Source organism: Mustelus asterias, unplaced genomic scaffold (assembly GCF_964213995.1).
Source record: "Mustelus asterias unplaced genomic scaffold, sMusAst1.hap1.1 HAP1_SCAFFOLD_1386, whole genome shotgun sequence".
Lineage (NCBI taxonomy): Eukaryota > Metazoa > Chordata > Chondrichthyes > Carcharhiniformes > Triakidae > Mustelus > Mustelus asterias.
The window spans coordinates 26751-94975 of NW_027591331.1; the positions used below are offsets into that span (position 1 = coordinate 26751).

The 68225-nt window shown below is 50.8% G+C and overlaps 1 protein-coding gene across 1 annotated transcript; it reads left to right on the forward strand.

Annotated features, from left to right (window-relative positions):
* Nucleotides 1-48866: 48866 nt before the first annotated feature.
* On the forward strand, nucleotides 48867-58586 carry LOC144488225 (kinesin-like protein KIF22; the record flags this gene model as incomplete). Its single annotated transcript, XM_078206252.1, has 4 exons — nucleotides 48867-48918; nucleotides 49511-49725; nucleotides 58212-58339; nucleotides 58426-58586. Coding segments are annotated over exons 2-4 (498 nt in total), but the record flags the coding sequence as incomplete, so codon positions are not given.
* Nucleotides 58587-68225: the final 9639 nt, after the last annotated feature.

A 68225-nucleotide genomic window follows, 5' to 3' on the forward strand; every position in this document is an offset into this window, starting at 1 on the left:
CCAGAACTGAGCATAGTACTCCAAGTGGGGTCTGACGAGGGTCTTATATAATATAGGAGTTGGAATGTTATGGTGAGGTTGTATAAGGCATTGGTGAGGCCGAATTTAGAGTATGGTGTGCAGTTTTGGTCACCTAATTACAGGAAGGATGTAAATAAGGTTGAAGGAGTGCAGACAAGGTTTACAAGGATGTTGCCGGGACTTGAGAAGCTGAGTTACAGAGAAAGGTTGAATAGGTTAGGACTTTATTCCCTGGAGCGCAGAAGAATGAGGGGAGATTTGATAGAGGTGTATAAAATTATGATGGGTATAGATAGAATGAATGCAAGCAGGCTTTTTCCACTGAGGCTAGGGGAGAAAATAACTAGAGGACATGGGTTAAGGGTGAGGGGGGAAAAGTTTAAAGGGAATATTAGGTGGAGGCTTCTTCACACAGAGAGTGGTGGGAGTGTGGAATGAGCTGCCGGATAAAGTGGTAAATGCGGGCTCACTTTTAACATTTAAGAAAAACTTGGACGGGTTCATGGATGAGAGGGGTGTGGAGGGATATGGTCCAGGTGCAGGTCAGTGGGACTAGGCAGAAAAATGGTTCGGCACAGACAAGAAGGGCCAAAAGGCCTGTTTCTGAGTTGTAATTTTCTATGGTTCTAAAAGAGGTGGAGGTGTGGCATTGTTAGTCAAGGACAGTATTACGGTGGCAGAAAGGACGTTTGATGAGGACTTGTCTACTGAGGTAGTATGGGCTGAGGTTAGAAACAGGAAAGGAGAGGTCACCCTGTTGGGAGTTTTCTATAGGCCTCCGAAAAGTTCCAGAGATGTAGAGGAAAGGATTGCAAAGATGATTCTGGATAGGAGCGAAAGTAACAGGGTAGTTGTTATGGGGGACTTTAACTTGGCAAATATTGACTGGAAAGCTATAGTTCGAGTACTTTAGATGGGTCAGTTTTTGTCCAATGTGTGCAGGAGGGTTTCCTGACACAGTATGTAGATAGGCCAACAAGAGGCGAGGCCACATTGGATTTGGTACTGGGTAAGGACCAGGTGTTAGATTTGGAGGTAGGGGAGCACTTTGGTGAAAGTGACCACAATTCAGTTACGTTTACTTTAGCGATGGTAAAGGAATAGGTATATACCGAAGGGCAAGAGTTATAGCTGGGGGAAAGGAAATTATGATGTGATTAGGCGAGATTCAGCTGGCATAGGTTGGGGAAGGAAACTGCAGGGGATGGGCACAATTGAAATGTGGAACTTGTTCAAGAAACAGCTACTACGCCTCCTTGATAAATATGTACCTGTCAGGCAGGGAGGAAGTGGTCGTGTGAGGGAACCGTGGTTTAATAAAGAAGTTGAATCTCTTGAAATCTCTTAGAACAGTACAGCACAGAACAGGCCCTTCGGCCCACGATGTTGTGCCGAGCTTTATCTGAAACCAAGATCAAGCTATCCCACTCCCTATCATCCTGGTGTGCTCCATGTGCCTATCCAATAACCGCTTAAATGTTTCTAAAGTGTCTGACTCCACTATCACTGCAGGCAGTCCATTCCACACCCCAACCACTCTCTGCGTAAAGAACCTACCTCTGATATCCGTCCTGTATCTCCCACCACGAACCCTATAGTTATGCCCCCTTGTAATAGCTCCATCCACCCGAGGAAATAGTCTTTGAACGTTCACTCTATCTATCCCCTTCATCATTTTATACACCTCTATTAAGTCTCCCCTCAGCCTCCTCCGCTCCAGAGAGAACTGCCCTAGCTCCCTCAACCTTTCCTCATATGACCTACCCTCCAAACCAGGCAGCATCCTGGTAAATCTCCTCTGCACTCCTTCCAGCGCTTCCACATCCTTCCTATAGTGAGGTGACCAGAACTGCACACAATATTCCAAATGTGGTCTCACCAAGGTCCTGTACAGTTGCAGCATAACCCCACGGCTCTTAAACTCCAACCCCCTGTTAATAAAAGCTAACACACTATAGGCCTTCTTCACAGCTCTATCCACTTGAGTGGCAACCTTTAGAGATCTGTGGATATGGACCCCAAGATCTCTCTGTTCCTCCACAGTCTTCAGAACCCTACCTTTGACCCTGTAATCCACATTTAAATTAGTCCTACCAAAATGAATCACCTCACATTTATCAGGGTTAAACTCCATTTGCCATTTTTCAGCCCAGCTTTGCATCCTATCTATGTCTCTTTGCAGCCTACAACAGCCCTCCACCTCATCCACTACTCCACCAATCTTGGTGTCATCAGCAAATTTACTGATCCACCCTTCAGCCCCCTCCTCTAAGTCATTAATAAAAATCACAAAGAGCAGAGGACCAAGCACTGATCCCTGCGGCACACCGCTAGCAACCTGCCTCCAATCCGAAAATTTTCCATCGACCACCACCCTCTGTCTTCGGTCAGACAGCCAGTTGCCTATCCAATCGGCCAACTTTCCCTCTATCCCACACCTCCTCACTTTCATCATAAGCCGACCATGGGGGACCTTATCAAACGCCTTACTAAAATCCATGTATATGACATCAACTGCCCTACCTTCATCAACACACTTAGTTACCTCCTCAAAAAATTCTATCAAATTTGTGAGGCACGACTTGCCCTTCACGAATCCGTGCTGACTATCTCGGATTAATCCGCATCTTTCTAAATGGTCGTAAATCCCATCCCTAAGGACCCTTTCCATCAATTTACCAACCACCGAAGTAAGACTAACCGGTCTATAATTACCAGGGTCATTTCTATTCCCTTTCTTAAACAGAGGAACAACATTCGCCATTCTCCAGTCCTCTGGCACCATCCCCGTGGACATCAAGGACCCAAAGATCAAAGCCAAAGGCTCTGCAATCTCATCCCTTGCCTCCCAAAGAATCCTAGGATACATTTCATCAGGCCCAGGGGACTTATCGACCTTCAGTTTATTCAAAACTGCCAAGACATCCTCCCTCCGAACATCTATTTCCTCCAGCCTATTAGCCTGTAACACCTTCTCTTCCTCAAAAACATGGCCCCTCTCCTTGGTGAACACTGAAGAAAAGTATTCATTCATCACCTCGCCTATCTCTACTGACTCCATACACAAGTTCCCACTACTGTCCTTGACCGGCCCTAACCTCACCCTGGTCATTCTTTTATTCCTCACATAAGAGTAAAAAGCCTTGGGGTTTTCCTTGATCCGACCCGCCAAGGACTTCTCATGTCCCCTCCTAGCTCTCCTAAGCCCCTTTTTCAGCTCATTCCTTGCTAACTTGTAACCCTCAATCGAGCCATCTGAACCTTGTTTCCTCATCCCTACATAAGCTTCCCTCTTCCTTTTCACAAGACATTCCACCTCTTTTGTGAACCATGGTTCCCTCACTCGGCCATTTCCTCCCTGCCTGACAGGAACATACCTATCAAGGACATCCAGTATTTGTTCCTTGAAAAAATTCCACTTTTCATTAGTTCCTTTCTCTGACAGTTTCTGTTCCCAACTTATGCCCCCTAATTCTTGCCTAATCGCATCATAATTACCCCTCCCCCAATTGTAAACCTTGCCCTGCCGTACGGCCCTATCCCTCTCCATTGCAATAACAAAAGACACCGAATTGTGGTCACTATCTCCAAATTGCTCTCCCACAACCAAATCTAACACTTGGCCCGGTTCATTTCCCAGTACCAAATCCAATGTGGCCTCACCTCTAGTCGGCCCATCCACATATTGTGTCAGGAAACCCTCCCGCACACACTGCACAAAAACTGCCCCATCCAAACTATTTGACCTACAAAGGTTCCAATCAATATTTGGAAAGTTAAAGTCCCCCATGACAACTACCCTGTGACCCCCACACATATCCATAATCTGCTTAGCAATTTCATCCTCCACATCTCTATTACTATTTGGGGGCCTATAGTAAACTCCTAGCAACGTGACCGCTCCTTTCCTATTTCTAACTTCAGCCCATATTACCTCAGTGTGCAGATCCCCCACGAAGTGCCTTTCCGCAGCTGTTAAACTATCCTTGATTAACAATGCCACTCCTCCACCTCTTTTACCAGCTTCCCTACACTTAGTGAAACATCTATACCCCGGAACGTCCAACAACCATTCCTGTCCTTGTTCTACCCACGTCTCCGTAATGGCCACAACATCGTAGTCCCAAGTACCAATCCACGCCCCAAGTTCATCTACCTTGTTCCGGATGCTCCTTGCATTGAAGTAGACACACTTCAACCCACCTTCCTGTCTACCAGTACCCACCCTTGACCCTGATACCTTCCCCAATACCTCACCACCCTCACTGACTTCTGGACTACAACTCCCTTTCCCACTCCCCTGACAAATTAGTTTAAACCCCCCTGAAGAGCCGTAACAAATTTCCCTCCCAGGATATTGGTGCCCCTCTGGTTCAGGTGCACCCCGTCCTGTTTGTACAGGTCCCACCTTCCCCAGAACGTGTTCCAATTATCCACGTATCTGAAACCCTCCCTCCTACACCATCCCTGCAACCACATATTTAACTGCACTCTCTCCCTGTTCCTCAACTCGCTATCACGTGGTACCGGCAACGTACCAGAGATGACCACATGTTTCGTCTTGGCTCTCAGCTTCCAGCCCAGCTCCAGAAATTCCTGCTTTAAATCCCCGTCAGAGAGCTGAAAACAGGTAATAAACCTGAGCCAGACCCAAATATGCTCATAAGAATGACATTACCCCTTTAAATGTGAAAAGGTCACTGGTTCCTCAATTGCCCTCTGTAGGTCAGATTGAAATTTAAAATAAGACTCCCTGCCAGATACATGTCAATGTTTAAAGGTTTTGCACTCCCCAGATGTGAAATTTCTATTTAAAAAAAAATAAGTTATTCTATGTGTGATTCTGCTTTAAGAACCTCCTCATGTCCCACAAGATGGAGGGGATGATTGACAGGTAGGAGGGCGGGTCCATGTGCCTTTCCGGTGGGTGATTGACAGCCGGACCGTCCAATCAAGGCTGGGGGACCGGGTAGGATGATTGACAGGTCGGGAGAGGGCTGTTCCAACAGCGTTTCCGGCGTCTGATTGACGGGCGGTTGGTCCAATCGGACACCGGCGCTCCGTTGGGGCGCGCGGCGGCTGCGTGGGAAAAGGGGCGGATCCCAACGCCTTTGCTTGACGGCGGCGCCTGACCAACGGGAAGACGAGGAGGCGGGTACCCAGGGTGATTGACAGACATTCTGTCCAATCGGAGCCCGGGCTGAGGGGAGCACCAAGAGGCGCACGCGCGGGAAGTAGGCGGTGACACACAGGTGCCGGGCGCGCCATGATTGGCGGGTGGACTGTGATTGGCAGGCGGAATACCCAATCGGAGGGACGGGATGGAGCTGAGGCTTGAGATGGGCGGCAACGGACGGCTGGTCCAATCAGAAGGGCGGATTAGTGCGGTAGGGATGTGATGGACAGCTGCGCTGCCCAATCAGAGTGGAGATGTCAGACCGGCCGGGGGAACCTGATTGGCCGAGCGAGTCCGCCCGACCCACCCTCCGGTGATTGACAGCGGCGAGGACCAGTCGGAATGCGAGGCCGGGCCGATGGATGGGCCCCGTCCGGGGTTTGAGAGCTGCCGGAGGGCGGGCCGAGCGGAGCGGGGCCGGGTGGTCCGCTGAGATGGGCGGGAAGGGATATGATTGACATCCCCCCCGGGAGCGGGCCGGGTAATGGACATCCAGTTCAGCCCAATCGGAAAGGGCAACGTCACAGGAGGGCGGGGAAAGAAGGATGCGTGACAGCGGCACCGTCCAATCGGATCTTGGATGAAGGATGTTGCCGGACAACCATTGGCCAAAGGGTGATGATTGACAGGGGGGGACGTCCAATCAAACATTAGTCTGGAGGCCAGGGACCTGAACCAATGGGAGCGGCGTCTGGACAAGGGGGCGGATAACTGACAGGCGCGTCGTCCAATGGAGTCCGAGATTGGCGCAAGGGCGTGACGCTGATTGACCAATCGGAAACGGGTTTGGGGCAGTGGGCGGGAGGATAAATGGCAGCGAGGCGGGGAGCGGATGATTGACAGGCGCTCCGCCCAATGGGCTGTGAGGACGGCGGGGAGTAGTGTTCGCTGATTGGTTGCCCGGCGGAGGTTGGCGGCTGGTTGACAGGGCTTTGACCAATTAGGTCCGGGGCGGGGGGCGGGAGCTCGATAGTGATTGGCGGTGACACCACGACGTAGTGGGGGGCGGATGCCTCACGGGTCCAATGGGGGATGCGCCAATGGAGGGGTGGGGCCCGCCGCTGATTGGTCAGAGGGTTGGATGACTGACTGACAGGTTCTTTGTCCAATAGGATGTGGGAGTGGAGGCGGGAGGTGGAAGGTGATTGGTCGCGGGGGGAAGACAGGGCTGAGTGACAAGGGACGGAGCCAATAGGATGCTGAGGCGGGGGGGACCAGGGGCGTTCGATGACGACAAGCCTGAGCAGGGGAAAGGCCAAACATAGGGGAATGTGAAATAAAACATGGTGGGAAATCTCAGGCGGTCTGACAGTATCTGTGGAGAGAGAGCCAATGTTTCCAGTCGGGACAGTCCTTCCTCAGAGCTGGAGAGAGAGAGAGGAGATGGCTGATTGCCGGGGGGCGGGGTCAACAAACCCTCGGGGCGGGACAGATAATCCGGACCGCGGTTGGCGATTGGATGGGGGACAGATGATTGACGGGTGCCTGGTCCAATAGGACACGGAGTCGTCCACGATTGGGCAGATTGGGGGGACTGGCTGATTGACGGGCGGGAGGTCCAATGGAATGCGGGGGCGGGACAGAAGTAAGATTGGAAGACGGGGGGTGGGGTTTGCTGAGTGACGTGTCCCTCAACCAATAGAAAATGGGGGGCGGGAACAGCGAGGGACGGGAACCACGATTGGCGAAGGGGGGAGCTGATTGACGGGCACCCGGTCCAATAGCAGCTGGAGGCGGGACACCGAACCCGACACCGATTGGCGACTGATGAGGGGTAGGGATGATTGACGTGACGTCGGTCCAGTAGGATGGGGGAGGGGGCGGGAACAGCAAGGCCGGATGACGATTGGGGGCGGGGCTGAACACGACGTCCTATTGGCCGCGGAGGCCGTTGATGGACGGGGTCCCCTGTCCAATCGGGTGCGGGCCGGGAGGCGGGGCTGGGCGCTGGTTGGCGGGGGCGCGGTGATTGACGGGGCGCTGGGCCAATGGGGTGCGGGGGGCGGGGAGAAGGCGCCAGATTTAAATCGGATGTCCGTTGGGGCCGAGAACTCGGAGCCGCTTCTGGAGCCGCAGAGACCCAGACACAGAGGGTGAGACAGAGACCCAGACACAGAGGGTGAGACAGAGACCCAGACACAGAGGGTGAGACAGAGACCCAGACACAGAGGGTGAGACAGAGACCCAGACACAGAGGGTGAGACAGAGACCCAGACGCAGAGGGTGAGACAGAGACCCAGACGCAGAGGGTGAGACAGAGACCCAGACGCAGAGGGTGAGACAGAGACCCAGACGCAGAGGGTGAGACAGAGACCCAGACGCAGAGGGTGAGACAGAGACCCAGACGCAGAGGGTGAGACAGAGACCCAGACGCAGAGGGTGAGACAGAGACACAGACGCAGAGGGTGAGACAGAGACCCAGACGCAGAGGGTGAGACAGAGACCCAGACGCAGAGGGTGAGACAGAGACCCAGACGCAGAGGGTGAGACAGAGACCCAGACGCAGAGGGTGAGACAGAGACCCAGACGCAGAGGGTGAGACAGAGACCCAGACGCAGAGGGTGAGACAGAGACCCAGACGCAGAGGGTGAGACAGAGACCCAGACGCAGAGGGTGAGACAGAGACCCAGACGCAGAGGGTGAGACAGAGACCCAGACACAGAGGGTGAGACAGAGACCCAGACACAGAGGGTGAGACAGAGACCCAGACGCAGAGGGTGAGACAGAGACCCAGACACAGAGGGTGAGACAGAGTCCCAGACACAGAGGGTGAGACAGAGACCGACACCTCCCCCAGCGCGGTGCCCGTGTTGCTGCCTCTGAGATTTGATGACGATTCTCTCTCTCTGTCTCTCCCACAGGTGACCATGTCCGGCCGGCCGAGCGTCCCCGTGGATCCCCCCCCCGCCGCCGCCAGTGCCTCCCGCAAGCCGGCGAGCCGCCCCGTGCGGGTGGCGGTGCGACTGCGCCCCTACCAGGTGGCCGAGGACGAGGAGGGGCAGGGCGCCTGCGTCCGGGGTGTCGACACCCGCTCGCTGGAGATCGCCAACCGGAGGAACCGCAGCGAGTCCATGCACTACCAGTGAGGGAGGGTGCGCGGCTCGGAGAGGACTCGAACCCCCCCTCGTTAACCCCCCCCCCCCCCACACTGTTAACCCCACCCCCCCCCCACGCTGTTAACCCCACCCCCCCCCCACACTGTTAACCCCACCCCCCCCCCACACTGTTAACCCCACCCCCCCCCACACTGTTAACCCCACCCCCCCCCACACTGTTAACCCCACCCCCCCCCACACTGTTAACCCCAACCCCACCCCACCCCCCGTTAACCCCACCCCCCGTTAACCCCACCCCCCGTTAACCCCACCCCCCGTTAACCCCACCCCCCGGTTAACCCCACCCCCCGGTTAACCCCACCCCCCCGTTCTTATATTGTGTGTGTATAATCTCTCTCCTCTCCCCTCACCCTGTGCTATACAGTAATCATTGTCACATTACAGATCATTTCAGTGTAACAGGATGTTGGGACAGATATCTGCTGGTCTATGAGCAGCCAGACGGTGACACGGCGGCAGTGGTTCGCACTGCTGCCTCACAGCGCCAGGGACCTGGGTTCCATTCCCGGCTCGGGTGGAGTCTGCACCTTCTCCCCGTGGGTTTCCTCCGGGTGCTCCGGTTTCCTCCCTCAGTCCGAAAGATGCGCTGGTTAGCTGGATTGCCCATGCTAAATTCTCCCTCAGTGTAACCCGACCAGGCGCCAGAGTGTGGTGACCAGGGGATTTTCACAGTAACTTTATTGCAGTGTTAATGTAAGCCTTACTTGTGACACTAATAAATAAACTTTAACTTTGCTTTTTATATATAGATGGACAGACTCTTACCTATGGGCTGGATTGTCTCCTGTGTGAAGGGTCGATTCACCACCAGCTTAGATTTTGCTGCAAAGTTCAGTGCAGTGAGAGTGTTGGAATAATTATTGCACTCCGGAGCAATGTTTGCAATCATTGTGCTGTGGGCAGTTCCACCCAGGGAATCCTGGCAGCAAAGAGAAACGGACAGCGCACATCAACACGGAGGCAGCATTCCCAGTGCAGACAGCGGAGCTGGATCTCCCTCCCCGTCTGGGAACTCACACCCCAAAGAGGAGTACCTCGCCCTATAATCTGTTCACGTGTGTGAGAAATGGTGCGAGCTGCTCTTCAGCTAGCGGTTAAGTACAGAATAAATCCCTGACACACTCTCTAAAATCAACACCTAACAATTTATTTCTCCAGTTAGCAGTGAGCAAATTAACCAAACTATTAACCAACCCAATAAACCCCTTCTAACCATTCCCCAATATAACAAGATTCTAATGCAATGCTGTTCCCATAAATCTAATTCCCACTCATCCACAAAATAAAATTCAGTCACTCTCTAAATTACAACCAGGTTTTGTCTTCTGGAATATTTGGTGTTTCTCTGTTGATTCGTGTGTCTGGAACTTCCTTTTTTCTTTGGTATCTTTGCTATCTAGATGGTGCTTTCTCGAAGACACAGATGAAGCTATGGGAGCCAGCGGTTCTCCCGCTCTCGCCAGAGCTCTTAACTCCAGCAGGCGGCTGTTATTCTCCCCTCTTTGTCCCACTGTCCCCCTTTTATACCCGTGGTGACATATCAATATTTCCCACAATAGGATTGGTTCCCAAAACCGTCAGATTTAAATTTAATAGGTTCTTGGTATCCAAGTGCCTGAACAAGGGAAGGATTTAGGTACATATTCAACATCGCAGTCTGTCAGTATGTAATCACTGTCAACATTTCACAGAGTCTGTCCCAGTGTATAGATCCCTCGCCCAGTGTTATATCGTGTGTATAATCTCTCTCCTCTCCCCTCACTGTGTTATATCGTGTGTGTGTGTGTGTGTGTGTGTGTGTGTGTGTGTATAATCTCTCTCCTCTCCCCTCACTGTGTTATATCGTGTGTGTGTGTGTGTGTGTGTGTGTGTGTGTGTGTGTGTGTATAATCTCTCTCCTCTCTCCCCTCACTCTGTTATATCGTGTGTGTGTGTATAATCTCTCTCCTCTCCCCTCACCCGGTGTTATATCGTGTGTGTGTATAATCTCTCTCCTCTCCCCTCACCCGGTGTTATATCGTGTGTGTGTGTGTGTGTGTATAATCTCTCTCCTCTCCCCTCACCCGGTGTTATATCGTGTGTATAATCTCTCTCCTCTCCCCTCACCCGGTGTTATATCGTGTGTGTGTGTGTATATAATCTCTCTCCCCTCACCCGGTGTTATATCGTGTGTGTGTGTGTATAATCTCTCTCCTCTCCCCTCACCCGGTGTTATATCGTGTGTGTATAATCTCTCTCCTCTCCCCTCACCCGGTGTTATATCGTGTGTGTATAATCTCTCTCCTCTCCCCTCACCCGGTGTTATATCGTGTGTGTGTATATAATCTCTCTCCTCTCACCCAGTGTTATATCGTGTGTGTGTGTATAATCTCTCTCCTCTCCCCTCACTCTGTGTTATATGTGACTAGCAATTATCAGTGACTAGTGGTGTGCCTCAGGGATCAGTGTTGGGACCACAATTGTTTACGATTTACATAGATGATCTGGAGTTGGGGACCAAGTCTAGTGTGTCAAAATTCGCAGATGACACTAAGATGGGTGGAAGAGCAAAATGTGCAGAGGACGCTGAGAGTCTGCACACGGATATAGATAATCTAAGTGAGTGGGCGAGGGTCTGGCAGATGGAGTACAATGTTGGTAAATGTGAGGTCATCCATTTTGGGAGGAATAACAGCAAAACGGACTATTATTTAAATGGTAAAAAATTGCAGCATGCTGCTGTGCAGAGGGACCTGGGTGTCCTTGTGCAGGAATCTCAAGGAGTTGGTTTGCAGGTGCAGCAGGTAATTAAGGCGGCAAATAGGATTTTGTCCTTCATTGCGAGAGGGATGGAGTTTAAAAACAGCGAGGTTATGTTGCAGCTGTATAAGGTGCTGGTGAGGCCACACCTGGAATACTGTGTACAGTTTTGGTCTCCTTACTTGAGAAAGGATATACTGGCACTGGAGGGGGTGCAGAGGAGATTCACTGGGTTGATTCCGGAGTTGAGAGGGTTGGCTTATGAGGAGAGACTGAGTAGACTGGGGCTACACTCATTGGAATTCAGAAGAATGAGGGGATAACTTATAGAATCACATAAGATTATGAAGGGAATAGATAAGATAGAAGCAGGGAAGTTGTTTCCACTGGCGGGTGAAACTAGAACTCGGGGGCATGGCCTCAAAATAAGGGGGAGCAGATTTTGGACTGAGTTGAGGAGGAACTTCTTCACACAAAGGGTTGTGAATCTGTGGAAGTCCCTGCCCAGTGAAGCAGTTGAGGCTACCTCATTGAATGTTTCGAAGGCAAGGATAGATAAATGTTTGAACAGTAAAGGAATTAAGGGTTATGGTGAGCGGGCGGGTAAGTGGAGCTGAGTCCACAAAAAGATCAGCCATGATCTTATTGAATGGCGGAGCAGGCTCGAGGGGCCAGATGGCCTACTCCTGCTCCTAGTTCTTATGTTCTTATATCGTGTGTGTATAATCTCTCTCCTCTCCCCTCACCCTGTGCTATACAGTAATCATTGTCACATTACAGATCATTTCAGTGTAACAGGATGTTGGGACAGATATCTGCTGGTCTATGAGCAGCCAGACGGTGACACGGCGGCAGTGGTTCGCACTGCTGCCTCACAGCGCCAGGGACCTGGGTTCCATTCCCGGCTCGGGTGGAGTCTGCACCTTCTCCCCGTGGGTTTCCTCCGGGTGCTCCGGTTTCCTCCCTCAGTCCGAAAGATGTGCCGGTTAGCTGGATTGGCCATGCTAAATTCTCCCTCAGTGTAACCCGACCAGGCGCCGGAGTGTGGTGACCAGGGGATTTTCACAGTAACTTTATTGCAGTGTTAATGTAAGCCTTACTTGTGACACTAATAAATAAACTTTAACTTTGCTTTTTATATATAGATGGACAGACTCTTACCTATGGGCTGGATTGTCTCCTGTGTGAAGGGTCGATTCACCACCAGCTTAGATTTTGCTGCAAAGTTCAGTGCAGTGAGAGTGTTGGAATAATTATTGCACTCCGGAGCAATGTTTACAATCAGCGTACTGTGGGCAGTTCCACCCAGGGAATCCTGGCAGCAAAGAGAAACGGACAGCGCGCATCAACACGGAGGCAGCATTCCCAGTGCAGACAGCGGAGCTGGATCTCCCTCCCCCTGAGAACCCACTTTGTGGGTGATAGGGGATGTGAAATTTCTGTTTTATTCCTAATAGTTGGCAAATGTTTTTCATAACCTTTCCTGTGAAATGTGTTCCCTGGTCCGAATCAACTTGAATTGGCATCCCCCATCGGGGAATGACTTCTGCTGCCAATATCCTGGCAACCGTTAGGGCTGTACAATTGGTTGTGGGGAATGCTTCTACCCACCTGGTGAATTGATCTACTATTACCAGGCAGTATGTTTTCCCGTGAGAGGGGGGCAATGGTCCTATGAAGTCCATTTGTATCTGTTCCCAGGGTCCCTTCGGTCTGGGTTGGTGTCCCATCTTTACCTTTATGGGCTTCCCGGGGTTGTGCTGTGCACATATAGTGCATCTGCGGCAGTATGTGGCCACATCTCGTCCCAATCCTTTCCACCACCACTCTCTCCCCAGGCTCTGTATCATTGCATCCCTGCCTGTATGGGGAAGCCCGTGGTGTAGTTCCAGTAATGTGTTCTGGATACATCCTGGCGCCAATACCCGGTTATCTTTTCTCCACACCCCGTCAGTCCCTTTAACTGCGCCCAGCTCCTCCCATCTATCTCGTTCTTGCTGTGTAATGTCCCCGTGTAATTTCTGTATGTCAATTTCTTCCGGTTCTACCACTATCGCTGCAAGGGGCAGGCTTTTAATGTCGCTGTTTTCTAGTGCTTGCTGTGCCGCTGTGTCTGCGGCTTGATTCCCTTTGAAATGAATCCACCCCGGGGTGTCCCTTCCGGGTTCCCGCTGGTGGGCTTTTATTTTAATTACTGCGGCCTCTGTAGGCTGTTCACTAGCTGCTAGCAGCGCCCTTATCTGCTGTTGGTGTTTAATGGGGGTACCTCCTGTAGTAATGAACCCCCTTCTCCCCCATGCGGACATGTAATCATGGATCACACCAAACGCGTATTGGCTGTCTGTATACACATTTACTGTTTTCCCTGCTGCTAATCTTAAGGCTTGGGTGAGGGCAACTAATTCTGCTACCTGAGCGGACTGACCCCCGTCGATCCTTCCTGATTCTAGGGTTTCCAGGTTCTGGTCTACTACTGCCCACCCTGTCCTTGGTGATCCTGATACATATTTGCGGGACCCATCCACATAGAAGGTCTTATCTGCTGTTGGAAGGGGTTCGTCTCTAATCTTTCCTTCCTTGTTATCTTTGTCAATTTCTCCACAGCTGTGCGCTTCCCCAATATCTAAAATCCCTTCCGCGGGATTTTCTCCTGTGTCCCTAATGATGGTGACTGACTTGTTAGGTGGTAGGAGTGTGGCCTCCCACCTTGCCCTCCTTATATTTGAGACTGTTTTGAGTTTGCCCGTGTTTAGCATCTCTACCAATGTATGTTTTGTGTGTAGCACAATATCTCCTGTCATGACAATGGGCTCACTTATCCTCACAGCCCATGCTGCACAATCTAGGGCGGCTATGCACCTGGGCATCCCGGTGACTACTGGTCCCTCAGCCGTTGAATAATACCCTACGGGACTCTTTCTATCTCCATGAGTCTGTGCCACTACGGCAGAATAGAAGCCGTCCTGGTTGTCACAGAAGATGTGGAACTTCTTGCTTCCATCTGGCAGTCCCAGCCCTGGGGCTGAAATTAACCTAGCTTTCAACTCTGCATATGCTGTCTCTTGCTCTTGTCTCCACTCTATACTTTCCAAGGCTGGCTTTCCTCCCTTCACTAGTCTCTGAATTGGCTCCGCGATTCTTGCAAAGTCAGGGATAAAACTCCTACTGTAATTGAATAGTCCTAAAACTTTTCGGACCCCTCTTACTGTAACTGGTCGCGGCATTTCTTTAATCGCGGTTTTGCGGTCTGCGGGCATTTCTTTAATTCCCTGGGAAATTAGGTGTCCTAAGTACAGGACCTGGGGTTTTGCAATTTGTGCCTTATGTGGGCTGACTTTCAGCCCGGCTTTTGCCAATCCTTCTAGTACTGCATACAGGGCTGCCTTGTGCCCTTTTTCTGTTTTGGACGCTATTAACACATCGTCCACATACTGGAGGACCGTATTGTCCTCATGCAATTTCACCCTACTCAGGATATCGCTCATTGTTCTGTGAAATATGGCAGGACTGTTATGAAATCCCTGTGGGATGCGAGTCCATGTATACTGTTTCTCTCCCACAGTGAAGGCAAATTTGTTTTGGGATTCTGAGTCCAGTGGAAGGGACCAGAACCCATTTGCTATATCTAGCACCGTGAAAATTTTGTGGTCTTGTGCCAATCCGTTTAAAATAGTCGAGGGGTTTGCCACAATGGGGTGTAATTTAGGTGTTACCTTGTTCAAACCTGTGTAATCGATGGTGAGCCGGTAGCTCCCGTCAGGTTTTATAACTGGCCATGTGGGGGAATTGGTGGTACTGGTGGTTTCCCTGAGGATTCCCTTTTCTATTAAACCCTTGACTATTTTTACCACTGCCCCTTGCGCTTCTCTCTTGATAGGGTATTGTCGGTGGGGCTTGTGTTCCGGTCCTGGGACTTTTATCGGTTCTGTGTCGGTTAGTCCGGTATCTAATTTCGTCCTAGCCCAGGCTTCGGGAATGGAAGCGCAGATGGCTCCGAACCCTTCTTTTTCCTGGTCCCAATCTCGGGCCACTATGGTGGCTATCCCAACCGTCCCCAGGTGGCTAGCTAATGTCCCTATTCCGGTCTTCCTACCGTCAGGTTGTGGCCAAATTAGTTTCCCTTTCCCACAATCTATCAGCACCTGGTATTCCCTCATTAAATCGTTCCCCATGATTGTGCCCTCATTATTCTGACAAACGTAAAATTGCATTGGAATGTACTTGTGGTTGATTTCTACTAGTGTGGTTTCACTAAGATAGGCGGGTATTCTCTCTCCCCCTACCCCGGTTATGTGTATTCTTTTGTTGGTCAATGGCAGGGGTAGGTTTGTAATTGATATGGCTGCCCCCGTATCTACTAACATGTGGCATTCCCTACCCCCCGCCAGGGCTTCTACATATATTCTCTCCCCCTCTTTCCTGTTTTGGATGGGAGCTACGGGTTGTGAGATTTCGACCAGTGTTGGCCGATAAGTGGAGTGGACGGACACCGGCTTTTGTCAGGATTCACAGTCTTCTGTGGGCGTGGCTACACTAATCCTCTCTTGTCTCCCATCTCCCTGGTTTGGGGTCTCTTCTAGTCACCCTAGTGGATTCCGGGAATGTGGTGCCCCCGGGGTTGGTCTATAGTTGTCTCGGGGTCTCCCATGTTTCCCCCAACATGTTGCCTCAGTGTGCCCTGCCTTGTGGCAGTGGTCACAGCGAGGCCCGCCATTCTCGGGTTTCCCTTTGACTGGTGCCCCTCTGCAGAATCTAGCCGTATGCCCTGGCTGGCCACATGTGTAGCAGCTGAACCCGGTTCTCCCCTTATCTCCGTTACGGGGGGTTCCAGTTCTCTCTCGTCTGGGCTTTGTCTGGGCAACCTTCCCTTCTTTTATCCCGCTAGCCCACTCGACTAGCTCGTCATAGTCTTGGGATGCTATCACCCCCATCTTAAGGATTTCTTGGTGTACCTCTGATAGCCTGTCCTTGAATGCCTGGATAAAAGCCCTGTCTCTCCTATCCACATTGTCCTGTCCTGAACATTCCCTATATACCTGGAATAATCTCTCTCCAAATTCCGATGCACTTTCCCCCTGTCCTTGTTTAGTATTTGTGATCCTGCTCCAATTAGTGGGGGAGTTCCCTAAGACCCGTTGGATTTCGGTCTTAAATAATGTAAAGGGTGCCTGCTGGTCATTTATCTCAGCCGTTGTAGGAACGGCATGTGTCCACCTTCCTCCATTATAGTCCTGTGCTGCTTGGGTCGTTGGCCCTCCTGCCACCAACCTCCATTTATCCGCTGGACAGGCTGTCCTGACCAGCTGGTGTATGTCCCTTAAATGTAACTGGTGTCCTACCAGAGACCGAGGTCTCTCTCTCTGAACTGAGACACCAGACACCGAGGTCTCTCTCTCTCTGAACTGTGAGACCCAGACACCGAGGTCTCTCTCCCTGAACTGTCAGACACCAGAGACCGAGGTCTCTCTCCCTGAACTGAGACACCAGAGACCGAGGTCTCTCTCCCTGAACTGAGACACCAGAGACTGAGGTCTCTCTCTCTCTGAACTGTGAGACCCAGAGACCGAGGTCTCTCTCCCTGAACTGAGACACCAGAGACCGAGGTCTCTCTCTCTCTCCCACTCCCTGAACTGTGAGACCGAGGTCTCTCTCTCTGAACTGTCAGACACCAGAGACCGAGGTCTCTCTCTCTCTCTCCCACTCCCTGAACTGTGAGACAGAGGTCTCTCTCTCTGAACTGTCAGACATTGCTGCCCTGGTCCCTCAGTGTGTCTGAGTCAGGTTACGTACGCTGCAGTGGTGTCACAATGGACGGTTTCCTCTGTTTAGCTACGGATCCTCTGCGCAAGCCTCCTGGACGCACGTTCTTCAACAGCGAGTCGCTACTGTGGGCCTCATCCGCTCCCTCCTCCTGTGCACTGATGGCTTTCTCCAGCACCTCCTTTCTAATCAAACACAGAGCTTAACGCGCTGTTCAACGCGCACTCTCCCTCCCTCCCTCCCTCGCGCGCGCGCGCACACACTCCCTCCCTCGCGCGCGCGCGCACACACTCCCTCCCTCGCGCGCGCGCACACACTCCCTCCCTCGCGCGCGCACACACACACACTCCCTCGCGTGCGCGCACACACACTCCCTCTCTCTCACAACCCCCGCTCCCCATCCAGTCTCCGGGAACCCAGACTGATTACCCCCCACACCCTGTCTCTGGGACCCCCGGGCACGCAGCAGGAACCCGGGCTGATTAGCCGCCGTCTCCGGGACCCGGGTTTCTGCACTGACTCGTATGAGCGCCGAGGGTCCGTTTCCTCTGATCTCTGCGTTATCTCTGCAGTGTGGCTTCTGTGTTCTAATTCCCTCACTCTCTCCTGCAATACCTTAATTTGTTCTGTCTCTTTGTGTCTCTCCTCCATTGAGGCATTTACCTTCTCAATTAGTCCAGCTAACTGGGTCACTAACATTACTCCCATTACTTTTGTTTTGTCCCGTTTAACTCCGTCTACCCACTTTCTTTGATCTTCTAAAGTTTGTGATGCGTTCCACCCGTTCCGTTTCATCTTTGCAACAATCGCTTCTCTGGCTAACAGATACCTCAAAATGAGAGCTACTGCAGTTTCTCCCTTAACAACGTGGTCTGCCATTTTTCTGTCTAGCAGACCTGCAACCCCCGTATGCTGGTTCCAACAGTAAAAGTGCCCCAACTCTCTCTCTTATCTCCTGTCACTGATACTGCTCCAGCACCGTCTGTATTGCTGTAGGGTCTCGTAGTGGGGTCCCAGTGGGTCTCTTCCCCTGTGCTCCCCCAACTATTCCTGACACCTCACGCTTGGTCTATTTTGTGTTGTCTTATTGGGATGTGTGCTGGTTTTTTTTTAGTGGGTTTGTCGGCCCCTGTCCCCAGCCCCTTTAAGTACAACGCCTCCCGCTTGGCCACCACCTCCACTAGCAAGGTTGATCCGTTACCTCAAAACCTGGTACCCTGCTATGGACTGTGGTGTTCCCTACAGACGAACAAGGTTATCAAACTCCGCCCGGGTCCCTAATGGATCCTCCGTCGTCGTGTCTCTTGGTCAGGATGGATCGGGTCCCCTTTTCCTCAACACTTACACATATGTATCTGTTATCAAAGCCCCTGTTATAGTTAGTAACTGTATCGACTCTGAGGTTGTTCGTCCCTTCAGAGTCTGTGTTGTTACCCGATTTACACTGTCCGTGCCTTGCACCCTGAGTGCCTGTGCCTCTTAGCGCCCGCTTCAAAACCCAACCTTAGCGTGGGAGATTTCTCCTCTTAACGTCCAGTTTAGGGTAGGGCACCTTGAGTCAAGCACTCCCTTGTCCTATTGCCTTGGCACAGACAGCGGTTTCGTCTACAATCCTGGGTTAGTTACACCAATTAGTTCTGCATGCGGTTCTTATCTTTATATTAGTCTTAATTCCTTATTCCCATTATCAAATAGCCCAAAACCTGTTATCTTTACCTCTGGTCCTCTATTCCTATTAAAGTTACTTACCTTCTTCCACGCGGTCGTTCTGACCTGTACCTTCAATTAAAAAACTTAGGCAAGATTATACAGTTCTACAAGACAACATTATTTAACACAGACAAACCCTAACCCTTAAAGGTACCTCACTTTGAACGGAGACTTGTACTCGCCCTTGACTGCTCTGGATTTTTATCAGATTCGTTTAAATTTGATCCCGGCTTCCAGACCGTGGCCACCAGTCAGAAGTCAGATATCAAATCCTGCCGACTACGCCATTTGTTGTAGGGAAAAATCCCTTGTACCAGTGCATTCAAGGAGGTCGAGTCGCAAGGCAAAGTTCAAAGCGTTTTTCTTTATTGTACAATTACTGGGAACCCAGGGAGAACCAACGTAACCAGCTCCGAAACAGTGGCTTGGCCACGTTGATCTCAATCCTTTCACATCAGCTCTGGATCTTTATAGGGATCCAAATTCGAGCGGCAACATTTGATTATGCATTTTTACAATATGTATAAAGTGGTCTGTTGGGTCAGGAAGTTCTCTGGGAGGCTTGTCAATTTGCATTTGTATGGTGTGTGTTTGTGTTAATGGGACTACCTGTTCTTGCCCCGGTGTTTTAATGTGTTTCCCATTATCCCCTCTGTGTGTCCCCTTATATCTATTGACATTGTTTTGTGTCTGTGTTCCCTGCTTGCGAGATTAGGTGTTAATGTCATTTTGTCCTGCTGTGTAGGGAGATTTAATCTAATCTTTTATTCCTTTTACCCTAGTTTGTTAAATTTCTTTGCCTGCCTTGGCCATTTTATTCTTGTAATATTTTATTGATAGTCTGGTTATGCCATATAGCCCACTCTCGGTCTTGACTCGCAGATATCCCGATCTTCCTTGGCCAAAGGCCGGTTTAAAATGCAGCTTCGCGCTGTTGCTGGGCAGAATAAGGATCTTTCGTTGGCTTTGAAATTTAAAGGTCTCTCAGCTGTGCAGAGGGGGTTTGAACGAATATCCATCCGGTGTTCCCCTCTGCATTGTAGACACGTTATGAATGGTGCCAATATGGCTTTTGGAAAATTGCCTACTTCAGTCCCTCCTCTCGTCCAGGGGGTCCCATTCATGGCTGACCCCCCATGGACGATCTTCAGAAGTACAGTGACTTGTAAAGATGTTGTCCTTGCCGTTGTTCCTCTTCCTCTGTGGCGTGGTTAAATTCTTGCATCTGGATACTGGCAGTGGGTAGCATTCTTGATGTAATATTTGCACATATCACTTTAATACAGGTTAGGCCCAGGCAGAGTGTGAACAGGATGGCTACTACTAAGATTAATCCCTTCATAATGTATGCTCCCCAAACTGTGTTAAACAGCCACCCTAACCACCCATCAGTCCCTGTTAATCCCTGTTTAAAGCTATCCAATTGCTTTTGTATCCCGGACATGGCTGCTGTTATGTTTAGTGTCTCGTCGTGTACATATGTGATGCATTTTCCTTTGATGATGGTGCATACCCCTCCTTGTCTGGCTAGCTGATAGTCCACCGCATATCTCGTTTGCTGTGTGTATAGTCTGAGTTCTGCGAGTTCTTGGTCAATTGCACCCAGTGCTTGTAGGGTGTTGTTTCCTAAAATGGTCAGTCCACATATGAAGAAATTCCTATTATTGGCGCTGATCACCCCTGCGGCGCCTCCTAGGGATAGTGTCCCCAGAAATCCATATCCCAGAGAAGACCCTAGTGTGACAGGGGCCTGCCAGTCGGCGCAGAATTCTGCGCTGATGGCCCTGGTCACTATGCGTTTCTGGACATGCCCTTCGCTTGGGCACGGAACCGTGAGAGGTCTGATTGTCCCTACGGAAAAGAACCTTGGAGGCCTGTCTGTGGCTGTCATATATACATTTTTGAATAAAAACACGTAACCTTCTTTAACCCGATAACATGCATTACCCCGGGGTCGTTTGACCACATGGTCCCATCTTGTGGAACCTTCCCTCCCCCGGGACTGTCCACTTGATTGTACCCCTTGGTGAGAATCAAATGGGTATGTCCCCGAGGCTGAGCTTACGTGGGTGCCGTTGCACTTGCCACACATAAGCTGCCTACCCGCGGTGACTGCAATGCATTTTTTGTTGCTTGCAGTCACAAGTGAAGTGTCCTTCCCGGACCCGGCACTCCTGGAGAGCACAATGTGCCTCAGCGCACGAATCATCTTTAGGGACAAAGGCATGCACGCACCCCCATCCCTCTCCCTTAAAACATTGTGGGTAGTTCCCATGTGTCTCCTCCTGTTGGGGTCCCATCCCCCTTAGAATTCCCGGCTCAGTGAGCTCTACACACCTTTCTTGTATCCCTTGTTTAAAGTACCCAATATGTTCCTTGCAGGGTGCCCCCGATGTGTCAATAGTGAATAACTCTTGTGGGAGCCACCCTGGTGTTGCGATGAATAGGGAGTTTACTGATCGCGCTGAAGGGTAACAAGCGGTCCTATTCCCATAGATCTGGATGTGTGTTTTCAGGAATAGGTTTCCTTCCATGATTGGGGGTTCTGCTCCCCTAACCCCCATGTGTTGGAGCGTATTTACAATGGTCATGGTTATTATCAAATATGTCCCTGTTCCCATATCGTTTTTTTTCTCAACAGTATTTTTACAGTTATAGTATATACAGAAAATAAACAGGCAATCAAATTAAAAGTAGTTTGTTCCGACGTCTTGATAGTAGATCTGGTCCTGGTTCCTGTGGAATTTGAATGAACGAAAACGGTATTCTTTAGTTCATTTGTCTTCGTACAGCTTTAATTGGGTCCAGTGTTTCCAGACCCCCTGTCCCCTTATATCTATACAGGCACAGGTATCTCCGCTAATAATGACCTCGTAAGGTCCGTGCCAACTTGGGGCAAATCCTGGTTTTGCAGGAAGCACTTTTGTTCATACCCGGCTCCCGGCCTCTGGTAATATTTCTGAGTCCTCCTCTGTATCGACCTGTGCCTGATTAAAAATTACGGACCGGCGCATCCCCTTCAATTGGGTGCTAAGGTCTCGGATGTATTGACGGATCTTATCCCTTATCGGACCCACATCTGTCCAGCCTGTAATAATGGGCTGGATTGTCTCCTGTCTGAAGGGTCGATTCACCACCAGCTTAGATTTTGCTGCAAAGTTCAGTGCAGTGAGAGTGTTGGAATAATTATTGCACTCCGGAGCAATGTTTACAATCAGCGTACTGTGGGCAGTTCCACCCAGGGAATCCTGGCAGCAAAGAGAAACGGACAGCGCGCATCAACACGGAGGCAGCATTCCCAGTGCAGACAGCGGAGCTGGATCGCCCTCCCCCTGAGAACCCACTTTGTGGGTGATAGGGGATGTGAAATTTCTGTTTTATTCCTAATAGTTGGCAAATGTTTTTCATAACCTTTCCTGTGAAATGTGTTCCCTGGTCCGAATCAACTTGAATTGGCATCCCCCATCGGGGAATGACTTCTGCTGCCAATATCCTGGCTACCGTTAGGGCTGTACAATTGGTTGTGGGGAATGCTTCTACCCACCTGGTGAATTGATCTACTATTACCAGGCAGTATGTTTTCCCGTGAGAGGGGGGCAATGGTCCTATGAAGTCCATTTGTATCTGTTCCCAGGGTCCCTTCGGTCTGGGTTGGTGTCCCATCTTTACCTTTATGGGCTTCCCGGGGTTGTGCTGTGCACATATAGTGCATCTGCGGCAGTATGTGGCCACATCTCGTCCCAATCCTTTCCACCACCACTCTCTCCCCAGGCTCTGTATCATTGCATCCCTGCCTGTATGGGGAAGCCCGTGGTGTAGTTCCAGTAATGTGTTCTGGATACATCCTGGCGCCAATACCCGGTTATCTTTTCTCCACACCCCGTCAGTCCCTTTAACTGCGCCCAGCTCCTCCCATCTATCTCGTTCTTGCTGTGTAATGTCCCCGTGTAATTTCTGTATGTCAATTTCTTCCGGTTCTACCACTATCGCTGCAAGGGGCAGGCTTTTAATGTCGCTGTTTTCTAGTGCTTGCTGTGCCACTGTGTCTGCGGCTTGATTCCCTTTGAAATGAATCCACCCCGGGGTGTCCCTTCCGGGTTCCCGCTGGTGGGCTTTTATTTTAATTACTGCGGCCTCTGTAGGCTGTTCACTAGCTGCTAGCAGCGCCCTTATCTGCTGTTGGTGTTTAATGGGGGTACCTCCTGTAGTAATGAACCCCCTTCTCCCCCATGCGGACATGTAATCATGGATCACACCAAACACGTATTGGCTGTCTGTATACACATTTACTGTTTTCCCTGCTGCTAATCTTAAGGCTTGGGTGAGGGCAACTAATTCTGCTACCTGAGCGGACTGACCCCCGTCGATCCTTCCTGATTCTAGGGTTTCCAGGTTCTGGTCTACTACTACCCACCCTGTCCTTGGTGATCCTGATACATATTTGCGGGACCCATCCACATAGAAGGTCTTATCTGCTGTTGGAAGGGGTTCGTCTCTAATCTTTCCTTCCTTGTTATCTTTGTCAATTTCTCCACAGCTGTGCGCTTCCCCAATATCTAAAATCCCTTCCGCGGGATTTTCTCCTGTGTCCCTAATGATGGTGACTGACTTGTTAGGTGGTAGGAGTGTGGCCTCCCACCTTGCCCTCCTTATATGTGAGACTGTTTTGAGTTTGCCCGTGTTTAGCATCTCTACCAATGTATGTTTTGTGTGTAGCACAATATCTCCTGTCATGACAATGGGCTCACTTATCCTCACAGCCCATGCTGCACAATCTAGGGCGGCTATGCACCTGGGCATCCCGGTGACTACTGGTCCCTCAGCCGTTGAATAATACCCTACGGGACTCTTTCTATCTCCATGAGTCTGTGCCACTACGGCAGAATAGAAGCCGTCCTGGTTGTCACAGAAGATGTGGAACTTCTTGCTTCCATCTGGCAGTCCCAGCCCTGGGGCTGAAATTAACCTAGCTTTCAACTCTGCATATGCTGTCTCTTGCTCTTGTCTCCACTCTATACTTTCCAAGGCTGGCTTTCCTCCCTTCACTAGTCTCTGAATTGGCTCCGCGATTCTTGCAAAGTCAGGGATAAAACTCCTACTGTAATTGAATAGTCCTAAAACTTTTCGGACCCCTCTTACTGTAACTGGTCGCGGCATTTCTTTAATTGCGGTTTTGCGGTCTGCGGGCAATTCTTTAATTCCCTGGGAAATTAGGTGTCCTAAGTACAGGACCTGGGGTTTTGCAATTTGTGCCTTATGTGGGCTGACTTTCAGCCCGGCTTTTGCCAATCCTTCTAGTACTGCATACAGGGCTGCCTTGTGCCCTTTTTCTGTTTTGGACGCTATTAACACATCGTCCACATACTGGAGGACTGTATTGTCCTCATGCAATTTCACCCTACTCAGGATATCGCTCATTGTTCTGTGAAATATGGCAGGACTGTTATGAAATCCCTGTGGGATGCGAGTCCATGTATACTGTTTCTCTCCCACAGTGAAGGCAAATTTGTTTTGGGATTCTGAGTCCAGTGGAAGGGACCAGAATCCATTTGCTATATCTAGCACCGTGAAAATTTTGTGGTCTTGTGCCAATCCGTTTAAAATAGTCGAGGGGTTTGCCACAATGGGGTGTAATTTAGGTGTTACCTTGTTCAAACCTGTGTAATCGATGGTGAGCCGGTAGCTCCCGTCAGGTTTTATAACTGGCCATGTGGGGGAATTGGTGGTACTGGTGGTTTCCCTGAGGATTCCCTTTTCTATTAAACCCTTGACTATTTTTACCACTGCCCCTTGCGCTTCTCTCTTGATAGGGTATTGTCGGTGGGGCTTGTGTTCCGGTCCTGGGACTTTTATCGGTTCTGTGTCGGTTAGTCCGGTATCTAATTTCGTCCTAGCCCAGGCTTCGGGAATGGAAGCGCAGATGGCTCCGAACCCTTCTTTTTCCTGGTCCCAATCTCGGGCCACTATGGTGGCTATCCCAACCGTCCCCAGGTGGCTAGCTAATGTCCCTATTCCGGTCTTCCTACCGTCAGGTTGTGGCCAAATTAGTTTCCCTTTCCCACAATCTATCAGCACCTGGTATTCCCTCATTAAATCGTTCCCCATGATTGTGCCCTCATTATTCTGACAAACGTAAAATTGCATTGGAATGTACTTGTGGTTGATTTCTACTAGTGTGGTTTCACTAAGATAGGCGGGTATTCTCTCTCCCCCTACCCCGGTTATGTGTATTCTTTTGTTGGTCAATGGCAGGGGTAGGTTTGTAATTGATATGGCTGCCCCCGTATCTACTAACATGTGGCATTCCCTACCCCCCGCCAGGGCTTCTACATATATTCTCTCCCCCTCTTTCCTGTTTTGGATGGGAGCTACGGGTTGTGAGATTTCGACCAGTGTTGGCCGATAAGTGGAGTGGACGGACACCGGCTTTTAATAGAACATAGAACATTACAGCGCAGAACAGGCCCTTCGGCCCACGATGTTGCACCGACCAGTTAAAAAAAAAACTGTGACCCTCCAACCTAAACCAATTTCTTTTCGTCCATGAACCTATCTACGGATCTCTTAAACGCCCCCAAACTAGGCGCATTTACTACTGATGCTGGCAGGGCATTCCAATCCCTCACCACCCTCTGGGTAAAGAACCTACCCCTGACATCGGTTCTATAACTACCCCCCCTCAATTTAAAGCCATGCCCCCTCGTGCTGGATTTCTCCATCAGAGGAAAAAGGCTATCACTATCCACCCTATCTAAACCTCTAATCATCTTATATGTTTCAATAAGATCCCCTCTTAGCCGCCGCCTTTCCAGCGAAAACAATCCCAAATCCCTCAGCCTCTCCTCATAGGATCTCCCCTCCATACCAGGCAACATCCTGGTAAACCTCCTCTGCACCCTCTCCAAAGCCTCCACATCCTTCCTGTAATGTGGGGACCAGAACTGCACACAGTACTCCAAGTGCGGCCGCACCAGAGTTGTGTACAGTTGCAACATAACGCTACGACTCCTAAATTCAATCCCCCTACCAATAAACGCCAAGACACCATATGCCTTCTTAACAACCTTATCTACTTGATTCCCAACTTTCAGGGATCTATGCACACATACACCTAGATCCCTCTGCTCCTCCACACTATTCAAAGTCCTCCCGTTAGCCCTATACTCAACACATCTGTTATTCCTACCAAAGTGAATTACCTCACACTTCTCCGCATTAAACTCCATCCGCCACCTCTCGGCCCAACTTTGCAACCTGTCTAAGTCTTCCTGCAAACTACGACACCCTTCCTCACTGTCTACCACACCACCGACTTTGGTGTCATCAGCAAATTTGCTAATCCACCCAACTATACCCTCATCCAGATCATTAATAAATATTACAAACAGCAGTGGCCCCAAAACAGATCCCTGAGGTACACCACTTGTAACCGCACTCCATGATGAATATTTACTATCAACCACCACCCTCTGTTTCCTATCCGCTAGCCAATTCCTGATCCAATTTCCTAGATCACCCCCAATCCCATACATCTGCATTTTCTGCAGAAGCCTACCATGGTGAACCTTATCAAACGCCTTACTAAAATCCATATATACCACGTCCACTGCCTTGCCCCCATCCACCTCCTTGGTCACTTTCTCAAAAAACTCAATAAGGTTAGTAAGGCACGACCTACCTGCCACAAAACCATGCTGACTATCACCTATCAATTCATTACTCTCCAAATAACTATAAATCCTATCCCTTATAATTTTTTCCAACATCTTGCCGACAACAGAAGTGAGACTCACCGGTCTATAATTCCCGGGGAAGTCTCTGTTCCCCTTCTTAAACAATGGGACAACATTCGCTAACCTCCAATCTTCTGGTACTATACCAGAGGCCAACGACGACCTGAAGATCAGAGCCAGAGGCTCTGCAATCACTTCTCTTGCCTCCCAGAGAATCCTTGGATAAATCCCATCCGGACCAGGGGATTTATCTATTTTCAGACCCTCCAGAATATCCTGCACATCCTCCTTATCAACTGTAATACTGTCTATTCTACTCCCTTGCAACCCAGTGTCCTCCTCAGCTATATTCATGTCCCCTTGCGTGAACACCGAAGAGAAATATTGGTTCAATGCTTCACCAATCTCCTCCGGTTCCACACATAACTTCCCTCTGCCATCTATAACTGGCCCTAAACTTGCCCTTACCAACCTTCTGTTCTTGACATACCTATAGAACGCCTTAGGATTCTCTTTAACCCTATCCGCCAAAGTCTTCTCATGTCCCCTTTTAGCCCTTCTAAGCTCGCTCTTCAACTCCCTCTTAGCCAATCTAAAGCTTTCTAGTGCACTACCCGAGTGCTCACGTCTCATCCGAACATAAGCCTCCTTTTTCTTTTTAACCAACAAAGAAACTTTTTTGGTGCACCACGGTTCCCTAGCCCTACCAATTCCTCCTTGCCTGACAGGGACATACCTATCACAGACTCGCAGTAGCTGCTCCTTGAAAAAACTCCACATGTCGGACGTTCCCAGTCCCTGTAATCTCCTAGTCCAACCTATGTTTCCTAATTCTCTCCTAATAGCCTCATAATTACCCTTCCCCCAGCTAAAACCACTGGCCCGAGGTTCATGCCTATCCCTTTCCATCACTAAGGTGAACGTAACCGAATTGTGGTCACTATCACCAAAATGCACACCAACTTCCAAGTCTAGCACCTGGTCTGGCTCATTTCCCAGCACCAGATCCAATATAGCCTCACCTCTAGTTGGCCTGTCTACATACTGAGTCAAAAAACCTTCCTGCACGCTTTGAACAAAAACTGACCCCTCTAACGAGCTAGAGCTATAACAATTCCAGTCAATATTAGTCAAGTTAAAATCCCCCATAACAATTGCCCTATTACTTTCACTCCTAAGCAGGATTGACTCCGCAATCCTTTCCTCAACCTCTCTAGAACTTTTAGGAGGTCTATAAAAGACTCCCAACAGGGTGACCTCTCCTCTCCTATTTCTAATCTCCGCCCATACTACCTCAACAGATAAGTCCTCATCAAACCTCCTCTCTGACACTGTGATACAATCTCTGACCAATAATGCTACCCCTCCCCCTCTTCTACCTCCTTCCCTACTTCGACTAAAACATTTGAACCCCGGGACCTGCAGCATCCATTCCTGCCCCTGCTCTATCCATGTCTCTGAAATAGCCACAACATCGAAGTCCCAGGTACTGATCCACGCTGCAAGTTCACCCACTTTATTGCGAATACTCCTGGCATTGAAGTATACACATTTCAAACCCTGCTCCACCCCACCTCTGCAATGCCGTGCATTGCAGTCCCCATCCATGCATCCCTCACTTTCAGCCCCACTACTCAGGATCCCTCCCCCCCCCCGAATCAGTTTAAACCTCCCTGCATGGCCTTAGCAAATTTACCCCCCAGGATATTGGTCCCCTTCTGATTAAGGTGTAGACCATCCTTCTCATAGAGGTCACACCTTCCCCAATACGAGCCCCAATTGCTTAAGTACCTGAACCCCTCCCTCCTGCACCATCCCCTCAGCCATGAATTCAAACCTTCCCTCTCCCTATTCCTCTCTAAACTATCCCGTGGTACAGGCAAGAGTCCAGAGATAACCACTCTGTCAGTCTTGGCCTTTAGTTTCCACCCCAACTCCATAAATCCCTGCCTAATATCCCCTTCGCCTATCCTCCCTATGTCGTGTGTCCCCACATGTACAATAACTTGTGGTTTATCTCCCTCCCCCCTAAGAGTCCTGAATACCCTGTCAGACACATCCCGGACCCCAGCCCCTGGTAGGCAACACACCAACCCTGAGTCCCTACCTTTAGTTCCGACCCTCCTATCTGTCCCCTTAATTGTGGAGTCCCCAATCACAAGGCCCAGTCTTTTACAGCCCCTAACCACCTGAGCTTTCTCACTCGGCTCACCCCCAGAGATCTGCTCTCTATGCTCAGTTGATTCCTCCTCAACTGTAGCCTCCAGCACCGAAAACCTATTATGGAGGGGAACCGCCCCAGGGGATTGTCTTCCCGATTGCTTCTTACCCCTCCTCCTGGCATTGACCCAAGCCTCATTTCTAGGAGTTACTATTTCTCTATAACTCCTATCAACTTCCACCTCCGCCTCCCGAATTATGCGGAGTTCCTCTACCTCCCCCTCCAGCTCCTTTACACGCTCCTCCAGAAGCTGCAATCTAATGCACTTCTTACAACTAAAATCTGAAACACTACTGGATTTCCTCACCACATACATCCCACAGGAGATGCAGCATACTGCCTGAACTGCCATCCCTGAAGCCATTACCAGCAAGAAAAAAAGAAAACAAAAAACTTCCCCACACTTATAATTAGGTTAGAGGAGGATGGAAGGGTGGGATCCTCTACCAGTGTAGAGGATCGGGTATCTCCTCTGCACCAATTTATAGGGCTAGGGGCCCGAGAGAAAAAAAAACTACTACTGAGGGGGAACCTCCCAGGTAACTGACTTTTAAAGTTAAAATAAAAACCCTTCCCAGACTCCTTTGCTGCCCACTTCTAGTTTTCACTTTAAACTTGAAAAACTGCTGTTAAAGTAAAGGCCAAAAAAATACACACACTAGCTGACTAATTAAATAAATAAACAATTCAATTAATCTCTTACCAGCACTGCTGCTTTTCAATCACCCCTCTCAGCTTGCTCCAGTGGATCAATGAGGGGGAACCTCATTGTCAGGATTCACTGTCTTCTGTGGGCGTGGCTACACTAATCCTCTCTTGTCTCCCATCTCCCTGGTTTGGGGTCTCTTCTAGTCACCCTAGTGGATTCCGGGAATGTGGTGCCCCCGGGGTTGGTCTATAGTTGTCTCGGGGTCTCCCATGTTTCCCCCAACATGTTGCCTCAGTGTGCCCTGCCTTGTGGCAGTGGTCACAGCGAGGCCCGCCATTCTCGGGTTTCCCTTTGAATGGTGCTTCCCTGCAGAATCTAGCCGTATGCCCTGGCTGGCCACATGTGTAGCAGCTGAACCCGGTTCTCCCCTTATCTCCGTTACGGGGGGTTCCAGTTCTCTCTCGTCTGGGCTTTGTCTGGGCAACCTTCCCTTCTTTTATCCCGCTAGCCCACTCGACTAGCTCGTCATAGTCTTGGGATGCTATCACCCCCATCTTAAGGATTTCTTGGTGTACCTCTGATAGCCTGTCCTTGAATGCCTGGATAAAAGCCCTGTCTCTCCTATCCACATTGTCCTGTCCTGAACATTCCCTATATACCTGGAATAATCTCTCTCCAAATTCCGATGCACTTTCCCCCTGTCCTTGTTTAGTATTTGTGATCCTGCTCCAATTAGTGGGGGAGTTCCCTAAGACCCGTTGGATTTCGGTCTTAAATAATGTAAAGGGTGCCTGCTGGTCATTTATCTCAGCCGTTGTAGGAACGGCATGTGTCCACCTTCCTCCATTATAGTCCTGTGCTGCTTGGGTCGTTGGCCCTCCTGCCACCAACCTCCATTTATCCGCTGGACAGGCTGTCCTGACCAGCTGGTGTATGTCCCTTAAATGTAACTGGTGTCCTACCAGAGACCGAGGTCTCTCTCTCTGAACTGAGACACCAGACACCGAGGTCTCTCTCTCTCTGAACTGTGAGACCCAGACACCGAGGTCTCTCTCCCTGAACTGTCAGACACCAGAGACCGAGGTCTCTCTCCCTGAACTGAGACACCAGAGACCGAGGTCTCTCTCCCTGAACTGAGACACCAGAGACCAAGGTCTCTCTCTCTCTGAACTGTGAGACCCAGACACCGAGGTCTCTCTCCCTGAACTGTCAAACACCAGAGACCGAGATCTCTGTCCCTGAACTGAGACACCAGAGACCGAGGTCTCTCTCTCTCTCTCTCCCACTCCCAGAACTGTGAGACAGAGGTCTCTCTCTCTGAACTGTCAGACACCAGAGACCGAGGTCTCTCTCTCTGAACTGTGAGACACCAGAGACCGAGGTCTCTCTCTCTCTCTCCCACTCCCTGAACTGAGACAGAGGTCTCTCTCTCTGAACTGTCAGACACCAGAGACCGAGGTCTCTCTCTCTCTCTCCCACTCCCTGAACTGTGAGACAGAGGTCTCTCTCTCTGAACTGTCAGACATTGCTGCCCTGGTCCCTCAGTGTGTCTGAGTCAGGTTACGTACGCTGCAGTGGTGTCACAATGGACGGTTTCCTCTGTTTAGCTACGGATCCTCTGCGCAAGCCTCCTGGACGCACGTTCTTCAACAGCGAGTCGCTACTGTGGGCCTCATCCGCTCCCTCCTCCTGTGCACTGATGGCTTTCTCCAGCTCGTTCTGTCTCTGTTCCAGTTTCTAATCAAACACATAGAGCTTAACGCGCTGTTCAACGCGCACTCTCCCTCCCTCCCTCCCTCGCGCGCGCACACACACTCCCTCCCTCGCGCGCGCACACACACACACACTCCCTCCCTCGCGCGCACACACACTCCCTCTCTCTCACAACCCCCGCTCCCCATCCAGTCTCCGGGAACCCAGACTGATTACCCCCCACACCCTGTCTCCGGGACCCCCGGGCACGCAGCAGGAACCCGGGCTGATTAGCCGCCGTCTCCGGGACCCGGGTTTCTGCACTGACTCGTATGAGCGCCGAGGGTCCGTTTCCTCTGATCTCTGCGTTATCTCTGCAGTGTGGCTTCTGTGTTCTAATTCCCTCACTCTCTCCTGCAATACCTTAATTTGTTCTGTCTCTTTGTGTCTCTCCTCCATTGAGGCATTTACCTTCTCAATTAGTCCAGCTAACTGGGTCACTAACATTACTCCCATTACTTTTGTTTTGTCCCGTTTAACTCCGTCTACCCACTTTCTTTGATCTTCTAAAGTTTGTGATGCGTTCCACCCGTTCCGTTTCATCTTTGCAACAATCGCTTCTCTGGCTAACAGATACCTCAAAATGAGAGCTACTGCAGTTTCTCCCTTAACAACGTGGTCTGCCATTTTTCTGTCTAGCAGACCTGCAACCCCCGTATGCTGGTTCCAACAGTAAAAGTGCCCCAACTCTCTCTCTTATCTCCTGTCACTGATACTGCTCCAGCACCGTCTGTATTGCTGTAGGGTCTCGTAGTGGGGTCCCAGTGGGTCTCTTCCCCTGTGCTCCCCCAACTATTCCTGACACCTCACGCTTGGTCTATTTTGTGTTGTCTTATTGGGATGTGTGCTGGTTTTTTTTTAGTGGGTTTGTCGGCCCCTGTCCCCAGCCCCTTTAAGTACAACGCCTCCCGCTTGGCCACCACCTCCACTAGCAAGGTTGATCCGTTACCTCAAAACCTGGTACCCTGCTATGATCCTTACCCTGCTGAATACACAGTGACTCTGTACAGTTACAGTGAGTGATCCTTACCCTGCTGAATAAACAGTGACTCTGTACAGTTACACAGTGAGTGATCCTTACCCTGCTGAATAAACAGTGTCTCTGTACAGTTACACAGTGAGTGATCCTTACCCTGCTGAATAAACGGTGACTCTGTACAGTTACACAGTGAGTGATCCTTACCCTGCTGAATAAACAGTGTCTCTGTACAGTTACACAGTGAGTGATCCTTACCCTGCTGAATAAACGGTGACTCTGTACAGTTACACAGTGAGTGATCCTTACCCTGCTGAATAAACAGTGTCTCTGTGTGAATTAACATTTTACTTTGGGTTATTGTTACTGAATAACAGCACTTGTGTGTTTCTCTCTCCTCGGCTAACGTGGTGAGCTGTATGGTGAAGCGAGATCCCTCTGTGAGGATGGGTGACAGTGTCTCTCCCAGCTGATCTTCCACAAGTTGTCTCCAGGTGTTTTTCCGTCAGCGGACATGCCTGAGACTGATATGTATATCGACTCCTTACTGTGTACTCTGTGTGTGAAAGATTAAATATGTATTTCCTCTGCTTGTTCCCTCACCAGTTTGAGACGATTGTAGATGTGGGCACAGACTGAGTGGTTCAGGGTGCTGAACGAGTGTGGGTGGGGGAGAGAGAGTGATTCAGATAGCACAGGCCGCCTGAGAGATGTGTGTCCAGTCCAGACGTCCCTCAGTCTGTGCTTTGTGCTGACTCTCCTCTATCCCCCGAGTGCTGCAGGGAATGAGAGATGTGTCTCGCAGTTGGAAACCTCCCCTCTGTCCCTTTGCAATCAGTGTTCCAGAACAGACTTTTTATTTGTTAAACCGCGAGAGGCTGTGTCTGAACCACAGCGTTCTGCGGAGTGGAATCTGGCCCACCCAGTCTGGATTCCCCTCAGCCCCACACTGTGACGTGTGACTGCCGCTGAGTTTTAAACATCACCCTCTTGTATCTTTGACCTGTTGTAATTAAAGCTATGATTTATTGGTACAGAAAGTGTTGTAGAATAAATATCCAGTGAAATTTGTGTCCACAGCCCTCACACTCCTTGTTCGAGAGAATGTCCAGACAGGTCAACATTAGACCATCGATGGAGTTTAGAAGGACAAGGCGAGGGGGGGGACCTAATTGAAACTTACAGAATACTGAGACCCAGATAGAGTGGACGTGGAGGGGACGTATTTTCACTCGTGGGAAATACTAAAACTCGAGGGCACAACCTCGGAGTGAAGGGACCCCCCTTTAAAACAGAGATGAGGAGGAATTTTTTCAGCCAGAGAGCAGTGAATGTGTGGAACTCTTTGCCGCAGAAGGCTGTGGAGGCCGGGGTCATTGAGTGTCTTTAAGACAGAGATAGATAGGTTCTTGATTAATAAGGGGATCAGGGGTAATGGGGGTGGGAAAAATATCAGCCATGATTGAATGGCGGAGCAGACTCGATGGGCCGAGTGGCCTCATTCTGCTCCTATGTCTTATGGTCTTGTATTATCTCTACAATGTGTCATCCACAGGAATATGCCACGGTGGAGAGGTTTGTGAGTACTGATTCAAGCAGCAGAACCCATGTTACATTTTTATAGCTCCGAGCTCAGGGCTCCAGTCTCTCTCTCTCTCTCTGTCTCTCTCTCTCTCTCAGTGAGAGATACTCACTCGCTGTGTATGGAGCTGGGTGCGATAGTGTCCTCTGCCTCTCCCCCGGCGATCTCTGTCTCTCTCTCTCTGTGCTGATGGGATGAGAACAGCTCTGGAAAGGCCACATTTATGGTCCAGCCCTAATTTCCCCTCGACTACTCCCACAGTGCTAGGAGGGAGGGAGTTCCATGGTTTATCCCCACCAATGGTGAATGTATTTCCAAGTCTGTGTGTGTGGGGAGGGGGGGGGCTGTTGCCTGCCAGTGCTGGGGCCCCAGGTTTGATTCCGGCCATGGGTCACTGTCCGTACACAGTCTGCAAATTCTCTCCGTGTCTGTGGGTTTCCTCGGGGTTCTCCAGTTTCCTCCCACACTCCAAAGATATGCAGGTTGGGGGGATTGGCCATTTTAAATGTACGGGGAGAGGGTGTTTGTGGGCCTGGGTAAGGTGCTCCTTTGGAGATTTGGGACAGACTCGATGGGCCGAATGGCTTCCTTCTGCATTGCAGGGCTTCTATGGTTCTATGTAGCTCCGGTGTCCAGGAGGTTGAGAGTAGTGAGGTCATGGATGAGGTTTCAGCGTCGCAGGAGTGTACTGGCAGGCAGGAAGGTGGTTTGAAGTGTGTATACTTCAATGCCAGGAGCATCCGGAATAAGGTGGGTGAACTTGCAGCATGGTTTGGTACCTGGGACTTCGATGTTGTGGCCATCTCGGAGACATGGATAGAGCAGGGACAGGAATGGTTGTTGCAGGTTCCGGGGTTTAGATGTTTCAGTAAGAGCAGGGAAGGTGCAAAATCACAAATAGAAGGGTTGTGTGTGGTGGTAATAATCTTCTGAGGTGTTTCAATGCCAGGAGTATTGTGGGGAAGGCAGATGAGCTGAGGGCGTGGATTGACACATGGAATTATGACATTATAGCCATTAGTGAAACTTGGCTACAGGAGGGGCAGGACTGGCAGCTCAATGTTCCAGGGTTAGAACATAGAACAAAGAAAAACTACAGCACACACAGGCCCTTCGGCCCACAGTCCAAAGATGTGCGGGTTAGGTTGATTGGCCATGCTAAAATTGCCCCTTAGTGTCCTGGGATGCGTAGGTTAGAGGGATTAGTGGGTAAAAGATGTAGGGATATGGGGGTAAGGCCTGGGTGGGATTGTGGTCGGTGCAGACTCGATGGGCCGAATGGCCTCTTTCTGTGCTGTAGGGTTTCTAAGATTCTAAGTTGTGCCGATCACATCCCTACCATCTCGACCTTCCTATTAAGCTCCATGTACTCATCCAGGAGTCTCTTAAAAGACCCTATTGAGTTCGCCTCCACCACCACTGACGGCAGCCGATTCCACTCGCCCACCACCCTCTGTGAAAAATTTCCCCTGTACCTACCCCCCAGCACCTTAAACCTGTGTCCTCTCATAGCAGCCATTTCCACCCTGGGAAAAAGCCTCTGAGAGTCCACCCGATCTATGCCTCTCAACATCTTGTATACCTCTATTAGGTCTCCTCTCATCCTTCGTCTCTCCAAGGAGAAAAGACCGAGCCCCCTCAGCCTATCCTCATAAGGCGTGCCACTCAATCCAGGCAACATCCTTGTAAATCTCCTCTGCACCCTTTCAATCTTTTCCACATCCTTCCTGTAATGAGGCGACCAGAACTGAGCACAGTACTCCAAGTGGAGTCTGACGAGGGTCTTATAAAGCTGCATCATTATCCCCGGACTCCTAAACTCAATCCCTCGATTGATAAAGGCCAGCACACCATACGCCGCCTTAACCACCTCCTCCACCTGCGGGGCCGATTTTTACAGTCTAATGGACCCGGACCCCATGGTCCTTCTGATCCTCTACCGTACTAAGAGTCTTTCCCTTTATATTGTACTCCTTCATCCCATTTGACCTGCCAAAATGGACCACGACGCATTTATCTGGGTTGAAGTCCATCTGCCACTTGTCCACCCAATCTTGCATCCTATCTATGTCCCTCTGTAACTTCTGACATCCCTTCAGACTATCCACAACCCCACCAACCTTCGTGTCATCGGCAAACTTACCAACCCATCCCTCCACTTCCTCATCCAGGTCATTTATGAAAATGACAAACAGCAAGGGTCCCAGAACAGATCCCTGGGGCACACCACTGGTGACCGACCTCCATTTAGAAAAGGACCCATCTATACCCACTCTCTGCCTCCTTTGGGCAAGTCAGTTCTGGATCCACCGGGCAGCAGCCCCTTGGATCCCATGCCCCCTCACTTTTTCCAGAAGCCTTGCATGGGGAACCTTATCGAACACCTTGCTAAAAACCACATCTACCGCTTTCCCTTCGTCAATGTGTTTAGTCACATTTTCGAAGAACTCCACCAGGCTCGTGAGGCACGATCTGCCCTTGACAAAGCCATGCTGAGTATTCCTGAGCATACTAAACCTCTCTAAATGCTCATGTATCCTGTCCCTCAGGATCTTCTCCATCAGTTTACCAACCACTGAGGTTAGACTCACGGGTCGGTAATTACCTGGGCTATCCCTATTCCCCTTATTGAAAATAGGAACCACATCCGCAATCCTCCGGCACCTCTCCCGTCTCCATCGATGACGCAAAGATCATCGCCAGAGGCTCTGCAATCTCTTCCCTCGCCTCTGATGTTTCAGACGTGATCGAGCCAGAGGGTGGGGGGGTGGCATTGCTCGTCAGGAAAAATGTTACAGCAGTGCTCAGGCAGGACAGATTGGAGGGGTTGTCTACCAAGGCCATATGGGTGGAGCTGAGAAACGGGAAAGGTGTGACCACATTAATGGGGTTCTATTATAGACCACCCAATAGTCAGCGAGAATTGGAGGAGCAAATCTGCAGAGAGATAGCAGACAACTGCAGGAAACATAAAGTTGTGATAGTAGGGGATTTTAATTTTCCACATATAGATTGGGACTCGCAAACTGTTAAAGGTCTAGACGGGTTAGAGTTTGAAATATGTTCAGGAAAATTTTCTAAATCAATATATAGAGGTACCAACTAGACAGGATGCAATCATAGAAACCCTACAGTGCGGAAGGAGGCCATTCGGCCCATCGAGTCTGCACCGACCACAATCCCACCCAGGCCCTACCCCCACATATTTTACCCACTAATCCCTCTAACCTACGCATCCCAGGACTCTAAGGGGCAATTTTTAACCTGGCCAATCAACCTAACCCGCACATCTTTGGACTGTGGGGGGAAACCGGAGCACCCGGAGGAAACCCACGCAAATGCGAGGAGAATGTACAGACTCCACACAAACAGTGACCCGAGCTGGGAATCGAACCCAGATCCCTGGAGCTGTGAAGCAGCAGTGCTAACCACTGTGCTACCGTGCCGCCCAATATTAGATCTCCTGTTAGGAAACGAGTTAGGACAAGTGACGGAAGTGTGTGTTGGGGAACACTTTGGATCCAGTGATCATAGTTTCAACTTGATCATGGATAAAGATAGATCTGGTCCTCGGGTTGACGTTCTAAACTGGAAAAAGGCCAAATTTGAAGAACTGAGAAAGGATCTAAAAAGTGTGGATTGGGACAAGCAAGCCATTAGAACCCAACGTTTTTGAGAAGGAAACTTGTTACAAGAAATTATAATTAACATCCTTTTTGTTCCATCCATCCATTTAAAAAAAAATCAATTTCTGTTTACAGTGATGGTGAACTCTGTTGCATTTGACGGGGGATATTACGGTATTGGCTAGTTCAATTATTTAGCCTGGCCACGAAGACTTGGCGGGTACCACACATGGTTAATTGCCAGAGCAAAGTTAGGTTAATGTTTCGCCATTGCACTTCAGTACGAACCTGGTAACCAGCCCCCTCGTACCCTGGTATCATTGGATTTCATCAGTAGGCACTGTTCAGTAGTATTTAAACCGGAAACAATGGACCAAAACAAGATGTTAAACCCTTCAGAACCCCCTGCTTTTTAAAACTGGATTCTGGTATTGAAACTCCCTCCTTGATGATTGATTAGGGAGATTACCAGTGTTCTGACTGAAAATGTTTGTACAGTTTCAACATTTGAAGTATATTCTATTTTGTTGTACTCTTGTTTCAAAGTGTATTCGAGTAGATTTTACCAAAATATAACGGTGAATCCTGTTTTGATTGTGTTTTGGTAAAGAAATACAAAGAATTTTTAAAAATTTATTAAAAAAAAAAAAAACCAGGATGTTGCCTGGTATGGAGGGGAGATCCTATGAGGAGAGGCTGAGGGATTTGGGATTGTTTTCGCTGGAAAGGCGGCGGCTAAGAGGGGATCTTATTGAAACATATAAGATGATTAGAGGTTTAGATAGGATGGATAGTGATAGCCTTTTTCCTCTGATGGAGAAATCCAGCACGAGGGGGCGTGGCTTTAAATTGAGGGGGGGTAGTTATAGAACCGATGTCAGGGGTAGGTTCTTTACCCAGAGGGTGGTGAGGGATTGGAATGCCCTGCCAGCATCAGTAGTAAATGCGCCTAGTTTGGGGGCGTTTAAGAGATCCGTAGATAGGTTCATGGACGAAAAGAAATTGGTTTAGGTTGGAGGGTCACAGTTTTTTTTTTAACTGGTCGGTGCAACATCGTGGGCCGAAGGGCCTGTTCTGCGCTGTAATGTTCTATGTTCTATGTTCTATGTTCTCTGGCAAGGATGTGAATGGTAAGTGGGAGGCCTTCAAAGGAGAAATTTTGAGAGTGCAGAGTTTGTATGTTCCTGTCAGGATTAAAGGCAAAGTGAATAAGAATAAGGAACCTTGGTTCTCAAGGGATATTGGAACTCTGATAAAGAAGAAGAAGAGAGAGTTATATGACATGTATAGGCAACAGGGAGCAAATAAGATGCTTGAGGAGTATAAAAAGTGCAAGAAACTTCTTAAGAAAGAAATCAGGAGGGCTAAAAGAAGACATGAGGTTGCTTTGGCAGACAAGGTGAAGGATAATCCTAAGAGCTTCTACAGGTATATTAAGAGCAACAGGATAGTAAGGGATAAAATTGGTCCTCTTGAAGATCAGAGTGGTCGGCTATGTATGGAACCAAAAGAAATGGAGAAGATATTAAATGGGTTTTTTGCATCCGAATTTACTAAGGAAACGGGCATGGAGTCTACGGAAATAAGGCAAACAAGTAGGGAGGTCATGGAACCTGTACAGATTAAAGGGGAGGAGGTGCTTGCTGTCTTGAGGCAAATCAGAGTAGATAAATCCCCAGGACCGGACAGGGTATTCCCGCGGACCTTGAAGGAGACGAGTGTTGAAATTGCAGGGGCCCTGGCAGACATATTTAAAATGTCGGTATCCACGGGTGAGGTGCCGGATGATTGGAACATAGAACATAGAACATTACAGCACAGAACAGGCCCTTCGGCCCACGATGTTGTGCCGACCTTCATCTGAAACCAAGATCAAGCTATCCCACTCCCTACCATCCTGGTGTGCTCCATGTGCCTATCCAATAACCGCTTAAATGTTCCTAAAGTGTCTGACTCCACTATCACTGCAGGCAGTCCATTCCACACCCCAACCACTCTCTGCGTGAAGAACCTACCTCTGATATCCTTCCTATATCTCCCACCATGAACCCTATAGTTATGCCCCCTTGTAATAGCTCCATCCACCCGAGGAAATAGTCTTTGAACGTTCACTCTATCTATCCCCTTCATCATTTTATAAACCTCTATTAAGTCTCCCCTCAATCTCCTCCGCTCCAGAGAGAACAGCCCCAGCTCCCTCAACCTTTCCTCATAAGACCGACACTCCAAACCAGGCAGCATCCTGGTAAATCTCCTCTGCACTCTTTCCAGCGCTTCCACATCCTTCTTATAGTGAGGTGACCAGAACTGCACGCAATATTCCAAATGCGGTCTCACCAAGGTCCTGTACAGTTGCAGCATAACCCCACGGCTCTTAAACTCCAACCCCCTGTTAATAAAAGCTAACACACTATATGCCTTCTTCACAGCTCTATCCACTTGAGTGGCAACCTTTAGAGATCTGTGGATATGGACCCCAAGATCTCTCTGTTCCTCCACAGTCTTCAGAACCCTACCTTTGACCCTGTAATCCACATTTAAATTTGTCCTACCAAAATGAATCACCTCACATTTATCAGGGTTAAACTCCATTTGCCATTTTTCAGCCCAGCTTTGCATCCTATCTATGTCTCTTTGCAGCCTACAACAGCCCTCCACCTCATCCACTACTCCACCAATCTTGGTGTCATCAGCAAATTTACTGATCCACCCTTCAGCCCCCTCCTCTAAGTCATTAATAAAAATCACAAAGAGCAGAGGACCAAGCACCGATCCCTGCGGCACTCCGCTAGCAACCTGCCTCCAGTCCGAAAATTTTCCATCCACCACCACCCTCTGTCTTCGATCAGATAGCCAGTTACCTATCCAATCGGCCAACTTTCCCTCTATCCCACACCTCCTCACTTTCATCATAAGCCGACCATGGGGGACCTTATCAAACGCCTTACTAAAATCCATGTATATGACATCAACCGCCCTACCTTCATCAACAAACCTAGTTACCTCAAAGGATAGCTCATGTTGTTCCGTTGTTTAAAAAAAGCTCAAACAGTAATGTGGGAAATTGGAGACCAGTAAGTTTGACATCAGTAGTAGGTAAATTATTGGAAGGAGTACTAAGAGATGGGATCTCCAAATATTTGGATAGATAGGGACTTATTAGGGAGAGTCAACTTGGCTTTGTGCATGGTAGGTCATGTTTAACCAGTCAGGGGGACGTATTTTACACAGAGGGTGGTGGGGCCTGGAATGCACTGCCAAGCAAGGTGATTGAGGCGGGCACACTGGGATCGTTTAAGACTTATCTAGATAACCACATGATCAGACTGGGAATAGAGGGATACAAAAGAATGGTCTAGTGGGCACATGAGCGGCGCAGGCTTGGAGGGCCGAATTGTGCTGTATTGTTCTTTGTTCAATCTATTAGAGTTTTTCGAGGAGGTTATCAGGAAAGTGGATGAAGGGAATGCGGTGGATGTTGTCTACATGGACTTCAGTAAAGCCTTTGACAAGTCCTGCATGGGAGGTTAGTTAGGAAGGTTCAGTCGCTAGGTATACATGGGGAGCTAGTAAATTGGATTAGACATTGGCTCAATGGAAGAAGCCAGAGAGTGGTTGTGGAGGATTGCTTCTCTGAGTGGAGGCCTGTGACTAGTGGTGTGCCGCAGGGATCGGTGTTGAGTCCATTGTTGTTTGTCATCTATATCAATGATCTGGATGATAATGTGGTAAATTGGATCAGCAAATTTGCTGATGATACAAAGATTGGAGGTGGAGTGGACAGTGAGGAAGGTTTTCAAAGCTTGCAGAGGGATTTGGACCAACTAGAAAAATGGGCTGAAAAATGGCAGATGGAATTTAATGCAGACAAATGTGAGGTATTGCACTTTGGAAGGGCAAACCAAAGTAGAACGTACAGGGTAAATGGTAGGACTCTGAAGAGTGCAGTTGAACAGAGGGATCTGGGAATACAGGTACAGAATTCCCTAAAAGTGACGTCACAGGTGGATAGGGTCGTAAAGAGTGCTTTTGGTACATTGGCCTTTATAAATCAAAGTATTGAGTATAGAAACATAGAAAAACTACAGCACAAACAGGCCCTTCGGCCCCACAAGTTGTGCCGAACATATCCCTACCTTCTAGGCCTACCTATAACCCTCCATCCTATTAAGTCCCATGTACTCATCCAGGAGTCTCTTAAAAATCCCTACTGAGTTTGCCTTCATCACCACTGAAGGCAGCCGATTCCACTCGCCCACCACCCTCTGTGTGAAAAACTTCCTCCTAACATTTCCCCTGTACCTACCCCCCAGCACCTTAAACCTGTGTCCTCTCGTAGCAGACATTTCCACCCTGGGGAAAAGCCTCTGAGAGTCCATCCGATCTATGCCTTTCAACATCTTGTATACCTCTATTAGGTCTCCTCTCATCCTACGTCTCTCCAAGGAGAAAAGACCGAGCTCCCTCAACCTATCCTCATAAGGCATGCCACTCAATCCAGGCAACATCCTTGTAAATCTCCTCTGCACCCTTTCAATCTTTTCCACATCCTTCCTGTAATGAGGCGACCAGAACTGAGCATAGTACTCCAAGTGGGGTCTGACGAGGGTCTTATATAATATAGGAGTTGGAATGTTATGGTGAGGTTGTATAAGACATTGGTGAGGCCGAATTTAGAGTATGGTGTGCAGTTTTGGTCACCTAATTACAGGAAGGATGTAAATAAGGTTGAAGGAGTGCAGACAAGGTTTACAAGGATGTTGCCGGGACTTGAGAAGCTGAGTTACAGAGAAAGGTTGAATAGGTTAGGACTTTATTCCCTGGAGCGCAGAAGAATGAGGGGAGATTTGATAGAGGTGTATAAAATTATGATGGGTATAGATAGAATGAATGCAAGCAGGCTTTTTCCACTGAGGCTAGGGGAGAAAATAACTAGAGGACATGGGTTAAGGGTGAGGGGGGAAAAGTTTAAAGGGAATATTAGGTGGAGGCTTCTTCACACAGAGAGTGGTGGGAGTGTGGAATGAGCTGCCGGATAAAGTGGTAAATGCGGGCTCACTTTTAACATTTAAGAAAAACTTGGACGGGTTCATGGATGAGAGGGGTGTGGAGGGATATGGTCCAGGTGCAGGTCAGTGGGACTAGGCAGAAAAATGGTTCGGCACAGACAAGAAGGGCCAAAAGGCCTGTTTCTGAGTTGTAATTTTCTATGGTTCTAAAAGAGGTGGAGGTGTGGCATTGTTAGTCAAGGACAGTATTACGGTGGCAGAAAGGACGTTTGATGAGGACTTGTCTACTGAGGTAGTATGGGCTGAGGTTAGAAACAGGAAAGGAGAGGTCACCCTGTTGGGAGTTTTCTATAGGCCTCCGAAAAGTTCCAGAGATGTAGAGGAAAGGATTGCAAAGATGATTCTGGATAGGAGCGAAAGTAACAGGGTAGTTGTTATGGGGGACTTTAACTTGGCAAATATTGACTGGAAAGCTATAGTTCGAGTACTTTAGATGGGTCAGTTTTTGTCCAATGTGTGCAGGAGGGTTTCCTGACACAGTATGTAGATAGGCCAACAAGAGGCGAGGCCACATTGGATTTGGTACTGGGTAAGGACCAGGTGTTAGATTTGGAGGTAGGGGAGCACTTTGGTGAAAGTGACCACAATTCAGTTACGTTTACTTTAGCAATGGAAAGGAATAGGTATATACCGAAGGGCAAGAGTTATAGCTGGGGGAAAGGAAATTATGATGTGATTAGGCGAGATTTAGCTGGCATAGGTTGGGGAAGGAAACTGCAGGGGATGGGCACAATTGAAATGTGGAACTTGTTCAAGGAACAGCTACTACGCGTCCTTGATAAATATGTACCTGTCAGGCAGGGAGGAAGTGGTCGTGTGAGGGAACCGTGGTTTAATAAAGAAGTTGAATCTCTTGAAATCTCTTAGAACAGTACAGCACAGAACAGGCCCTTCGGCCCACGATGTTGTGCCGAGCTTTATCTGAAACCAAGATCAAGCTATCCCACTCCCTATCATCCTGGTGTGCTCCATGTGCCTATCCAATAACCGCTTAAATGTTTCTAAAGTGTCTGACTCCACTATCACTGCAGGCAGTCCATTCCACACCCCAACCACTCTCTGCGTAAAGAACCTACCTCTGATATCCGTCCTGTATCTCCCACCACGAACCCTATAGTTATGCCCCCTTGTAATAGCTCCATCCACCCGAGGAAATAGTCTTTGAACGTTCACTCTATCTATCCCCTTCATCATTTTATACACCTCTATTAAGTCTCCCCTCAGCCTCCTCCGCTCCAGAGAGAACAGCCCTAGCTCCCTCAACCTTTCCTCATATGACCTACCCTCCAAACCAGGCAGCATCCTGGTAAATCTCCTCTGCACTCCTTCCAGCGCTTCCACATCCTTCCTATAGTGAGGTGACCAGAACTGCACACAATATTCCAAATGTGGTCTCACCAAGGTCCTGTACAGTTGCAGCATAACCCCACGGCTCTTAAACTCCAACCCCCTGTTAATAAAAGCTAACACACTATAGGCCTTCTTCACAGCTCTATCCACTTGAGTGGCAACCTTTAGAGATCTGTGGATATGGACCCCAAGATCTCTCTGTTCCTCCACAGTCTTCAGAACCCTACCTTTGACCCTGTAATCCACATTTAAATTAGTCCTACCAAAATGAATCACCTCACATTTATCAGGGTTAAACTCCATTTGCCATTTTTCAGCCCAGCTTTGCATCCTATCTATGTCTCTTTGCAGCCTACAACAGCCCTCCACCTCATCCACTACTCCACCAATCTTGGTGTCATCAGCAAATTTACTGATCCACCCTTCAGCCCCCTCCTCTAAGTCATTAATAAAAATCACAAAGAGCAGAGGACCAAGCACTGATCCCTGCGGCACACCGCTAGCAACCTGCCTCCAATCCGAAAATTTTCCATCGACCACCACCCTCTGTCTTCGGTCAGACAGCCAGTTGCCTATCCAATCGGCCAACTTTCCCTCTATCCCACACCTCCTCACTTTCATCATAAGCCGACCATGGGGGACCTTATCAAACGCCTTACTAAAATCCATGTATATGACATCAACTGCCCTACCTTCATCAACACACTTAGTTACCTCCTCAAAAAATTCTATCAAATTTGTGAGGCACGACTTGCCCTTCACGAATCCGTGCTGACTATCTCGGATTAATCCGCATCTTTCTAAATGGTCGTAAATCCCATCCCTAAGGACCCTTTCCATCAATTTACCAACCACCGAAGTAAGACTAACCGGTCTATAATTACCAGGGTCATTTCTATTCCCTTTCTTAAACAGAGGAACAACATTCGCCATTCTCCAGTCCTCTGGCACCATCCCCGTGGACATCAAGGACCCAAAGATCAAAGCCAAAGGCTCTGCAATCTCATCCCTTGCCTCCCAAAGAATCCTAGGATACATTTCATCAGGCCCAGGGGACTTATCGACCTTCAGTTTATTCAAAACTGCCAAGACATCCTCCCTCCGAACATCTATTTCCTCCAGCCTATTAGCCTGTAACACCTTCTCTTCCTCAAAAACATGGCCCCTCTCCTTGGTGAACACTGAAGAAAAGTATTCATTCATCACCTCGCCTATCTCTACTGACTCCATACACAAGTTCCCACTACTGTCCTTGACCGGCCCTAACCTCACCCTGGTCATTCTTTTATTCCTCACATAAGAGTAAAAAGCCTTGGGGTTTTCCTTGATCCGACCCGCCAAGGACTTCTCATGTCCCCTCCTAGCTCTCCTAAGCCCCTTTTTCAGCTCATTCCTTGCTAACTTGTAACCCTCAATCGAGCCATCTGAACCTTGTTTCCTCATCCCTACATAAGCTTCCCTCTTCCTTTTCACAAGACATTCCACCTCTTTTGTGAACCATGGTTCCCTCACTCGGCCATTTCCTCCCTGCCTGACAGGAACATACCTATCAAGGACATCCAGTATTTGTTCCTTGAAAAAATTCCACTTTTCATTAGTTCCTTTCTCTGACAGTTTCTGTTCCCAACTTATGCCCCCTAATTCTTGCCTAATCGCATCATAATTACCCCTCCCCCAATTGTAAACCTTGCCCTGCCGTACGGCCCTATCCCTCTCCATTGCAATAACAAAAGACACCGAATTGTGGTCACTATCTCCAAATTGCTCTCCCACAACCAAATCTAACACTTGGCCCGGTTCATTTCCCAGTACCAAATCCAATGTGGCCTCACCTCTAGTCGGCCCATCCACATATTGTGTCAGGAAACCCTCCCGCACACACTGCACAAAAACTGCCCCATCCAAACTATTTGACCTACAAAGGTTCCAATCAATATTTGGAAAGTTAAAGTCCCCCATGACAACTACCCTGTGACCCCCACACATATCCATAATCTGCTTAGCAATTTCATCCTCCACATCTCTATTACTATTTGGGGGCCTATAGTAAACTCCTAGCAACGTGACCGCTCCTTTCCTATTTCTAACTTCAGCCCATATTACCTCAGTGTGCAGATCCCCCACGAAGTGCCTTTCCGCAGCTGTTAAACTATCCTTGATTAACAATGCCACTCCTCCACCTCTTTTACCAGCTTCCCTACACTTAGTGAAACATCTATACCCCGGAACGTCCAACAACCATTCCTGTCCTTGTTCTACCCACGTCTCCGTAATGGCCACAACATCGTAGTCCCAAGTACCAATCCACGCCCCAAGTTCATCTACCTTGTTCCGGATGCTCCTTGCATTGAAGTAGACACACTTCAACCCACCTTCCTGTCTACCAGTACCCACCCTTGACCCTGATACCTTCCCCAATACCTCACCACCCTCACTGACTTCTGGACTACAACTCCCTTTCCCACTCCCCTGACAAATTAGTTTAAACCCCCCTGAAGAGCCGTAACAAATTTCCCTCCCAGGATATTGGTGCCCCTCTGGTTCAGGTGCACCCCGTCCTGTTTGTACAGGTCCCACCTTCCCCAGAACGTGTTCCAATTATCCACGTATCTGAAACCCTCCCTCCTACACCATCCCTGCAACCACATATTTAACTGCACTCTCTCCCTGTTCCTCAACTCGCTATCACGTGGTACCGGCAACGTACCAGAGATGACCACATGTTTCGTCTTGGCTCTCAGCTTCCAGCCCAGCTCCAGAAATTCCTGCTTTAAATCCCCGTCAGAGAGCTGAAAACAGGTAATAAACCTGAGCCAGACCCAAATATGCTCATAAGAATGACATTACCCCTTTAAATGTGAAAAGGTCACTGGTTCCTCAATTGCCCTCTGTAGGTCAGATTGAAATTTAAAATAAGACTCCCTGCCAGATACATGTCAATGTTTAAAGGTTTTGCACTCCCCAGATGTGAAATTTCTATTTAAAAAAAAATAAGTTATTCTATGTGTGATTCTGCTTTAAGAACCTCCTCATGTCCCACAAGATGGAGGGGATGATTGACAGGTAGGAGGGCGGGTCCATGTGCCTTTCCGGTGGGTGATTGACAGCCGGACCGTCCAATCAAGGCTGGGGGACCGGGTAGGATGATTGACAGGTCGGGAGAGGGCTGTTCCAACAGCGTTTCCGGCGTCTGATTGACGGGCGGTTGGTCCAATCGGACACCGGCGCTCCGTTGGGGCGCGCGGCGGCTGCGTGGGAAAAGGGGCGGATCCCAACGCCTTTGCTTGACGGCGGCGCCTGACCAACGGGAAGACGAGGAGGCGGGTACCCAGGGTGATTGACAGACATTCTGTCCAATCGGAGCCCGGGCTGAGGGGAGCACCAAGAGGCGCACGCGCGGGAAGTAGGCGGTGACACACAGGTGCCGGGCGCGCCATGATTGGCGGGGGGACTGTGATTGGCAGGCGGAATACCCAATCGGAGGGACGGGATGGAGCTGAGGCTTGAGATGGGCGGCAACGGACGGCTGGTCCAATCAGAAGGGCGGATTAGTGCGGTAGGGATGTGATGGACAGCTGCGCTGCCCAATCAGAGTGGAGATGTCAGACCGGCCGGGGGAACCTGATTGGCCGAGCGAGTCCGCCCGACCCACCCTCCGGTGATTGACAGCGGCGAGGACCAGTCGGAATGCGAGGCCGGGCCGATGGATGGGCCCGTCCGGGGTTTGAGAGCGGCCGGAGGGCGGGGCCGGGTGGTCCGCTTAGATGGGCGGGAAGGGATATGATTGACATCCCCCCCGGGAGCGGGCCGGGTAATGGACATCCAGTTCAGCCCAATCGGAAAGGGCAACGTCACAGGAGGGCGGGGAAAGAAGGATGCGTGACAGCGGCACCGTCCAATCGGATCTTGGATGAAGGATGTTGCCGGACAACCATTGGCCAAAGGGTGATGATTGACAGGGGGGGACGTCCAATCAAACATTAGTCTGGAGGCCAGGGACCTGAACCAATGGGAGCGGCGTCTGGACAAGGGGGCGGATAACTGACAGGCGCGTCGTCCAATGGAGTCCGAGAATGGCGCAAGGGCGTGACGCTGATTGACCAATCGGAAACGGGTTTGGGGCAGTGGGCGGGAGGATAAATGGCAGCGAGGCGGGGAGCGGATGATTGACAGGCGCTCCGCCCAATGGGCTGTGAGGACGGCGGGGAGTAGTGTTCGCTGATTGGTTGACCGGCGGAGGTTGGCGGCTGATTGACAGGGCATTGACCAATTAGGTCCGGGGCGAGGGGCGGGAGCTCGATAGTGATTGGCGGTGACACCACGACGTAGTGGGGGGCGGATGCCTCACGGGTCCAATGGGGGATGCGCCAATGGAGGGGTGGGGCCCGCCGCTGATTGGTCAGAGGGTTGGATGACTGACTGACAGGTTCTTTGTCCAATAGGATGTGGGAGTGGAGGCGGGAGGTGGAAGGTGATTGGTCGCGGGGGGAAGACAGGGCTGAGTGACAAGGGACGGAGCCAATAGGATGCTGAGGCGGGGGGACCAGGGGCGTTCGATGACGACAAGCCTGAGCAGGGGAAAGGCCAAACATAGGGGAATGTGAAATAAAACATGGTGGGAAATCTCAGGCGGTCTGACAGTATCTGTGGAGAGAGAGCCAATGTTTCCAGTCGGGACAGTCCTTCCTCAGAGCTGGAGAGAGAGAGAGGAGATGGCTGATTGCCGGGGGGCGGGGTCAACAAACCCTCGGGGCGGGACAGATAATCCGGACCGCGGTTGGCGATTGGATGGGGGACAGATGATTGACGGGTGCCTGGTCCAATAGGACACGGAGGCGGGAGCTTAGAGGTCGTCCACGATTGGGCAGATTGGGGGGACCGGCTGATTGACGGGCGGGAGGTCCAATGGAATGCGGGGGCGGGACAGAAGCACGGTTGGCAGATGGGGGGTGGGGTTTGCTGAGTGACGTGTCCCTCGGCCAATAGAAAATGGGGGCGGGAACAACGAGGGACGGGAACCACGATTGGCGATGGGGGGAGCTGATTGACGGGCACCCGGTCCAATAGCAGCTGGAGGCGGGACACCGAACCCGACACCGATTGGCGACTGATGAGGGGTAGGGATGATTGACGTGACGTCGGTCCAGTAGGATGGGGGAGGGGGCGGGAACAGCAAGGCCGGATGACGATTGGGGGCGGGGCTGAACACTCGACGCCCCATTGGCCGCGGAGGCCGTTGATGGACGGGGCCCCCTGTCCAATCGGGTGCGGGCCGGGAGGCGGGGCTGGGCGCTGATTGGCGGGGGCGCGGTGATTGACGGGGCGCTGGGCCAATGGGGTGCGGGGGGCGGGGAGAAGGCGCCAGATTTAAATCGGATGTCCGTTGGGGCCGAGAACTCGGAGCCGCTTCTGGAGCCGCAGAGACCCAGACACAGAGGGTGAGACAGAGACCCAGACGCAGAGGGTGAGACAGAGTCCCAGACGCAGAGGGTGAGACAGAGACCCAGACGCAGAGGGTGAGACAGAGGGTGAGACAGAGTCCCAGACGCAGAGGGTGAGACAGAGACCCAGACGCAGAGGGTGAGACAGAGTCCCAGACGCAGAGGGTGAGACAGAGTCCCAGACGCAGAGGGTGAGACAGAGACCCAGACGCAGAGGGTGAGACAGAGACCCAGACGCAGAGGGTGAGACAGAGACCCAGACACAGAGGGTGAGACAGAGACCCAGACACAGAGGGTGAGACAGAGACCCAGACGCAGAGGGTGAGACAGAGTCCCAGACGCAGAGGGTGAGACAGAGACCCAGACGCAGAGGGTGAGACAGAGACCCAGACACAGAGGGTGAGACAGAGACCCAGACACAGAGGGTGAGACAGAGACACAGAGGGTGAGACAGAGACCCAGACACAGAGGGTGAGACAGAGACCCAGACACAGAGGGTGAGACAGAGACCGACACCTCCCCCAGCGCGGTGCCCGTGTTGCTGCCTCTGAGATTTGATGACGATTCTCTCTCTCTGTCTCTCCCACAGGTGACCATGTCCGGCCGGCCGAGCGTCCCCGTGGATCCCCCCGCCGCCAGTGCCTCCCGCAAGCCGGCGAGCCGCCCCGTGCGGGTGGCGGTGCGACTGCGCCCCTACCAGGTGGCCGAGGACGAGGAGGGGCAGGGCGCCTGCGTCCGGGGTGTCGACACCCGCTCGCTGGAGATCGCCAACCGGAGGAACCGCAGCGAGTCCATGCACTACCAGTGAGGGAGGGTGCGCGGCTCGGAGAGGACTCGAACCCCCCCTCGTTAACCCCCCCCCCCCCCCCACACTGTTAACCCCAACCCCAACCCACCCCCGTTAACCCCACCCCCCCACACTGTTAACCCCAACCCCCCCCTCCCGTTCACCCCAACCCACCCCCCAACACTTTGCAGCGTCCATGCACTGCCAGTGAGGGAGGTGGGGGTGTGGGGTGGGTGGCGTGCAGCCCAGGAGAGGACTTAAACCCTCCCCCTCCTCCAATCCTTCCCCTCGTCCAATTCTTCCACCCCCAACCCCACTGCCATGCGGCGAGGAAAGGACTCGAAACCCCCCCTCCTCCTCTAATAGCCCCATCACCCCCTCGAATTCACCCCCCACCCCCGTCACTCCCGATCCTCCTGGGGTACAGGTCTGTCACTATAACACTGGGTACAGTACTGGTGGGGACGGGTCTGTCACTGTATAACACTGGGGTACAGTACTGGTGGGGACGGGTCTGTATAACACTGGGGTACAGTACTGGTGGGGACGGGTCTGTCACTGTATAACACTGGGGTACAGTACTGGTGGGGACGGGTCTGTCACTGTATAACACTGGGGTACAGTACTGGTGGGGACGGGTCTGTCACTGTATAACACAGGTACAGTACTGGTGGGGCCGGGTCTGTCACTGTATAGCACTGGGGTACAGTACTGGTGGGGACGGGTCTGTCACTGTATAACACTGGGGTACAGTACTGGTGGGGACGGGTCTGTCGCTGTATACCACTGGGGTACAGTACTGGTGGGGATGGGTCTGTCGCTGCATAACACTGGGGTACAGTACTGGTGGGGACAGGTCTGTCACTGTATAACACTGGGGTACAGTACTGGTGGGGACAGGTCTGTCACTGTATAACACTGGGGTACAGTACTGGTGGGGACAGGTCTGTCACTGTATAACACTGGGATACAGTACTGATGGGGACGGGTCTGTCACTGTATAACACCGGGGTACAGTACTGGTGGGGATGGGTCTGTCACTGTATAACACTGGGGTACAGTACTGGTGGGGACGGGTCTGTCACTGTATGACACTGGGGTACAGTACTGGTGGGGATGGGTCTGTCACTGTATAACACTGAGGTACAGTACTGGCGGGGACGGGTCTGTCGCTGTATAACACTGGGGTACAGTACTGGTGGGGCCGGGTCTGTCACTGTATAACACTGGGGTACAGTACTGGTGGGAAGGGTCTGTCACTATAACACTGGGGTACAGTACCGGTGGGGACGGGTCACTGTATAACACTGGGGTACAGTACTGGTGGGGACGGGTCTATCACTGTATAACACTGGGGTACAGTACTGGTGGGAAGGGTCTGTCACTATAACACTGGGGTACAGTACTGGTGGGGACGGGTCTGTCACTGTATAACACTGGGGTACAGTACTGGTGGGGACGGGTCTGTCACTGTATAACACTGGGGTACAGTACTGGTGGGGATGGGTCTATCGCTGTATAACACTGGGGTACAGTACTGATGGGGACGGGTCTGTCACTGTATAACACTGGGGTACAGTACTGGTGGGGACGGGTCTGTCACTGTATAACACTGGGGTACAGTACTGGTGGGGATGGGTCTGTCACTGTATAACACTGGGGTACAGTACTGGTGGGGACGGGTCTGTCACTGTATAACACTGGGGTACAGTACTGGTGGGGATGGGTCTGTCACTGTATAACACCGGGGTACAGTACTGGTGGGGACGGGTCTGTCACTGTATAACACTGGGGTACAGTACTGATGGGGACGGGTCTGTCGCTGTATAACACTGGGGTACAGTACTGGTGGGGACGGGTCTGTCACTGTATAACACTGGGGTACAGTACTGGTGGGGATGGGTCTGTCACTGTATAACACTGGGGTACAGTACTGATGGGGACGGGTCTGTCGCTGTATAACACTGGGGTACAGTACTGGTGGGGACGGGTCTGTCACTGTATAACACTGGTGTACAGTACTGGTGGGGACGGGTCTGTCACTGTCTAACACTGGGGTACAGTACTGGTAGGGACGGGTCTGTCACTGTATAACACTGGGGTACAGTACTGGTGGGGACGGGTCTGTCACTGTATAACACTGGGGTACAGTACTGGTGGGGACGGGTCTGTCACTGTATAACACTGGGGTACAGTACTGGTGGGGACGGGTCTGTCACTATAACACTGGGGTACAGTACTGGTGGGGACAGGTCTGTCACTGTAACACTGGGGTACAGTACTGGTGGGGATGGGTCTGTCACTGTATAACACTGGGGTACAGTACTGGTGGGGACAGGTCTGTCACTGTATAACACTGGGGTACAGTACTGGTGGGCCGGGTCTGTCACTGTATAACACTGGGGTACAGTACTGGTGGGGATGGGTCTGTCACTGGAACACTGGGATACAGTACTGGTGGGGACAGGTCTGTCACTGTATAACACTGGGGTACAGTACTGGTGGGGATGGGTCTGTCACTGTATAACACTGGGGTACAGTACTGGTGGGGACGGGTCTGTCACTGTATAATTCTGGGGTACAGTACTGGTGTGGACGGGTCTGTCACTGTATAACACTGAGGTACAGTACTGGTGGGGACGGGTCTGTCACTGTCTAACACTGGGGTACAGTACTGGTGGGGATGGGTCTGTCACTGTATAACACTGGGGTACAGTACTGGTGGGGACGGGTCTGTCTCTGTATAACAATGGGGTACAGTACTGGTGGGGATGGGTCTGTCACTATATAACACTGGGGTACAGTACTGGTGGGGACGGGGCTGTTGCTGTATAACACTGGGGTTCAGTACTGGTGGGGACTGGTCTGTCACTGTATAACACTGGGGTACAGTACTGGTGGGGACGGGTCTGTCACTGTAACACTGGGGTACAGTACTGGTGGGGACGGGTCTGTCACTGTATAACTCTGGGGTACAGTACTGGTGGGGATGGGTCTGTCACTGTATAACACTGGGGTACAGTACAGGTGGGGACAGGTCTGTCACTGTATAACACTGGGGTACAGTACAGGTGGGGACAGGTCTGTCACTGTATAACACTGGGGTACAGTACTGGTGGGGACGTGTCTGTCACTGTATAACACTGGGGTACAGTACTGGTGGGGACCGATCTGTCACTGTAACACTGGGGTACAGTACTGGTGGGGACGGGTCTGTCACTGTATAACACTGAGGTACAGTCCAGGTGGGGACAGGTCTGTCACTGTATAACACTGGGGTACAGTACTGGTGGGGACGGGTCTGTCTCTGTATAACACTGGGGTACAGTACTGGTGGGGATGGGTCTGTCACTGTATAACACTGGGGTACAGTACTGGTGGGGACGGGTCTGTCACTGTAACACTGGGGTACAGTGCAGGTGGGGACAGGTCTGTCACTGTATAACACTGGGGTACAGTACTGGTGGGGACGGGTCTGTCACTGTATAACACTGGGGTACAGTACAGGTGGGGACAGGTCTGTCACTGTATAACTCTGGGGTACAGTACTGGTGGGGCTGTGTCTGTCACTGTATAACACTGGGGTACAGTACTGGTGGGGACGGGTCTGTCACTGTAACACTGGGGTACAGTACTGGTGGGGACGGGTCTGTCACTGTATAACACTGAGGTACAGTACAGGTGGGGACAGGTCTGTCACTGTATAACACTGGGGTACAGTACTGGTGGGGACGGGTCTGTCTCTGTATAACACTGGGGTACTGTACTGGTGGGGATGGGTCTGTCACTGTATAACACTGGGGTACAGTACTGGTGGGGACGGGTCTGTCACTGTAACACTGGGGTACAGTACTGGTGGGGACGGGTCTGTCACTGTATAACACTGAGGTACAGTACAGGTGGGGACAGGTCTGTCACTGTATAACACTGGGGTACAGTACTGGTGGGGACGGGTCTGTCACTGTATAACACTGGGGTACAGTACAGGTGGGGACAGGTCTGTCACTGTATAACACTGGGGTACAGTGCTGGTGGGGACGTGTCTGTCACTGTATAACACTGGGGTACAGTACTGGTGGGGACGGGTCTGTCACTGTATAACACTGGGGTACAGTACAGGTGGGGACAGGTCTGTCACTGTATAACACTGGGGTACAGTACTGGTGGGGACGGGTCTGTCACTGTGTAACACTGGGGTACAGTACTGGTGGGGATGGGTCTGTCACTGTATAACACTGGGGTACAGTACTGGTGGGGATGGGTCTGTCACTGTATAACACTGGGGTACAGTATGGTGGGGATGGGTCCATCACTGTATAACACTGGGGTACAGTACTGGTGGGGACGGGTCTGTCACTGTATAACAATGGGGTACAGTACTGGTGGGGACGGGTCTGTCACTGTATAACACTGGGGTACACTACTGGTGGGGACGGGTCTGTCACTGTATAGCACTGGGGTACAGTACTGGTGGGGATGGCTCTGTCTCTGTATAACACTGGGGTACAGTACTGGTGGGGACGGGTCTGTCGCTGTATAACACTGGGGTACAGTACTGGTGGGGCCGGGTCTGTCACTGTATAACACTGGGGTACAGTACTGGTGGGGCCGGGTCTGTCTCTGTATAACACTGGGGTACAGTACTGGTGGGGACGGGTCTGTCACTGTATAACACTGGGGTACAGTACTGGTGGGGACGGGTCAGTCACTGTATAACACTGGGGTACAGTACTGTTGGGGCCGGGTCTGTCTCTGTATAACACTGGGGTACAGTACTGGTGGGGCAGGGTCTGTCACTGTAACACTGGGGTACAGTACTGGTGGGGACGGGTCTGTCACTGTATAACACTGAGGTACAGTACTGGTGGGGACGGGTCTGTCTCTGTATAACACTGGGGTACAGTACTGGTGGGGACGGGTCTGTCTCTGTATAACACTGGGGTACAGTACTGGTGGGGACGGGTCTGTCTCTGTATAACACGGGTTCAGTACTGGTGGGGCTGGGTCTGTCACTGTATGGAGCTCTGCATGACAACGTTCCGATGAGACAGGGGGGTGTTGGTAGGGTACGGGAACCGTGGTGCACGAAGGTTGTGATGAACCTGGTGAATAAGAAAAGAGAGGCGTACAGAAGGTTCAGAGAGCTAGGAGGTGTTAAGGATTTAGAGGAGTATACGCGATGTAGGAAGGAGCTTAAGAAGGAAATTAGGAGAGCGAGAAGGGGTCATGAGAAGACCTTGGCGGGTAAGATTAAGGAGAATCCCAAGGCTTTCTACAAATATGTCAAGAGTAAAAGGATGAGATGTGAAGGCATAGGACCCTTAAAAGGTGAAGGGGGAAAAGTTTGTGCGGAACCGTTAGAATTGGCGGAGGTGCTTAATGAATACTTTACCTCGGTATTCACGGTGGAAAGGGATCTGGGTGGTTGTACTGCTGGATTGCGGAGGACAGAAAGGATCGAGCATGTGGACATAAAGAAAGAGGATATGTTGGAACTATTGAATGGCATCAAGGTTGGTAAGTCGCCGGGACCGGATGGGATGTACCCCAGGTTACTGTGGGAGGCGAGGGAGGAGATTGCGGAGCCTTTGGCGATGATCTTTGCATCGTCGATGGAGACGGGAGAGGTTCCGGAGGATTGGAGGATTGCGGATGTGGTCCCTATATTCAAGAAAGGGAACAGGGACTGCCCGGGAAATTACCGACCGGTGAGTCTAACCTCAGTGGTTGGTAAGTTGATGGAGAGGATCCTGAGAGACAGGATTTATGATCATCTAGAGAAGTTTAGTATGATCAAAAGTAGTCAGCACGGCTTTGTCAGGGGCAGGTCGTGCCTTACGAGCCTGGTTGAGTTCTTTGAAAATGTGACCAAGCACATTGACGAAGGAAGAGCGGTGGATGTGGTCTATATGGACTTCAGCAAAGCGTTCGATAAGGTCCCCCATGCAAGACTTCTTGAGAAAGTGAGAGGGCATGGGATCCAAGGGGCTGTTGCCTTGTGGATCCAGAACTGGCTTGCCTGCAGAAGGCAGAGAGTGGCTGTGGAGGGGTCTTTCTCTGCATGGAGGTCAGTGACCAGTGGAGTGCCCCAGGGATCTGTTCTGGGACCCTTGCTGTTTGTCATTTTCATAAATGACCTGGATGAGGAAGTGGAGGGATGGGTTGGTAAGTTTGCTGACGACACCAAGGTAGGTGGTGTTGTGGATAGTTTGGAGGGATGTCAGAAGTTGCAGCGAGACATAGATAGAATGCAAGACTGGGCGGAGAAGTGGCAGATGGACTTCAACCCGGATAAGTGTGTAGTGATCCATTTTGGCAGATCCAATGGGATGGAGCAGCAGTATAAAATGAAGGGTACCATTCTTAGCAGTGTAGAGGATCAGAGGGACCTTGGGGTCCGGGTCCATAGGACTCTTAAATCGGCCTCGCAGGTGGAGGATGCGGTCAAGAAGGCGTATGGCGTACTAGCCTTCATTAATCGAGGGATTGAGTTTAGGAGTCGGGAGATAATGCTGCAGCTTTATAGGACCCTGGTTAGACCCCACTTGGAGTACTGCGCGCAGTTCTGGTCACCTCATTACAGGAAAGATGTTGAAGCCATTGAAAGGGTGCAGAGGAGATTTACAAGGATGTTGCCTGGATTGGGGGGCATGCCTTATGAGGATAGGTTGAGGGAGCTTGGTCTCTTCTCCCTGGAGAGACGAAGGATGAGAGGTGACCTGATAGAGGTTTACAAGATGTTGAGGGGTCTGGATAGGGTGGACTCTCAGAGGCTATTTCCAAGGGCTGAAATGGTTGCTACGAGAGGACACAGGTTTAAGGTGCTGGGGGGTAGGTACAGGGGGGATGTCAGGGGTAAGTTTTTCACTCAGAGGGTGGTGGGTGAGTGGAATCGGCTGACGTCGGTGGTGGTGGAGGCAAACTCGTTGGGGTCTTTTAAGAGACTTCTGGATGAGTACATGGGATTTAATGGGATTGAGGGCTATAGATAGGCCTAGAGGTGGGGATGTGATCGGCGCAACTTGTGGGCCGAAGGGCCTGTTTGTGCTGTGGCTTTCTATGTTCTATGTTCTATGTTCTATAACACTGGGGTACAGTACTGTTGGGGACGGGTCTGTATAACACTGGGGTACAGTACTGGTGGGGACGGGTCTGTCACTGTATAACACTGGGGTACAGTACTGGTGGGGACGGGTCTGTCACTGTATAACACTGGGGTACAGTACTGTTGGGGCCGGGTCTGTCTCTGTATAACACTGGGGTACAGTACTGGTGGGGCCGGGTCTGTCACTGTAACACTGGGGTACAGTACTGGTGGGGACGGGTCTGTCTCTGTATAACACTGGGGTACAGTACTGGTGGGGACGGGTCTGTCTCTGTATAACACTGGGGTACAGTACTGGTGGGGACGGGTCTGTCTCTGTATAACACTGGGGTACAGTACTGGTGGGGACGGGTCTGTCTCTGTATAACACTGGGGTACAGTACTGGTGGGGACGGGTCTGTCACTGTAACACTGGGGTACAGTACTGGTGGGGACGGGTCTGTCACTGTATAACACTGGGGTACAGTACTGGTGGGGACGGGTCTGTCACTGTATAACACTGGGGTACAGTACTGGTGGGGCCGGGTCTGTCACTGTAACACTGGGGTACAGTACTGGTGGGGACGGGTCTGTCACTGTATAACACTGGGGTACAGTACTGTTGGGGCCGGGTCTGTCTCTGTATAACACTGGGGTACAGTACTGGTGGGGATGGGTCTGTCACTGTATAACACTGGGGTACAGTACTGGTGGGGCCGGGTCTGTCACTGTAACACTGGGGTACAGTACTGGTAGGGACGGGTCTGTCACTGTATAACACTGGGGTACAGTACTGGTGGGGACGGGTCTGTCACTGTATAACACTGGGGTACAGTACTGATGGGGACGGGTCTGTATAACACTGGGGTACAGTACTGGTGGGGGCGGGTCTGTCACTGTATAACACTGGGGTACAGTACTGGTGGGGACGGGTCTGTCACTGTATAACACTGGGGTACGGTACTGGTGGGGATTGGTCTGTCACTATAACACTGGGGTACAGTACTGTGGGGACGGGTCTGTCACTGTATAACACTGGGGTACAGTACTGGTGGGGATGGGTCTGTCACTGTGTAACACTGGGGTACAGTACTGGTGGGGATGGGTCTGTCACTGTATAACACTGGGGTACAGTACTGGTGGGGACGGGTCTGTCGCTGTATAACACTGGGGTACAGTACTGGTGGGGACGGGTCTGTCACTATAACACTGGGGTACAGTACTGGTGGGGACGGCTCTGTCTCTGTATAACACTGGGGTACAGTACTGGTGGGGACGGCTCTGTCTCTGTATAACACTGGGGTACAGTGGGGATGGGTCTATCACTGTTGGACAGTGTAGAGTTGACAGGCTGAATGGTCTCTCTGATCCCCCCCTGGTTGTATTCCATTCTCTAACCCAGCTCCTTCTGTCTCCCAGCTTTGACGCATTTTACGGTGATGACTCTTCCCAGCAGGAAGTCTACATGGGGTCAGTCAAACCCATCCTGTCTCATGTCCTGAATGGCCAGAATGCCAGCGTCTTTGCCTATGGCCCCACGGGTGCAGGTGGGTGTCTGAGCGAGTGTCGACTCTCTATCCAGCCTCTGCTTGTGGATGTCGGTCCGCTGACTCGCTGTTTTCCTCGGTTGTAGGTAAGACCCACACCATGCTCGGCAGTCCTGAGCAGCCCGGGGTCGTTCCCCGCGCCCTTCTCGACGTCTTCCGCATGAGCCGGGAGCAGAGCGACCAGCTGACCGGCCCCTCCTGGTCATTCGCCATCACCATGTCTTACCTGGAGATCTACCAGGAGAAGGTAAGACAGAGGATTCTGAGCATAACCGTTAGCGCTGGTTGCAGATGATACCAAGTTGGGTGGGAGGGTGAACCGTGACGAGGATGCAGAGATCCTTCAGAATGATCTGGACAGGTTGGGTGAGTGGGCAAATTAATGGCAGGTGCAGTATAATTTGAATAAATGTGAGGTTATTCACTTTTTGGAAGCAAAAACAAGAAGGCAGATTACTACCTGAATGGGTGTAAATTGGGAGAGGGGAGTGTGCAGTGGGACCTGGGCGTCCTTGTGCACCAGTCGCTGAAGGTAAGCATGCAGATGCAGCAGGCGGTAAAGAAGACTAGTGGTCTGTTGGCCTTCATTGCGAGAGGTTTCGAGTACAGGAGCAGGGATGTGTTGTTGCGATTATACAGGGTCTTGGTGAGGCCACACCTGGAGTATTGTGCGCAGTTTTGGTCTCCTTTTCTGAGGAAGGATGTTCTTGCTCTCGAGGGAGCGCAGCGAAGGTTTACCCGGCTGATTCCGGGGATGGCGGGACTGATGGACGAGGAGAGATTGACTGGGTTAGGATTGTTTCCGCTGGAGTTCAGACGAATGACGGGGGATCTCACAGAGACTTATAAAATTCTAACAGGACCGGACAGGGTAGGTGCAGGGAGGGTGTCCCCGATGGTGGTGGGTGGGTGGGGGGGGGGGGGGGGGGGGGAAGAGTCCAGAACCAGGGGGTCACAGTCTGAGGATTGGGGGGAGACCATTTAGGACGGGAGGTGAGGAAACATTTCTTCACCCGGGGAGCCTGTGGAATTCATTCCCACAGGAAGGAGTTGATGCCAAAACACTGACTGTATTGGAGAGGCGGCTGGATGGAGCGCTCGGGGGGAGCGGGATCAAAGGTTATGGGGAGAAAGCAGGGTGAGGCTATTGAGTTGGATGATCAGCCATGATGGTGATGAATGGGGGAAACACAGTAAGAGGTTTAACAACACCAGGTTAAAGTCCAACAGGTTTATTTGGTAGCAAACGCCACACAAGCTTTCGGAGCTGCAAGCCCCTTCTTCAGGTGAGTGGGAGTTCTGTTCACAAACATAAGAACATAAGAAATAGGAGCAGGAGTAGGCCATCTCGCCCCTCGAGCCTGCCCCGCCATTCAATAAGATCATGGCTGATCTGAAGTGGATCAGTTCCACTTACCCACCTGATCCCTATAACCCCTAATTCCCTTCCCGATCAGGAATCCATCTATCCGTGATTTAAACATATTCAACGAGGTAGCCTCCACCACTTCAGTGGGCAGAGAATTCCAGAGATTCACCACCCTTTGAGAGAAGAAGTTCCTCCTCAACTCTGTCCTAAACTGACCACCCTTTATTTTGAGGCTGTGCCCTCTAGTTCTAGCTTCCTTTCTAAGTGGAAAAAATCTCTCCACCTCTACCCTATCCAGCCCTTTCATTATCTTATAGGTCTCTATAAGATCCCCCCTCAGCCTTCTAAATTCCAATGAGTACAAACCCAATCTGCTCAGTCTCTCCTCATAAACAACACCCCTCATCTCTGGTATCAACCTGGTGAACCTTCTCTGCACGCCTCCAAGGCCAATATATCCTTCCGCAAATAAGGGGACCAATACTGCACACAGTATTCCAGCTGCGGCCTCACCAATGCCCTGTACAGATGCAGCAAGACATCTCTGCTTTTATATTCTATCCCCCTCGCGATATAGGCCAACATCCCATTTGCCTTCTTGATCACCTGTTGCACCTGCAGACTGGGTTTTTGCGTCTCATGCACAAGGACCCCCAGGTCCCTCTGCACAGTAGCATGTTGTAATTTTTTTCCATTTAGATAATAATCCAATTTGCTATTATTTCCTCCAAAGTGAATAACCTCGCATTTGTCAACTTTATACTCCATCTGCCAGACCCTCGCCCAATCACTCAGCCTGTCCAAATCTCTCTGCAGACCTTCTACGCCCTCCACACGATTCACTTTTCCATTTATCTTTGAGTCGTCTGCAAACTTTGTTACCCTACACTCAGTCCCCTCCTCCAGATCGTCTATATAAATGGTAAATAGTTGAGGCTCCAGTACCGATTCCTGCGGCACACCACTAGTCACCATCCGCCAACCAGAAAAGCACCCATTTATTCCGACTCTGTTTCCTGTCCGATTGGGCATATAAAGACACAAACTCAATTTACATGAATAATGGTTGGAATGCGAATACTTACAGCTAATCAAGTCTTTAAGATATAAACAATGTGAGTGGAGAGAGCATCAAGACAGGCTAAAGAGATGTGTATTGTCTCCAGACAGGACAGCCAGTGAGACTCTGCAGGTCCAGGCAAGCTGTGGGGATTACAAATAGTGTGACATGAACCCAATATCCCGGTTGAGGCCGTCCTCATGTGTGTGGAACTTGGCTATCAGTTTCTGCTCAGCGACTCTGCGCTGTCGTGTGTCGTGAAGGCCGCCTTGGAGAATGCTTACCCGAAGATCAGAGGCCGAATGCCCGTGACCGCTGAAGTGTTCCCCCACAGGAAGAGAACAGTCTTGCCTGGTGTTTGTCGAGCGGTGTTCATTCATCCGTTGTCGTAGCGTCTGCATGGTTTCCCCAATGTACCATGCCTCGGGACATCCTTTCCTGCAGCGTATCAGGTAGACAACGTTGGCTGAGTTGCAAGAGTATATACCGTGTACCTGGTGGATGGTGTTCTCACGTGAGATGATGGCATCTGTGTCGATGATCCGGCACGTCTTGCAGAGGTTGCTGTGGCAGGGTTGTGTGGTGTCGTGGTCACTGTTCTCCTGAAGGCTGGGTAGTTTGCTGCGGTCAATGGTCTGTTTGAGGTTGTGTGGTTGTTTGAAGGCAAGAAGTGGGGGTGTGGGGATGGCCTTGGGATGTTCGTCTTCATCAATGACATGTTGAAGGCTCCGGAGGAGATGCCGTAGCTTCTCCGCTCCGGGGAAGTACTGGACGACGAAGGATACTCTGTCCACCGTGTCCTGTGTTTGTCTTCTGAGGAGGTCGGTGCAGTTTTTCGCTGTGGTGCATCGGAACTGTCGATCGATGAGTCGAGTGCCATATCCTGTTCCTATGAGGGCATCTTTCAGCGCCTGTAGGTGTCTGTTGCGATCCTCCTCATCTGAGCAAATCCTGAGTATACGGAGGGCTTGTCCGTAGGGGATGGCTTCTTTAACGTGTTTAGGGTGGAAGCTGGACAAGTGGAGCATCGTGAGGTTATCCGTGGGCTTGCGGTACAGTGAGGTGCTGAGGTGACCGTCCCTAATGGAGATGCGTGTGTCCAAGAATGCAACCGATTTCGGAGAGTAGTCCATGGTGAGTCTGATGGTGGGATGGAACTTGTTGATGTCATCATAGAGTTGTTTCAGTGATTGTTCACCATGAGTCCAAAGGAAGAAAATATCATCGATGTATCTAGTGTATAGCATCGGTTGAAGGTCCTGTGCGGTGAAGAAGTCTTGTTCGAACCTGTGCGTGAAGATGTTGGCATATTGAGGTGCAAATTTGGTCCCCATGGCTGTTCCGTGTGTCTGGATGAAGAACTGGTTGTTGAAGGTGAAGACATTGTGGTCCAGGATGAAGCGGATGAGTTGTAAAATTGCATCTGGAAATTGACAGTTGTTGGCGTTGAGTACTGAGGCAGTTGCAGCAATGCCGTCGTCGTGGGAGGTGCTGGTGTTACCCCACAACCCTGCCACAGCAACCTCTGCAAGATGTGCTGGATCATCGACACGGATGCCATCATCTCACGTGAGAACACCATCCACCAGGTACACGGTACCTACTCTTGCAACTCGGCCAACGTTGTCTACCTGATACGCTGCAGGAAAGGATGTCCCGAGGCATGGTACATTGGGGAAACCATGCAGACGCTACGACAACGGATGAATGAACACCGCTCGACAAACACCAGGCAAGAGTGTTCTCTTCCTGTTGGGGAACACTTCAGCGGTCACGGGCATTTGGCCTCTGATATTCGGGTAAACGTTCTCCAAGGCGGCCTTCACGACACACAGCGCAGAGTCGCTGAGCAGAAACTGATAGCCAAGTTCCGCACACGTGAGGACGGCCTAAACCGGGATCTGGGTTCATGTCACACGATCAGTAACCCCCACGACTTGCCTGGGCCTGCAAAATCTCACTACCTGTCCTGTCTGGAGACAATACACATCTCTTTAATCTGTGCTTAACCCTCTCTCCACTCACATTGTCTGTACCTTTAAAGACTCCGATTCCAACCATTATTTTGTAAATTGAGTTTGTGTCTTTATGTGCCCTGTTTGTGAACTGAACTCCCACTCAGCTGATGAAGGAGCAGCGCTCCGAAAGCTCGTGGCTCGTGCTACCAAATAAACCTGTTGGACTTTAACCTGGTGTTGTTAGACTCCTTACTCGAATCTTATAGAAATATTACTCCTGCGACGACCCAAAGTTCACCTGCGTGACTACTCTTAAAGAGAAGGTTGTGAACCACATGAGGTGGCGGAGGTAGTCACAAGAATCTCGAGTTGCTGGATGAGAAGTGAGGGTAAAGCAACTCTCGTTTCAACAAGGACATAGAGTGTCGGCGTGTGCCACGAGTGAGCAATGGGTACCAGCCGTAGTTTTAGCAAAAAACTGCTCCAGTGTCTTCCACCGTTCAAATCTGAGACAAACTAGTTTGTCCGTGCTGACCAATTGCAATCACCTCGAAACAATTTCTCCCAATCATCTCCAGAATTACAACTCCTTCAGCCTCCAGTGAAAAGTTTATTAGTGTCACTGCAATGAAGTTACTGTGAAATTCTCCTAGTCGCCACACTCCGGCGCCTGTTCGGGTCCATGCACCCTAACCGGCATGTCTTTCGGACTGTGGGAGGAAACCGGAGCACCCGGAGGAAACCCACGCAGACACGGGGAGAATGTACAGACTCCACACAGAGTGACCCAAACCGGGAATCAAACCCGGGTCCCTGGCGCTGTGAGGCAGCAGCGCTAACCCGCTGTGCCACCGTGCTACCCTCCAAGAGAAGAAGTGACTACTGAAGTTCTGAATCGTATTTCCAGGGTCAAGGACGGCTCAATTCCAGAACCTTGTGGACAGCCGAGGAGGAATAGATGTCCTGATGGACTTGCTTATTGACTGTGTATACTGATCAATGATGCAGAGTATCAGTGATCCTATGTTTAACATTGCACTCATTTGTGAGAAGTATAGGGGGAGGGGTGTTATATATTTAAAAGGGTTTCGGGTTGCTCTAAGAGCTAAGTTTTTCACACAGAGGGTGGTGGGCGAGTGGAATCGGCTGCCGTCAGTGGTGGTAGAGGCAAACTCGATATGGTCTTTTAAGAGACTCCTGGATGAGTACATGGAGCTTAATAGGATGGAGGGTTATAGGTAGGTCTAGAAGGTAGGGATGTGATCGGCACAACTTGTGGGGCCGAAGGGCTTGTTTGTGCTGTAGTTTTCTATGTTTCTATGATCACATGATCTGATGGTGATGTCATGGGGGTGTTTGCAGAGACTGCTGTTTTACTTTAACTTTTTGTTCCCTGTATCGGCGAGCCAATCTGTTGTCAGTTTTTATGTGTGCTAAGACCATAAGACATAGCGGAATGAGGCCACTCGGCCCATCGAGTCTGCTCCGCCATTCAATCATGGCTGATATTTTTCCCATCCCCATTCTCCTGCCTTTTCCCCATAACCCCTGATCCGCTTATTAATCAAGAACCTATCTATCTCTGTCTTAAAGACACTCAATGACCCGGCCTCCACAGCCTTCTGCGGCAAAGAGTTCCACACATTCACCACTCTCTGGCTGAAGAAATTCCTCCTCATCTCTGTTTTAAAGGATCGTCCCTTTAGCCTGAGGTTGTGCCCTCTGGTTCTAGTTTTTCCCACTAGTGGAAACATCCTCTCCACGTCCAGTCTATCCAGGCCTCGCAGTATCCTGCAAGTTTCAATAAGATCCCCCTCCCCTCATCCTTCTAAACTCCCAACGAGTTCAGACCCAGAGTCCTCAGCCCGTTTCTCATACGACAACCACATCTTTTCTTTCTGTTAAAACCCACATCTCCCAATGTAGGACATTAGGACATGGTGCTCTCTCTCTCTCTCTCTGCTTTGGGACTGGGCCCAGAACCTCAGGAGCTGGTGTCTTCTTCCCCTCCAGCCAGCTCTTAAAGACAGTTTTCCGGGCAGACCCTTTGTTCCTGGAAGCCAGAATCTGCCGTGTGGCTCTCTGTAAACAGTCCGCCACGGTCAAAAGGTCCCCCCAGTTTCCAAACCCTTTCATTACCCTTTCACATCGAATGTTGCAAACAGCAACAACCAGAATCCTTGCGTTAACCCCTGAAGACAAAAACACCACCTTCCAGAATGTTCTTAGTCCCTCGAAGTGAGGCGCTTTCCGTGATTGAGAGGCTTATCACAATGGGGACTGTGAAACTGCCAGATTAGCATTAAACACCCAGCTGGTTCACTCAGTTCCTCAGGGAAGGAAATCTGCTGTCCGAGCCTGCTCTGGCCCACACATGATTTTCTTATTCATCTGTGGGACACGGCCGTCGCTGGCTGGGCCAGCGTTTATTGCCCATCCCTAGTTGCCCTTGGAGGGCAGTTGAGAGTCACCCACACATTGCTGTGGCTCTGGAGTCACATGTAGGCCAGACCGGGGTAAGGACGGCAGATTTCCTTCCCGAAAGGGACATTAGTGACCAGATGGTTTTTCCCACAATCGACAACGGGTCATCAGTAGATTCTTAATTCCAGATATTTTTTATCGAATTCTAATTCCACCGTCTGCCGTGGGCGGGATTCGAACCCAGGGTCCCCCAGAACATTAGCTGAGTTTCTGGATTAATGGTCGAGCTTGGCCACTTGGCCATCACCTCCCCGGAACAGTAGCAACTCCAGCCCCACAGCAGTGTGACTGATTCTAAAATAGCCCAGTGACCCTGGACTGAGTTTAGGGCTACAGCTCACTTCTCTCTCCTTCTCGCACTCAATCGCTCTCTCTCTCGTTTTCCCCCCCCTCTCTCTCTCTCTCGTTTTCCCCCCCTCTCTCTCTCGTTTTCCCCCCCTCTCTCTCTCTCTCTCTCGTTTCCCCCCCCTCTCTCTCTCTCGTTTTCCCCCCCTCTCTCTCTCTCGTTTTCCCCCCCTCTCTCTCTCTCGTTTTCCCCCCCTCTCTCTCTCTCGTTTCCCCCCCCCTCTCTCTCTCTCGTTTTCTCCCCTCTCTCTCTCTCGTTTTCCCCCCTCTCTCTCTCGTTTTCCCCCCTCTCTCTCTCTCGTTTTCCCCCCTCTCTCTCTCTCGTTTTCCCCCTCTCTCTCTCTCGTTTTCCCCCTCTCTCTCTCTCGTTTTCCCCTCCTCTCTCTCTCGTTTTCCCCCCCTCTCTCTCTCGTTTTCCCCTCTCTCTGTTTTCCTCTCTCTCTCGTTTTCCCCCCTCTCTCTCTCGTTTTCCCCCCTCTCTCTCTCGTTTTCCCCCCTCTCTCTCTCGTTTTCCCCCCTCCTCTCTCGTTTTCCCCCCTCTCTCTCTCGTTTTCCCCCCTCTCTCTCTCGTTTTCCCCCTCTCTCTCTCGTTTTCCCCCCTCTCTCTCTCGTTTTCCCCCTCTCTCTCTCGTTTTCCCCCCTCTCTCTCTCGTTTTCCCCCCTCTCTCTCTCGTTTTCCCCCCTCTCTCTCTCGTCTTTTCCCCCCCCCCCTCTCTCTCTGTTTTCCCCCCTCTCTCTCTCGTTTTCCCCCCTCTCTCTCTCGTTTTCCCCCCTCTCTCTCTCGTTTTCCCCCCTCTCTCTCTCGTTTTCCCCCCTCCTCTCTCGTTTTCCCCCCTCTCTCTCTCGTTTTCCCCCCTCTCTCTCTCGTTTTCCCCCTCTCTCTCTCGTTTTCCCCCCTCTCTCTCTCGTTTTTCCCCCCTCTCTCTCTCGTTTTCCCCCCTCTCTCTCTCGTTTTCCCCCCTCTCTCTCTCGTTTTCCCCCTCTCTCTCTCGTTTTCCCCCCTCTCTCTCTCGTTTTCCCCCCTCTCTCTCTCGTTTTCCCCCTCTCTCTCTCGTTTTCCCCCCCTCTCTCTCTCGTTTTCCCCCCTCTCTCTCTCGTTTTCCCCCCTCTCTCTCTCGTTTTCCCCCCTCTCTCTCTCGTTTTCCCCCCTCTCTCTCTCGTTTTCCCCCCTCTCTCTCTCGTTTTCCCCCTCTCTCTCTCGTTTTCCCCCTCTCTCTCTCGTTTTCCCCCTCTCTCTCTCGTTTTCCCCCCTCTCTCTCTCGTTTTCCCCCCTCTCTCTCTCGTTTTCCCCCCTCTCTCTCTCGTTTTCCCCCCTCTCTCTCTCGTTTTCCCCCCTCTCTCTCTCGTTTTCCCCCCTCTCTCTCTCGTTTTCCCCCCTCTCTCTCTCGTTTTCCCCCTCTCTCTCTCGTTTTCCCCCCTCTCTCTCTCGTTTTCCCCCCCTCTCTCTCTCGTTTTCCCCCCTCTCTCTCTCGTTTTCCCCCCCTCTCTCTCTCGTTTTCCCCTCCCCCCTCTCTCTCTCTCGTTTTCCCCCCTCTCTCTCTCGTTTTCCCCCCCTCTCTCTCGTTTTCCCCCCTCTCTCTCTCGTTTTCCCCTCCTCTGTTTCCTCTCTCTCTCGTTTTCCCCCTCTCTCTCTCGTTTTCCCCCCTCTCTCTCTCGTTTTCCCCCCTCTCTCTCTCGTTTTCCCCCCTCTCTCTCTCGTTTTCCCCCCTCTCTCTCTCGTTTTCCCCCCCTCTCTCTCTCGTTTTCCCCCCTCTCTCTCTCGTTTTCCCCCCTCTCTCTCTCGTTTTCCCCCCTCTCTCTCTCGTTTTCCCCCCTCTCTCTCTCGTTTTCCCCCCTCTCTCTCTCGTTTTCCCCCCTCTCTCTCTCGTTTTCCCCCTCTCTCTCTCGTTTTCCCCCCTCTCTCTCTCGTTTTCCCCCTCTCTCTCTCGTTTTCCCCCCTCTCTCTCTCGTTTTCCCCCCTCTCTCTCTCGTTTTCCCCCTCTCTCTCTCGTTTTCCCCCTCTCTCTCTCGTTTTCCCCCCTCTCTCTCTCGTTTTCCCCCTCTCTCTCTCGTTTTCCCCCTCTCTCTCTCGTTTTCCCCCTCTCTCTCTCGTTTTCCCCCCTCTCTCTCTCGTTTTCCCCCTCTCTCTCTCGTTTTCCCCCCTCTCTCTCTCGTTTTCCCCCCTCTCTCTCTCGTTTTCCCCCCTCTCTCTCTCGTTTTCCCCTCTCTCTCTCTCGTTTTCCCCCTCTCTCTCTCGTTTTCCCCCCTCTCTCTCTCGTTTTCCCCCCTCTCTCTCTCGTTTTCCCCCCTCTCTCTCTCGTTTTCCCCCCTCTCTCTCTCGTTTTCCCCCTCTCTCTCTCGTTTTCCCCCCTCTCTCTCTCGTTTTCCCCCTCTCTCTCTCGTTTTCCCCCCTCTCTCTCTCGTTTTCCCCCCTCTCTCTCTCGTTTTCCCCCCTCTCTCTCTCGTTTTCCCCCTCTCTCTCTCGTTTTCCCCCCTCTCTCTCTCGTTTTCCCCCCTCTCTCTCTCGTTTTCCCCCCTCTCTCTCTCGTTTTCCCCCCTCTCTCTCTCGTTTTCCCCCTCTCTCTCTCGTTTTCCCCCCTCTCTCTCTCGTTTTCCCCCCTCTCTCTCTCGTTTTCCCCCCTCTCTCTCTCGTTTTCCCCCCTCTCTCTCTCGTTTTCCCCCTCTCTCTCT